General features: G+C 51.6%; 2 protein-coding genes and 1 non-coding gene across 4 annotated transcripts; 1 reads left to right on the forward strand and 2 right to left on the reverse strand.

Annotated features, from left to right (window-relative positions):
• Positions 1-3189: 3189 nt before the first annotated feature.
• Positions 3190-20639, reverse strand: LOC119955619 (torsin-1A-like). Its single transcript, XM_038782019.1, has 5 exons — positions 20425-20639; positions 14426-14691; positions 12974-13149; positions 7779-7906; positions 3190-5137 (listed from the first exon to the last, which is right to left on the reverse strand). Exons 1-5 carry the CDS (start codon positions 20600-20602, stop codon positions 4848-4850), a joined length of 1038 nt encoding a protein of 345 aa, XP_038637947.1. The 5' UTR covers positions 20603-20639; the 3' UTR covers positions 3190-4847.
• A 2657-nt stretch (positions 20640-23296) lies between these two features.
• Positions 23297-45484, reverse strand: LOC119955798 (torsin-1A-like). Of its 2 annotated transcripts, none has more exons than XM_038782377.1 (6): positions 45452-45484; positions 42459-42636; positions 36337-36602; positions 33489-33664; positions 31505-31632; positions 23297-25746 (listed from the first exon to the last, which is right to left on the reverse strand). In XM_038782377.1, the coding sequence occupies exons 2-6, from the start codon at positions 42589-42591 to the stop codon at positions 25505-25507; spliced, it is 945 nt and encodes a 314-aa protein (XP_038638305.1). In that variant the 5' UTR covers positions 42592-42636; positions 45452-45484; the 3' UTR covers positions 23297-25504. The 2 variants fall into 2 exon arrangements, with proteins under 2 accessions (XP_038638305.1, XP_038638304.1); XM_038782376.1 differs by lacking the exon at positions 45452-45484 and adding an exon at positions 45136-45430 and having other exon boundaries at positions 25505-25746.
• On the forward strand, positions 29942-30029 carry trnay-gua. Its single transcript is given in 2 exon segments — positions 29942-29978; positions 29994-30029. It is a non-coding gene; the product is annotated as a tRNA-Tyr (tRNA).
• Positions 45485-70792: the final 25308 nt, after the last annotated feature.

The raw sequence follows: 70792 nt of genomic DNA on the forward strand, positions 1-70792 counted from the left end.
AAAAATAATTGGGTACTCTAAATTTATTTTTTTTTAAAAGGCACGTGGGATACTTGGCTTAGCCGAGGCATAGAATACAAGAACAGGGAGGTTTTGATGGATTTGTATAAAACATTAGTTAGGCCATTGCTAGAGTAGTGTGTGCAGTTCTGGTCACTGTACGGTAGGAAGGATGTGATTGCACTAGGAAAGGATGCAGAGGAGATTCTTCATGATGTTGCCTGGGCTGAAGCGTTTCAGCTACGAAGAGAGGCTGGTTAGGCTGCTCCGACCAGAGTAGGCTGAAGGGGGTCCTGATTGAAGTAGACACAATTATGAGGACAGTAAGAAGTCTTACAACACCAGGTTAAAGTCCAACAGGTTTGTTTCAAACACGAGCTTTCGGAGCACGGCTCCTTCTTCAGGTGAATGGAAAGGCTTGTTCCAGAAATGTTTATATAGACACAGTCAGAGATGCCCCGGAATGCGAGCACCTGCAGGCAATCAAATCATCAAAGATGCAGAGAGAGAGGTAACTCCAGGTTAAAGAGGTGTGAATTGTCCCAAGCCAGTTCAGTCGGTAGGCCTCTGCAAGTCCAGGCTTGTTGGTGGGGGCCGAATGTAATGCGACATGCATCCCAGATCCCGGTTGAGTCCGCATTCATGCGTGCGGAACTTAGCTATAAGTTTTTGCTTATTCGGCCCCCACCAACAAGCCTGGACTTGCAGAGGCCTACCGACTGAACTGGCTTGGGACAATTCACACCTCTTTAACCTGGAGTTACCTCTCTCTCTGCATCTTTGATGATTTGATTGCCTGCAGGTGCTCGCATTCCGGGGCATCTCTGACTGTGTCTATATAAACATTTCTGGAACAAGCCTTTCCATTCACCTGAAGAAGGAGCCGTGCTCCGAAAGCTCGTGTTTGAAACAAACCTGTTGGACTTTAACCTGGTGTTGTAAGACTTCTTACTGTGCTCACCCCAGTCCAACGCCGGCATCTCCACATCACAATTATGAGGGACATAGACAGGGTAGATAGGAAGACACCTTTCTTCTTCGTGGAGGGGGTCAATAACCAGGGGAACAGATTTAAGGTAAAGGGCAGGAGATTTGAGGAAGTACCTTTCACCCAGAGGGTGGTGGGGAAGCTGAAACTCATTGCCTGGCAGAGACGGGAACCCTCATAACATGAGCACTTGAAACACTACAGCAGACAAGGCGACGGACCAAGTGCTGGAAAAGGAGATTAGAATAGATCGGTGCTTGTTGGCCGGTGTACACGCGATGGGCCGAAGGGCTTCTTTCTGTGCTGTCGAACTCTGAATTCCCACGGGCAACAAACGCTGACCTAACCAGTGACACCTACATTTCATTAACAAATATTTTTTTTAAAAAGATAAATAGTGAGCGAGGCCCTTCCTGAAGTAAATCGATTCAGTGCAGCTAGAATAGTTTTGCATAGCAGTTTTATTTAAAAATAAAAAAAAGTCAATTTCTTCACAAGTTTGGGTTACAAAAAAGCAATAGTGCAAAAAGTCTTAAAACCAAATCAACAGTGTTATTCATGATTAACAAAGAAAGAATTACAGACCATGATTGTCACAAAAAATAAGTGCTGAGGTTATTAGTCCAATAGCTTTCTCCTTTTTGACACCCAGTGTCAGTATTAAGTGCCCCCATACCCTCTTCCATACCCTGTGCTGTACCCCGTGTCACCACTAGATTTCCCCGTCAAAAGCTTCATTTTTGGTGAATTGTAACCACAAATAATGTATACTAGAGGAGACAAAAACTATTCAAACATATGCTGGAGAAGGTTCAGTTACATGTGCTCTACGGGGACATTTCCCATCACCCAAACTTAGGCTGCGCACATCCTTCAGTGCAAAATTGCTGTGGAGCCGAAGCCAGTGGGATCTGAACTAACGTTGCTGACACTCACTTTGCATTTGACATGAAGCAACTAAAAGGCAAAGACTCAACGAGCACAATGAGCGCGAGTGCAAGTGAGAGCCAGCAGATGAACCGCAAGAGACAGTAAAGAGAGACAGCGAGAGAGAGAGAGAGAGAAAGAGAGACAGCGAGAGAGAGAGAGAGAGACAGCGAGAGAGAGAGAGAGAGAGAGAGAGACACAGAGAGAGAGAGAGAGAGAGAGAGACAGCAAGAGAGAGGGAGAAAGAGAGACAGCGAGAGAGAAAAAGAGACAGCGAGAGAGAAAAAGAGACAGCGAGAGAAAGAGACAGCGAGAGAGAGAAAGAGAGACAGCGAGAGAGGGAGAAAGAGACAGTGAGAGAGGGAGAAAGAGACAGTGAGAGAGGGAGAAAGAGAGACAGACAGTGAGAGAGGGAGAAAGAGAGACAGCGAGAGAGAAAAAGAGACAGCGAGAGAGAAAAAGAGACAGCGAGAGAAAGAGACAGCGAGAGAGAGAAAGAGAGACAGCGAGAGAGGGAGAAAGAGACAGTGAGAGAGGGAGAAAGAGAGACAGCGAGAGAGAAAAAGAGACAGCGAGAGAGAAAAAGAGACAGCGAGAGAAAGAGACAGCGAGAGAGAGAAAGAGACAGCGAGAGAGAGAAAGAGACAGCGAGACAGCACGAGAGAGAGAGAGAGAGAGAGAGAGAGACAGCGAGAGAGAGAGAAAGAGAGATCGCAAGAGAGACAGAGAGAAAGAGACAGCGAGAGAGAGAGAAAGTGAGACAGAGACAGCAAGAGAGAGAGAAAGTGAGACAACACGAGAGAGAGAGACAGCGAGAGAGAGAAAGAGACAGAGAGAGAGAGACAGAGACACACAGAGAAAGAGAGACAGCGAGCGAGAGAGAGAGATGGATGGATGGGAGAGAGAAACAGTGAATCCAGACTCAGAACTCGCAGTGAAAAGCATACGTTGTCCAATGCAAGGCATTACCCAACACAAAAGAACATTTTCCTAAAAGACTACGAACTGATTAAAAATGATTTCCCATATTTAAATGATAATTGATCACATAGATTTTTTTCAAAACACCCGTTTCCCAATGTAAACACCCGAGCTACTGGGATAAGTGCTTCAAAATCTAAAATAGTGAACCATTGCTTAACCACGGAGACCTATTATAATAATCTTTATTAATGTCACAAGTAGGCTTACATTAACACTGCAATGAAGTTACTGTGAAAATCCCCTAGTCATCACATTCTGGCGCCTGTTCGGGTACATGGAATTCAGAATGTCCAATTCACCCAACAAGCACGTCTTTCCACGCAGACACGAGGAGCAAACTCCGCACAGTGACCAAAGCGGGAATTGACCCTGTGACCCTGGTGCTGTGAAGCAACAGTGCTAACCACCGTGCATCAAGACATACACCCCTAAAGTTACCATCATATTCTCACAGTGATGACCATTTCCAATGCAGTGTATTAAAAATTACCCAATTCTAATTTTATACCGAAGCTTAATTTGCTTTAAATGCTTCAGATAAAACCTTTTTCTTCCTATACAGGTCATTGAATGGTTTCAAGAAGGAGATAGATGTATTTCTCATTTTAAAAAACAGATTAAAGGGACATGGGGAACAGGTGAGGAGGTGGATTTCAGACCAGGAAGAGATCAGCCATGATCTGATTGAATGGTGGAGCAGGCTCGAGGGGCTGAATTGCCTACATCTGCTCACAATTCCTATGTTCCTATGACCCAAGCTTGTCTTCACTACCCTACTCCAATTAGTGGTTCGGACAGATGTTAAACGCTCACTGCCGACAGGGGCTCACCAGGTACTTGGCACCGAGTGCAGCTTGGTTGACAACACCCTTGCCTTGAAGGCACAAGGTTCCAGAGGTTACCATCCACTCGAGGACTTGAGCACAGAAATCTAGGCTGACATTTCCAGTACTCGGATAGGAAAGTGGAGCTGAACCTCAAGATCAGCTATGGTCATATAGAATGGCAGAGCAGGCTCAAGGTGCCACATGGTCTTCTCTTGCTTCCATTTCTGATGTTAATGACATGGACCTTAAAATAGGTTTGTCCATAACATTCCTTCAGTACGGGTAGCACGAGTCCAACGTGTAAATGACGCCCTGCAATTTTAGCTGAAGTGTCAATCTCGTTGTACAACTTTCTAATTGACCTTGATTCATTGCATCTTGAAGAATTGCACTGTCCACATGTAACAAAATTTGTAAACTCGCAGGAGAATGACAGGATATTAACTGCAAGCTGAAAGTGCTGGTAACTCTTGCCATGGCATAATTTCAAATGTGCCAAGTTATTCTGTCTTGTGTGCAATCTTTTAGAAAATAAATTTAGAGTAGCCAATTATTTTCTTCCAATTAAGGGACAATTTAGTGTGGCCAATCCACCGACCCTGCACATCTTTGGGTTATGGGGGTGAAACGCACGCAGACACGGGGAGAATGTGCAAACTCCACACGGACAGTGACCCAGGGCCGGGATCGAACCCGGGTCCTCGGCGCTGTGATGCAAAAAAAAAAAAGGTTCATTTTCTCGAAGTGTGGACAACGTCGCACGCTAACTTAATGTAAAATGAAACTAAAGAATTTCTGGTTGCAGACAGCATTCTCCATAATTTAGGAATTTAATTTCCTCTTCAGTGCCTGAAACTTCAGTTTGCACTGGGCTACCTGGATTTTCAGTCAATCGAATGTCAAGTGCTAAATGGTCACCATTTATAACGCATAAAAAGGCACAAACATCCAAGATTCAATTGTGTGCTTTTCAAAAACACAACATTTACGTGCAGAAGAAGCCCACAAGTTTAGCAAACTCCAGGATCAAGTCTGTCACTTGAGCAAACACGAATGCGCTCAGCTCAGATCTCTCCAAATGAAAAGAGATATGATCATTTAGTTTGCCTCACCATGATGTGTCAAGCGATTTGCTTAAAAATAAAAGGCATCTTTGTTTCACTGCCACTTGTCCAGTAATCCACCTTTGCAGCCACAGTTTTGCAGCCCTTGGTTGAAAAGACCCTTTCCTCCTTCGGAAAGTATACCATCTCTTCTGCCACTTTGGTGGCCACTTCGTCAACGTCGTTAAATTGCCTCGCTCGCAGCTCAACCTTTGCGCACATCACCACGTGCTTGTACTCCAACGGCAGAATAGGAATGAAATAGTCCAGTAGGTTTTTGTCAATGAGACTGGTGTGCCAGAATCCACCTGTGGAAATAAAAATCAAAAAAGGACAAAGTGTAGGGCAACACGGTGGCACAGTGGTTAGCATTGCTGCCTACGGCGCTGAGGACCCGGGTTCGAATCCCGGCCCTGGGTCACTGTCTGTGAGGAGTTTGCACATTCTCCCCGTGTCTGCGTGGGTTTCACCCCCACAACCCCAAAGATGTGCAGGATAGGTGGATTGGCCACGCTAAATTGCCCCTTAATTGTAAAAAATAATTGGGTACTCTAAATTTATTTAAAAAAAAGGACAAAGTGCATCTCAGTCACATTTGTGTAGTTCTTAAACTGCTCCGATTCTTAACATAAAATCATAACATAACCTCCCAGGGCCTAAACACTCTTTCAACTGAGGCAGCGCTTCATGGGCGCTTCAATCTGGTCTATAGCATTCGCTGCCCCCAATTCGGTGTCTCTGCACCCAGACTGGGTGACCGCTTTGGAGAACGCCTTTGGTCTGTCGGCATGGAGGACACAGTCCAGACCTTCGTGTCAGTTGCCATTTCAACTCACCGTCCTGCTTTCACGTCCACATGTCCGTCCTTGGCCTGCTGCAAAGTTCCAGTGAAGCCCAGCGCAAACTGGAGGAACAGCACCTCATCTTCCAATTGTGGTGACCCTCAGGTTAAATCACCACCAGTCAGTTCTCCCCCTCAAAGGGGAAAGCAGCCTGCGGACATCTGGGATTATGGCAACTTTACCTCGCCTTACTTGCTGCATTAAAAAAGGCTTTTCTCAGGTCACTGCTGGGTGCTCACTGGCTCTCAGTCCTTCCATTGAGAAGAGTTTTTCCTCTATCCACCCTGACTAGATCACTCATGATCATAAAGACTTATCAAACTTCCACAGCTTCTCCAAAAGATAAAGGTAACTGAAGAACTCCAATCCTGGAACTATCCTTTCTTCATCCTCGCTAAAGCCTTCACACCCTTCCCAGAGTGTGATGACCAGAATCCAACACAATACTCCAGCTGAGGTGGAACCAGAGGTTAATTTAAAACCTTCACAAACCTTTCCTGTTTTCAAAATGTAATATTCGGTTAGTCATCTGGATCCGTGAGGTGGTCTCAATATTTTTTTATAAATTTAGAGTACCCAATTAATTTTTTCCAATTAAGGGGCAATTTAGCGTGGCCAATCCACCTACCCTGCACATCTTTGGGTTGTGGTGGGGAAACCCACGCAATCACGGGGAGAATGTGCAAACTCCACACGGACAGTGACCCAGAGCCGGGATCGAACCTGGGACCTCGGCGCCGTGAGGCAGCAGTGCTAACCCACTGTGCCACCATGCTGACCCTAGGTGGTCTCAATGTTTAACATTTTGTTCCATTTTCAGGAGGCCATTCAGTTCAGTTTGATTGGGTCAGCTCTTTGAAAGATGTATCCAATCCTGCTCCTGCCCCATGCCCTGCAAACATTTCCTTTTTTTTAAAAACCCACGCAAACACGGGGAGAATGTGTAAACTCCACACGGACAGTAACCCGGGGCAGGGATTGAATCCTGGTCCTCAGCGCCGCGAGACAGCAGTGCTAACCACTGCGCCACCCTAGCGAACATCTCCTTGCCAAATATTTATACAATTCGTTTCAGAAAGATGCTTGAAGGGAGAACGAAAAAGCAGGGTTCTGGGGAAAAGGTGGGGCCTAATTATATAGCTCTTTCAAAGGAGGCAGGAGGCGTTCAATGGCCTCCTTCACTGCTGTTGTTCTATAAATGGGCAAAGCAATAACATGAGCAAGTCTTCAGCCTGGCAAGATGCACATACTCAGTATTTGAAATCCTGAGATTTGCACTGACAGTCTCAAACTTCTCATTCAGAATTCTTGAATACCAGGGGCAGCTTTTAACTTTCATATTAATCAAATGTTCAGGAACAAACGAGATCATTTACAGAAACCGGGAATGTACAAAAATCTGAGGGAGACGCTGCAAAGTGGCAGCATGCCGTTTTCATAGATCATAGAATTTACAGTGTAGAAAGAGGCCATTCAGCCCATCAAGTCTGCACCGGCCCTTGGAAAGAGCCCCCTACTTAACCCCACACTTCCACCCGATCCCTGTAACCCAGTAACCCCAACTAAACTTTTTGGACACCAAGGCTAATCCACCTAACAGGCACATCTTTGGACTGTGGGAGGAAACCGGAGCACCCGGAGGAAACCCACACAGACACTTAGCGGGCAGGTGGATTGGCCATGATAAATTGCCCAGTGTCCAAAATTGCCTGTAGTGTTGGGTGGGGTTACTGGGTTATGGGTATAGGGTGGAGGTGTTGACCTTGGGTAGGGTGCTCTTTCCAAGAGCCGGTGCAGACTCATTGGGCCGAATGGCCTCCTTCTGCACTGTAAATTCTATGATAATCTATGACGTGCAGATGCCTCACCGACAGTGACCCAGTCGGGAATCGAACCTGGGACCCTGGAGCTGTGAAGCAAATGTGCTAGCCACTGTGCTACCTTTGGCCCGGGGTTTTGCAGCCAACTCCGGCAAAGCCGACCATGGAAACGAACTGGGAGGGACGCAGTTGGGTTGCGCAGTGGGCATATGCTTGGCGTCGGGGGGTCACATTTAACCCGTGCCCTTTCCCACTCCCTGCTCAAAGATTACCAAACCGAGACTTACTGTTTTTGTTGTTATAGACTTCCAAGGATAGACTGTTCTCCAAGTCTTTCCGTTGAATATCTTCCCTTTTCATCCCACGGTTCCAGAAATTTAGTGCAACTTCATTGATCTTCTCACCACCAGCATTGCTGTCCGCAAAGAACGCAGAGACGGGCGTCATTTCATCCGCTTTAACTAATGCTTATTTCCAGAGTGTCAGCAGCAGCAAATGTAAAGTGAAAGGTCAAAGATTTTAAGTGATTGGCAAAGGGGAACTGAGAAGTTTCTTCAGCGTGACAGCTGTTGCTCAGTTGGCTTTTGATCAGAAGGTGTTGTGTCAGGGCCCCATTGCAGGATCTTAACATAAAAAGCAAGGCTGACATTATCAGAGGATCTGTCTTTTGGTTGAGATGTTAAACAGATTGTTGTGCTTTGGAGGTGTGATACCAGGGAGCGTGGAGGTTTAAAAGAACAGGGCCGGGATTCTTCACCAATGGGGCTATGCCCCCACACGCAGGACTTACCTGGAGAAAGTCCAGGGCGATTCTCCGATTTGCAGGGGGCTAGCAGCTCCTCACAGCTCCAGCTGCTGATATGGGGAGGGGCCCTGCACTTCCTGTCGGGGGTCCGCACATGCGCACGGCGGTGGTCTTCGGCGGCTGCCCCGCGTAACATGGCCGATCCACACCACTGACCGGCACCGAAAACATAGGCCCCCCCCTCACTCTCCCAGATCGCACGGACCCGCGGATCGGTAGCCTGGCCATCCTAGAGGCACAACCACCCCCCCCCCCCCCCCCACTGAATGACCCCCCGCAGCCACCACGCCGAGTTCCCGACAGGTGGAACCATGAGAGACCCACGCCGTCGGGAACTCGGCCAGCTGCACTCGGTGAATCAGCAGGGGGGCCTCCGACCGCGCCGACCATAATTGGCGGTGATTCTCCGGGGAACATGGCTGTCCTTCTCACTTGGTTTTCCTGCACTAGGACTTCCGGCGAATACATTAATATAACAGAGCTTCACTAGACTTAATGAGAATGGGGCACTGCTGCCTCATAGCGGTGAGGTCCCAGGTTCGATCCCGTCCCTGTGTGTGGGTTTCGCCCCCACAACCCAAAAATGTGCAGCGTAGGTGGATTGGCCAGGCTAAATTGCCCCTTAATTGGAAAAAATGAATTGGGTACTCTAAATTTATAAAAAAAGACTTAATGAGAATGAATGCCAATACAGAACATTTATTTACTCTTCCCCCCTCTCCCCCCCCCCCCCCCCTCCCCAAACCCCACCTTAAATTGAACGTCCCCAACAAGTTCAACACGAACAATAGTCAATGCGTCAGACGGTCTGGAGGTCGTCACTCTGAACGGCTGATTATGAACCACTGGTGTTGTCTCCTTCCCACTGGTGGTAACCTCTGGCGTTTCCGTCTTTCCACTAATGTCATCGCTGTTTGGTTTAACTGGTGTTGGCGGAGGAATTAGAGGTTCTCCCTCGGTCTGATCGGAAGGTGAGATGTTGCTTTCCTCAACAGCGTCTTCTAGTGTTCAGGTTGGAGGCAAGGTTAAGTCATGACTTTGAAGGGTCGAACCTGGACTTCCCCCAGGCCCAGATTGTGATCTTCCAGCCAGCAACTGGTCTGCATGTGCCCTCCAGATAACATAATCTCTAATCTGGACAGTGTAAGAGACAGTTCCAGTCGGTGCAAGGATTGTGGCAGGAACCCATTTCTCCCCGGTGGAATAATTCCTAGCCAAAACTCCTGGCCCTCGGTGGAAAACTCTATGCTTTGCCTGGCTTTCCCGCCATTACATTTGCACTTGCTATTGCGATGTCTTCAGTTTTTGGAGGTTCAAACAGATTGAACGCAGATCATAGTTGTCTTTTCACCATTGGTAATGCAGGAGATGTCTTGGACGTGGAACGTGTGGTATTCCTATACACCTGGAGGAACTTGTCAAGACGTTTGATTAGCGAACCTTGTTCCCTGGTTGCTCTCGAGGTATATTTCATAGTTTGGACAAACCATTTTGCTGCTCCATTACTAGCAGGGTTGAGCGGTGCCGACCTAATATGTTGAAAACCATTCTTTTGTAAGAAACACGTGAATTCTTGTGAGACAAATGGAGGTCTGTTAACGCTTACCAGTTGTTCGGGGCTAGTTTAGCACACTGGGCTAAATCACTGTCTGTTAAAGCAGGCCAAGGCAGGCCAGCAGCACGGTTCAATTCACGTACCAGCCTGCCCGAACAGGCGCCGGAATGTGGCGACAAGGGGCTTTTCACAGTAACTTCATTGAAGCCTACTTGTGACAATAAGCGATTTTCATTCTTCATCTTCATTTCAAATGACTGAACCCCGCTCCTAAATAGTCTTCTCCGGGGAGGTAGATTTAACCACAGTGACTCTGGCCACTTGGTGCGAGCACCAACCATCACCAAGAGCGTATGCCCTTCAAAACGTTCTGCACAAATCGACATGCACGTGTTGCCAACCTTCTTCAGGCCATTCCCATGGACACAGCATGCTATGGGCAGGTTTCTTACCTTTGCACGGGAAGAATGTGTTCTAGCTTTCTCTTCAATTTCTGCATCCAGTCCGTGCCACCAGAAATAACCTTGCTGTTTCCTTCATACATGCGATTCCGCAATGGCCTTCTCCAACATCCCGTTTTCTCATTGGTGGCAGATTGATCAGCCTGAGCGCCCATAGAAGGCACCCTGACTGAACTGAGATCTCTATGATCCTGCTTTCAAATTCGGTTCACAACCCTTTGGGAGAAATAATTTCTCCTCAACTCCGTTTTAAATTTGCTACCTCTTACCCGAAGGTCATTACCCCTCGTTCTAGAATGCCCCACAAGAAATGAAAATGAAAATCGCTTATTGTCACAAGTAGGCTTCAATGAAGTTACTGTGAAAAGCCCCTAGTCGCCACATTCCGGCGCCTGTCCGGGGAGGCTGGTACGGGAATCGAACCGTGCTGCTGGCCTGCTTTAAAAGCCAGCGATTTAGCCTTGTGAGCTAAACCAGCCCCAAGAGGAGCAATGTGTCATTCAGCACATCTCCAAACTCACAATATCTTTCAAGTCTTTTAAGCGCAGTCACGAATTGGCTCCCCCTCTTCATTTCTTTATGGAATCTAAAGCTCTCTGCAATCACCAAGGGCTGCAGTGAAAAAAGTGCTTGCAAAACATCTACAATCTACTTGTACGTCTTAACGCCTGGCATTTCTGGTTGCACTAAATTACGGTGGAGATTAAACATTCCCCCTCCCCCCAGTGAAGCGCAGGAAAGTGGGCACCGTAATATCTCCAGCTATTTTTTTTCCCTGTGCAAAATAGTCAAAACGCTCAGTATAGGAGCTCCAGCACTCCACATTTCCAAAGGGTCCCATGATGCCGTAAAGCTTTGCCACTCTTCTGCTAATGAAGGTTTCCCGTATGCACATTTCGTAACCGTATTTTCAGCAGCTACTGTGATTCCTTCACACATAAGGCAATAACTCGAGCTTCAGCCTCTTATTTATCACATGATGTGGAGATGCCGGCGTTGGACTGGGGCGAGCACAGCAAGAAGTCTTACAACATCAGGTTAAAAGGTTTGTTTCAAACACGAGCGTTCGGAGCGCAGCTCCTTCCTCAGGTGAATGGAGAGGTATGTTCCAGAAACATTCACATAGACAAAGTCAGAGATGCTGGACAATGTTTGGAATGCGAGCATTTGCAGGTAATCAAATCATTACAGATCCAGGGAGAGGGATAATCACAGGTTAAGGAGGTGTGAATTGTCTCAAGCCAGGACAGTTGGTAGGATTTTGCAAGTCCAGGACAGATGGCCGGGGGGGGGGGGGGGGGGGGGGGGGGGGGGGGTGGATGTAATGCGACATGAATCCAAGATCCCGGTTGAGGCCGCACTCATGCGTGCGGAACTTAGCTATAAGTTTTTGCTCGGCAATTTTATCACAGACAGCTGTATAATCTGTGCGGCAGACAGATTATCGTTACACACGGCCATCTAGCCCATTAGTTATCCGTAGCATGTGTCGCACTGGTTGAAAAATTTTCCTTTCCAACTTTTTATTGCAAATTTCATCTTCCCAGGTGGCCAGCTAGCATACGTTCATCGTCCACATCGTCAGTTCTTGTGTTGCGTTTTCGAGGTGTGATGCGAGGGAGCGTAGAGGTTTAAAACAAAGGAGCTTTATTGCAGAGTGCTATCCCTTACATTGCTGTTCTTCTCAGTTTCCTGGGCTAGGACTTATGACATCACGTCCAGTATATATATCAATACAGCAGAACTTCCCGAGAGCTAATAAGAATTAATGCAAATACGTAACACCGGTTTGTGGGAGCTTTCTGTATGCAATTCCGACATTGACCAGATTGTTACTTTTGAGACTTTGGCTGAGGGGGTAATTCCTCTGCTTTTCTTCAAAATAGTGGCATGGGATCATTTACGTCCACTTGAGGACAGTCAGGGTTTCAGTTTAACACTTCATCCAAAGGGTGGCACTCCCTCAGTGCTGTACTGGAACGTCAGCCTCGATATTATAAGATTAGGGCTGCAATATAAATGCAGGTTGTTACTGTTAGACATTGAATCATAGTATAGAATCCCTACAGTGCAGAAGGAGGCCATTCGGCCCATCAAGTCTGCCCTGACCTCCTGAAAGCCCACTCCACCCAAGCCCACTCCCTTGTCCTATTCCCAATAACCCCTTAACCTAACCCACACATCTTTGGACACGAAGGCGCAATTTAGCATTGCCAGTTCACCAATCTGACCATCTGTGTGAGGAAACCAGAGCACCCGGAAGAAACCCACGCAGACACGGGGAGAAAGTGCAGACTCCGCACACAGTCACCCAAGGTCGGAATCGAACCCGGGTCACAGGCGCTGTGAGGCAGCAGTGCTAACCACTGTGCCACCCCAATTAATTTCCACTGGAAGATGTACAATAGGCGGTCGGCAACACTGAAGTGTTACCCGCTCTCCCCATACCACCCCACCACATTCCAGTGGTCCATGTGTTTTCACCCTGGAGAGGGGAGGGAAAAAAAGGCAGATTCACTGGGAATGTCATATGGGATGCATCCACCATGCCAACTCCAGTCCATTTTCCGCTCATGGGGCATGCTGTCCAGCTGCCCTCTCAGACAGGAGAGAAAAGAAAGCACATCGCTTGCATTCGCCCAAAAGCCAGCTCGTACTTGCCTCAGGAAGATGAACATGGCCTTTCGATAACTCACTCCGTCAAGCTGGCTGTAGTATTCCAGGAACGGTTTAATGGAATCAATGACCTCGGGGGCCATTTTGTCCATTTCGTCAAAGATAAACAGGGACCGGTGACACAGGCTAACGTTCCCACGAATCCATTCTTGCAACTGTTGCTGAATTCAGCCGTTCAGGAAATAAAATTTAAGAAGAATGTTTGAATCCACTGAAAGCCAAAAGCATTTAAAAAAAAATTTTTTTTTTAATTCTATTGATTAGCACCACTCTTTAGGTGGTTCTAACCCTGGGACTATTTCCTTTTAAGGTCCGTGCAGAGTTTTCTATTGTTCACAAGAGAGATAAAATAATTCACATTTTCAGCTGCAAATGTTTACCTGCCCTAGTGATATTCTTTCATGGAAATGCACTTTTAGTATCATGGTTAGTTTAACATTTATGTCCAGAATGTGCAGCATTCCGTATAATTCTGCCACCAATACTGTAGATAACGGCAGCACAATTCCCAGCCAGAATGGAGGTGATTTGACAGACATTGCCCACCTCCAAGCATCAGATTATACCTCATCCCCTCCCTGCTCTGGTGCAGTTATCCTCCATTACCAGCACGTTCTGTCCCAGTGGAAATGGGAACAGTGATCAAGAAGGCTGAAAGATAGTTGCTGAGAAAAGGGATGGTGTGTGAAAGCAAGTTTCAGCAATCACACGAAAGAAGGGAGATCAAAGAAACAAAGGCAAGGAAGGTAAGAGAGCCATACAGAAATACCATTGGGAGAGAAACAAGCAGAAGTTCAAGGCCTAGAACAGAAGTGGGAGGAAATACTGAAACCCAGCACAATGTCACCGACAGCCCATCCATTGGTCCATGGGGCAGCACAGCGGTTAGCACAGTTGCTTCACAGCTCCAGGGTCCCAGGTTCGATTCCCGGCTTGGATCACTGTCTGTGCGGAGTCTGCATGTTCTCCCCGTGTGTGCGTGGGTTTCCTCCGGGTGCTCCGGTTTCCTCCCACAGTCCAAAGATGTGCAGGTTAGGTGGATTGGCCATGATAAATTGCCCTTAGTGTCGAAAAAGGTTGGGTGGGGTTACGGGGATAGGGGTGGAGACATGGGCTTGGGTGCTCTTTCCAAGAGCCGGTGCAGACTTAATGGGCCGAATGGCCCCCTTCTGCACTGTAAATTCCATTATATTAGAGCTCGATCATTTTGAAACTCAATGTCGAGCCAATGGGAAAAATTCAATGTAGCAGAATCATAAGGTCATGGAGTTTCAGTCTACAGCCTGACTGGATCAACGTACACGACCCAGGTTTGATGAGACAATGGAGAAGGAACTTTACCTTGTATCACCTGCTCTGGGAGAGTTGGCTCTAATTTTGAATTCTGTACAAGGGGCACTTGAAAATTAGAGAGAGAAATAAGAGGTTGGTAATTACCTTGTACTTGCTGGTGTGTTCAGCATTGGAAAAGTGATAACTGGTCACAAATTGGTGAACATATTTGCTGTCCATTCCATTTTTGTAAAGGTTTTTAGCTATGATTTTGCTGACAAAGTTTTTGCCAGTACCAGTCCAGCCATGTAGAGATAGGGTGAGAGGCTTCCTCGAGAACGTGTTACTTAAGAAACCATCAAACGCCTTTGGAATCACATTAGTTGCAATGTGCTGTCCAAACAGTTCCCTCCTCAGGTCAGCTTCTAATCCTGTTTTAAAAATGACCAGAAAGATTGGTAATTATAGATTCTGGACACCATTGATTTTTGCATTGATTCAGGGAGTACAGCAGCGAGCAAGACAGAGTATAAATATGCAATTGTGTTCCAATTGGAGTTGGCAACCTGAGACACAATGCAAACCCCAACAAGAAACTATCAAGGCTGATAACCGGACATGACAGAATACCATCCTCAGAACACCAGCGAAAGATCCTGGAAACGAACCCCCATCCTAACCAGCTGCAGAATGCAGCTCAGGGGTTTAGCCAAGGGGCTGGTTTAGCTCACCAGGCTAAATCGCTGGCTTTTAAAGCAGACCAAGCAGGCCAGCAGCACGGATCGATTCCCGTATCAGCCTCCCCGGACAGGCGCCGGAATGTGACAACAAGGGCTCCATTGTGCCCCACAAGAAATGAAAATGAAAATCGCTTATTGTCACGAGTAGGCTTCAATGAAGTTACTGTGAAAAGCCCCTAGTCGCCACATTCCGGCGCCTTCCGGGGAGGCTGGTACGGGAATCGAACCGTGCTGCTGGCCTGCTTTAAAAGCCAGCGATTTAGCCGAGTGAGCTAAACCAGTGGAAAGGTTTTTTTTCTTGCATCCCCTCTAAACCTCCTGCTCCTTACTATAAATCTATGACCCCTGGTCATTGATCCCTGCACCAAGGGGAAACGTTTCCTCCTATCTAGTCTAGCTCTGTCCCTCGTAATTTTATACATCTCAATCAGGTCTCCCTTCAATCTTCTCCAAGGAAAACAACCTCAGTCAATCCAATCTCCCTTCATAACTAAAACTCTCCAGACCAGGCAACATCCTGGTAAATCTCCTATGCACTCAGTGCTATCACATCCCTCCTATAATGTGGATTCCAGAACTGCACACAATACTCTAGCTGAGGCCTAAACAATGTTTTATACAACTCCAGCATAACCTCCTGCTCTAAAATTCTATGCCGCAACTAATAAACGCAAGTATACCACATGCCTTCTTAACCACTGTATCCGCCTGCTCTGCTACCTGTGCATGCACACCAAGGTCCCTCTGATCCTCAGTGCTTCCTGCCGTTTATCATGTATTCTCATCTTGTTTATTGTTCAATCTTTGAATCTCATTGTTTCAGTGGCTACTACGTTGGCCCCATTGTACTTTTAAAAATACTTTCATGGGATCTGAGCATCACTGCCTTAAACCATTTTACTTTACAACCAATGAAGAACTTTTGAAGTGAAGTCATTGTCGCAATGTAGGAAATGTGACAGCCAAGTTATGCACAGCAAGCTCCTACAAACAGTAATGTGATAATAACCAAGTAATCGGTTTTTGCAATGTCAATTGAGGGATAAATATTGGGATGCCTCCCCTGCCCTTGCGAATTAAAATTAAACCCCCCAAATCAGTACCAGGCTCTGACCCCTGACCCAGTGCCTGGCTCCAACCCCTGACCCTGCACCTGGCTCCGACCCCTGACCCTGCACCTGGATTCGGTCCCTGACCCTGCACCTGGCTCCAACCCATGACCCTGCACCTGGCTCCAACCCATGCCCCAGCTCCGACCCCTGACCCTGCACCTGGCTCCGACCCCTGACCCTGCACCTGGTTTCCAAACAAGAGCTGCAGCATTTCACCATCGATACTGATGATAGATTAAACCCCCCCAAATCTGTACCAGGCTCTGACCTGACCTGCTGACCCCACTGCTTCGACGACCCTGACCCTGCACACCTGGCTCCGACCCCTGACCTGCACCTGGCTCCGACCCCTGACCTGCACCTGGCTCCGACCCTGACACTGCACCTGGCTCCGACCCCTGACTTGCACCTGGCTCGACTGAGCTCCGACCTGACCCTGCACCTGGCTCGACCCTGACCCTGCACCTGGCTCGACCCTGACCCTGCACCTGGCTCGACCCCTGACCCTGCATCTGGCTCCGACCCCTGACCCTGCACCTGGCTCCGACCCCTGACCCTGCACCTGGCTCGACCCCTGACCCTGCACCTGGCTCCGACCCCTGACCCTGCACCTGGCTCCGACCCCTGACCCTGCACCTGGCTCCGACCCTGACCCTGCACCTTGCTCCGACCCCTGTCCCCCTGCTCCGACCCCTGTCCCCCTGCTCCGACCCCTGACCCTCTGCTCCGACCCCTGACCCTCTGGCTCCGACCCCTGACCCTCTGGCTCCGACCCCTGACCCTGCACCTGGCTCCGACCCCTGACCCTGCACCTGGCTCCGACCCCTGACCCTGCACCTGGCTCCGACCCCTGACCCTGCACCTGGCTCCGACCCCTGACCCTGCACCTGGCTCCGACCCCTGACCCTGCACCTGGCTCCGACCCCTGACCCTGCACCTGGCTCCGACCCCTGACCCTGCACCTGGCTCCGACCCCTGACCCTGCACCTGGCTCCGACCCCTGACCCTGCACCTGGCTCCGACCCCTGACCCTGCACCTGGCTCCGACCCCTGACCCTGCACCTGGCTCCGACCCCTGACCCTGCACCTGGCTCCGACCCCTGACCCTGCACCTGGCTCCGACCCCTGACCCTGCACCTGGCTCCGACCCCTGACCCTGCACCTGGCTCCGACCCCTGACCCTGCACCTGGCTCCGACCCCTGACCCTGCACCTGGCTCCGACCCCTGACCCTGCACCTGGCTCCGACCCCTGACCCTGCACCTGGCTCCGACCCCTGACCCTGCACCTGGCTCCGACCCCTGACCCTGCACCTGGCTCCGACCCCTGACCCTGCACCTGGCTCCGACCCCTGACCCTGCACCTGGCTCCGACCCCTGACCCTGCACCTGGCTCCGACCCCTGACCCTGCACCTGGCTCCGACCCCTGACCCTGCACCTGGCTCCGACCCCTGACCCTGCACCTGGCTCCGACCCCTGACCCTGCACCTGGCTCCGACCCCTGACCCTGCACCTGGCTCCGACCCCTGACCCTGCACCTGGCTCCGACCCCTGACCCTGCACCTGGCTCCGACCCCTGACCCTGCACCTGGCTCCGACCCCTGACCCTGCACCTGGCTCCGACCCCTGACCCTGCACCTGGCTCCGACCCCTGACCCTGCACCTGGCTCCGACCCCTGACCCTGCACCTGGCTCCGACCCCTGACCCTGCACCTGGCTCCGACCCCTGACCCTGCACCTGGCTCCGACCCCTGACCCTGCACCTGGCTCCGACCCCATATCCTGCTCCTGGCTCCGACTGCTGATCCCGCATCAGGCTCCAACACCTGACCCTGGCTCCGACGACCAGACCCTGCACCTGGCTCCAACACCTGACCCTGCACCTGGCTCCGTCCCCTGACCCTGCACCTGGCTCCGACCCCTGACCCTGCACCTGGCTCCGACCCCTGGCCCTGCACCTGGCTCCGACCCCTGGCCCTGCACCTGGCTCCAACCCCTGGCCCTGCACCTGGCTCCAACCCCTGACCCTGCACCTGGATTCGGCCCCTGACCCTGCACCTGGCTCCAACCCATGCCCCAGCTCCGACCCCTGACCCTGCACCTGGCTCCGACCCCTGACCCTGCACCTGGATTCGGCCCCTGACCCTGCACCTGGATTCGGCCCCTGACCCTGCACCTGGCTCCAACCCATGACCCTGCACCTGGCTCCAACCCATGCCCCAGCTCCGACCCCTGACCCTGCACCTGGCTCCGACCCCTGACCCTGCACCTGGATTCGGCCCCTGACCCTGCACCTGGCTCCAACCCATGACCCTGCACCTGGCTCCAACCCATGCCCCGGCTCCGACCCCTGACCCTGCACCTGGCTCCGACCCATGACTCTGCACCTGGCTCCGACCCCATACTCTGCACCTGGCTCCGACCCCTGACCCTGCACCTGGCTCCGACCCCTGACCCTGCACCTGGCTCCGACCCCTGACCCTGCACCTGGCTCCGACCCCTGACCCTGCACCTGGCTCCGACCCCTGACCCTGCACCTGGCTCCGACCCCTGACCCTGCACCTGGCTCCGACCCCTGACCCTGCACCTGGCTCCGACCCCTGACCCTGCACCTGGCTCCGACCCCTGACCCTGCACCTGGCTCCGACCCCTGACCCTGCACCTGGCTCCGACCCCTGACCCTGCACCTGGCTCCGACCCCTGACCCTGCACCTGGCTCCGACCCCTGACCCTGCACCTGGCTCCGACCCCTGACCCTGCACCTGGCTCCGACCCCTGACCCTGCACCTGGCTCCGACCCCTGACCCTGCACCTGGCTCCGACCCCTGACCCTGCACCTGGCTCCGACCCCTGACCCTGCACCTGGCTCCGACCCCTGACCCTGCACCTGGCTCCGACCCCTGACCCTGCACCTGGCTCCGACCCCTGACCCTGCACCTGGCTCCAACCCATGCCCCGGCTCCGACCCCTGACCCTGCACCTGGCTCCGACCCATGACTCTGCACCTGGCTCCGACCCCATACTCTGCACCTGGCTCCGACCCCATACCCTGCACCTGGCTCCGACCCCATACCCTGCACCTGGCTCCGTCTCCTGACCCTGCACCTGGCTCCGACCCCATACCCAGCACCTGGCTCCGACCCCTGACCCTGCACCTGGCTCCGACCCCTGACCCTGCATCTGGCTCCGACCCCATACCCTGCTCCTGGCTCCGACTGCTGATCCCGCATCAGGCTCCAACACCTGACCCTGGCTCCGACGCCCAGACCCTGCACCTGGCTCCGACCCCTGACCCTGGCTCCGTCCCCTGACCCTGCACCTGGCTCCGACCCCTGACCCTGCACCTGGCTCCGACCCCTGACCCTGCACCTGGCTCCGACCCCTGACCCTGCACCTGGCTCCGACCCCTGACCCTGCACCTGGCTCCGACCCCTGACCCTGCACCTGGCTCCGACCCCTGACCCTGCACCTGGCTCCGACCCCTGACCCTGCACCTGGCTCCGACCCCTGACCCTGCACCTGGCTCCGACCCCTGGCCCTGCACCTGGCTCCGACCCCTGGCCCTGCACCTGGCTCCGACCCCTGACCCTGCACCTGGCTCCGACCCCTGACCCTGCACCTGGCTCGACCCCTGACCCTGCACCTGGCTCCGACCCCTGACCCTGCACCTGGCTCCGACCCCTGACCCTGCACCTGGCTCCGACCCCTGACCCTGCACCTGGCACCGACCCCTGACCCTGCACCTGGCACCGACCCCTGACCCTGCACCTGGCTCCGACCCCTGACCCTGCACCTGGCTCCGACCCCTGACCCTGCACCTGGCTCCGACCCCTGACCCTGCACCTGGCTCCGACCCCTGACCCTGCACCTGGCTCCGACCCCTGACCCTGCACCTGGCTCCGACCCCTGACCCTGCACCTGGCTCCGACCCCTGACCCTGCACCTGGCTCCGACCCCTGACCCTGCACCTGGCTCCGACCCCTGACCCTGCACCTGGCTCCGACCCCTGACCCTGCACCTGGCTCCGACCCCTGACCCTGCACCTGGCTCCGACCCCTGACCCTGCACCTGGCTCCGACCCCTGACCCTGCACCTGGCTCCGACCCCTGACCCTGCACCTGGCTCCAACCCCTGACCCTGCACCTGGCTCCAACCCCTGACCCTGCACCTGGCTCCAACCCCTGACCCTGCACCTGGCTCCGACCCCTGACCCTGCATCTGGCCCCAAACCTGACCCTGCATCTGGCCTCGACCCCTGACCCAGCGTTTAGCTCTGACCCTCCCTGACTCTGCTCCGACCCCTTCCCCCTGACCTTTCACATCCAGCGGTATCCAGTCTTCGGTGCAACATTCCTGGAAACGGCAGTTGAGATAATAATAAGCAGTAATGGCGGGTCCAATCAGCAGGCCGGCGGTGGTCAAGGGCTCGAACGCGGCGGCCAGCCCCGGGGAGAGGAGCAACAGTAACAGAGCCGGGCCCGGCATCGGCATCCTCAGGGCGGCCGCCAGACGCGGAAAAAGAACCAACTTCTGCCCCGCCCATTGCATCCGCAGACGTCACATCCGCCCCGCTGCCAGCGCCCCTCACCATTAGTCACAGCCTGACACGTGGGCGGATGATCTCTGCATATGTGATTAGGGGGCGGGTCCACATGGCAGGTGTGGGGCTGAGAGCCACCTGCACTTGGCTGCCTGGGTGGATGAGTGTCTGTCTATCTGTGTGGGTGTGTCTCTTTCTGGGTGGGTGAGCTCTGACCCTCCCCACCGACCCTGCACCTGGCTCCGACCCCTGACCCTACACCTGGCTCCGACCCCTGACCCTACACCTGGCTCCGACCCCTGACCCTGCACCTGGCTCCAACCCCTGGCCCTGCTGTTTTTGAATCTGTTCATGTGTGTTCTCAGACTTTTATATCTTCTGCCCGATGGAAGAGAGAATAGCCTGGGTGGGAGGGATCTTTGATTATGCTGCCTCCTTTCCGAAGGCAACGGGAGATATATGACGATCGCTGAATATTTCATGGTCACCATTACTGAGACTACTTTATATTTCAAATCAATTAATTGAATTCAAATTTCACCAGCTGCTGTGGTGGGATTTGAACCCATGTCCCCACAGTATTAACTTGAGCCTTTTGATTATTAGTCCAATAACATTAGGGGGCCTCACGGTAGCATGGTGGTTAGCATCAATGCTTCACAGCTCCAGGGTCCCAGGTTCGATTCCCGGCTGGGTCACTGTCTGTGTGGAGTCTGCACGTCCTCCCCGTGTGCGTGGGTTTCCTCCGGGTGCTCCGGTTTCCTCCCACAGTCCAAAGATGTGCGGGTTAGGTGGATTGGCCATGCTAAATTGCCCGTAGTGTAAGGTTAATGGGGGGATTGTTGGGTTACGGGTATACGGGTTACGTGGGTTAAGTAGGGTGATCATTGCTCGGCACAACATCGAGGGCCGAAGGGCCTGTTCTGTGCTGTACTGTTCTATTACCACTACTTGACCATCTGCCCAACCAAGAGCTGTGTCACAGTGGGTATTTTTTAAAATAAGATGCGGATGTCGCTGGCAAGGCCCAGCGTTTCTTGCCCAAGCCTAATTGCTCTTGAGCAGACTTGCTTGCTGGGCCATTTCAGGAGGTAAGAGTCAACCACTGTGGGCCTGGACTCACATGTAGACCACACTGGGCAAGAATGGGAGATTTGCAACTGCAAAGGACATAAGTGAACAATCATAGAATCATAGAATTTACAGTGCAGAAGGAGACCATTCAGCCCACTGACTCTGCACCGGCCTTGGAAAGAGCACATTCCACCCTATCCCCAGTAACCCGACCTAACATTTTTTGGACACAATGGGCTGTGGGAGGAAACAGGAGCACCCGGAGCAAACCCAAGCACACACCGGGAGAACGTGCAGACTCCGCACAGTGATGCAAGCCGGGAATCGAACCTGGGACCTTGGAGCTGTGAAGCAACTATGCTAACCACTGTGCTACCATTAATCGATGATGGTTTCATGGTCGTCATTACTGAGACTGGCTTTCAATTCCAGATTTTAAAAAATTACTTTCTGGAAATTATCATAGAATTCATAGAATTTACAGTGCAGAAGGAGGCCATTCGGCCCATCGAGTCAAAATTGCCTTTGCTTAGCCCCATTCTTCACCCAACATGGCGTCGGGTCTCCCCAAAGGTGCGGAAATCTCCACACCTTTAGGGGCTAGGCCCGCACCGGAGTGGTTGGCGCTACGCCGACTGGTGCCAAAACCGGCGCCAACGGCCTTTGACACCCGCCGCCTGGCGTCGGGGCTGGCCGAAAGGCCTTTGCAGGTTTGCGCATGCGCCGGTGTGTTAGCGGCCACTGATGTCACCACCGGCGCATGCGCGGTAGGGGGGGTCTCTTCCGCCTCCGCCATGGTGGAGGCTGTGGTGGTGGTTGAAGAAAAAGAGTGCCCCCGCGGCACAGGCCCGCCCGCCGATCGGTGGGTCCCGATCGCGGGCCAGGCCACCGTGGGGGCACCCCCCGGGGTCCGATCAGCCCGCGTCCGCTCCGGGGACCCCCTCGAACCGCCAATCCTGCTGGCACCAGAGGTGCCCTAATTCCCGCCGGCGGGAGAGGCCTGTCAGCGGCGGGACTTCGGCCCATCGCGGGCCGGAGAATCGCTGCAGGGGGCTCGCCGATCGGCGCGGGCGTGATACCCACTCCCGCCGATTTCCGGGTGGCGAAGAATTCTGGCCACGGCGGGATTTACGCCTGCCCCGGGCGATTCCCCGACCCTGCGGGGAGTGAGAATTCCGCCCAAGATCTTCACTCTTGGTTGGACAATGTGACCCTCAGGCCAAAGATTTCACCCATCTTACGGAATCACAGAAAGACAGGATGCTGTCAGCGCAGAAGGAGGCCAGCTGGCTTCTCAAACCCATGCTGGCTCTCTGTCAGGAGCAATTTAGACAGTCCCACTCCCCACATTGCAGACTGTCCCTTCCAAGTGTTTGGAAAGTTACCATTGAATCTGCTTCCACCTGCCTTGCATTACAGGTCCTAATGATGACTTTGGAGTTTGAGGCAGGGGAAATGGGAATAAAATCCATGCAACGTAATAAAGTAGTGGTGAAAAACATCTGCTTCCCACCCAGTAGGAGGATGGCACAGATACCTAAATCTAGGGGGGGAAATCTAACAAAGAAAACTTTAAAAAAATTAATTTTATTACATTTTTTCACAATACTGCTAAAGACAAATGCATTTGCATCAGACAATTTGCACATAAGAAGGCCACACAGACCGCAATGAAGCCTATAACCAATTTATGTTACTGTTAGTTGGGAGACAGATATTGGGCAGGCCAGTGCAGGATTTCCCTGCTCTTCTTCAAATAGTGCAATGGAATCTTTAACGTGCGTCGGGGAGGGTACACATGGTCTTGGGTGGACGATGACAAGTCCCAGAGTGTAGCACCCCGTCAGTACCGCAGTGAGTCTTTAGCGTGAATAGTGCACCAAATTGTTCTGAATGGGGTTTGAACCCACAATGTCCCCACCCTACTCCAGAGCAGCGGGTTATTTAGGTATTCTGAGCAAACTAAGCAAATTGTAAGGTCAAATTCATTAAGCCCGAGTACATTGTTTTGGACCAGTTGCGCCTGCTCTATCAGTTATGTTCACTGAACTGCTGCTTTCAGTCTCAGTTTGCAGGAGGCTCTGCATCTCTCTTGGTAGTCCTGCCTCCCACGGATGTATCTATCTGCTCTTTAAACACCTCAATTGATTACGCCTTTGATGTGCCATCAATTGTACGCGAGACGAGTGCTTTACAAAAGTCAGGCTTTAATAGACTAGAACATAGCTCTGCGATTGTCTACAATGGAATGCACGATCGCCGGGCGTTTGTCCATTTATACCTCGTTAATGGAGGCGTGGTTAACTCAGCCTCTCGGCCAATCGGTCGAGAGGCACATGACTGACCAGGGCCAATGGTAAGCCGGTGTTCTGCCCCAATGGCAGACAGGTATGCAGACCATATCACCACAGCCTTTAAGGCCCTCCTGCGTCACCAGTCGTCATTTGTACAAACCTCTAAGCAAGGAGGTTCCTTACCCCGGAGAGTTCCACAGCCAGTTGGTTTTGTGCGGCAACATTCTTGTGGTGGTATGAATAGGAGCGCTGCCATTGGTGCAGAGCACTGGTTTCCCATCGGCTCTGGCTGGTCATGTGCCTCTCGGCTGATTGGCTGGGACTAGTCATGTGACTGCTCACCAATTGGTCGAGAGGCAAGTAGACCCCGCCTCCGAGGCGGGGTATAAGTACCCAGAGTTCCCGGCGGTCGGCCTTTCACTGTAGTCAGCCACCGGGCTAACAACTAGCTGATTAAAGCCTGAGTTTTGACCTTCATCGTGTCTCACGTCCATTGATGGTGCATCACCTTTCTAGCACAGCCACCTCCTCTTTCAGAAATGCTGCTTGTGGCAAGCTAATTCAGTTGGATACTTGCTTTCACCGTCTTTTGTTTTCTAACCAATGGCCTTGGCCCCAACTTGAAACTTTAGCGCAGGGAACAAACAGCAAAAATGCACAGCACCGCAGATCTAACACCACCCCTAAAAAAATTGTTGTTTTTGTTTTAATTTTAAAAGTAATGTACTCCGACTATTATCTATGTTGCACTGGGGCATTTCTCTACAATCAACCAGCAATTATTAGGCAACAAATTTCCAGCAATTTGGGACTCAGGCCAACAGCGATAGAAAAATACTTACAGCGTGGCTAAATGGGATCTTGGATTGAAACAAATGGGTGTAAACCACCCTAAACATTTCAATCACACTTCATAGCAAAAGTAAACCCGACAAATAAAGTTACTTTCAGTGGGTTAGCACTGTTGCTTCACAGCGCCAGGGATCCGGGTTCGATCCCCAGCTTGGGTCACTGTCTGTTCGGAGTCTGCACGTTCTCCCCGTATCTGCGTGGGTTTCCTCCCACAAATCCCGAAAGACGTGCTTGCTCGATGAATTAGATATTCTGAATTCGCCCTCTGTGCACCTGAACAGGCGCCAGAGTGTGGCGACTAGCGTCGTCTCACAGTAACCGCATTGCAGTGTTAATGTAAGCCTACTTGCGACACTAATAAAGTTGATAAGATTGTAAAAATTGCTTCCGTTAGGTGTTTTCTAATGTCGATCAGACACCATGATCATCCATTCTTCAGCTTCCACTGGAGCATGTGTCAAACACCATAGAAACACTTGGCAATTACCCATTTGCTTGTTGCGATTTTCAAGGTAATGATCTAGTCGTGAGGGAGTTTTCAGTTAACGGAGATTGGTGCCTTGTCAATCAGTCCCAGGGATTCTGTCCACACCAAAGAGACACGTGGAACCTTCCTCCTGAATACTCCATCACTTAGAAATACAGGTTCACTTTGGAGGCCACTGTCTTACAGCCTTTCACTGACAACAGCTTCTCCTCTTTCGGATAGTAGACCATGCTGCTTGCTATTGTGGCGACAATGCTTTCATTCGTCACTCCTCTGGATTTAAGTTCAGCTCTCACGCATGACATAACATGTTCAAACTCCAAGGGTAGGAAGGGAATAAAATGATCAATCAAGTTGGTTTGGATGAGGGTAGTCTGCCAGAACCCACCTGTAAGAGAAACATTTTTTTTCTTAATGTTAACATGTTCGATAAAACAAATAACTCTGCTTGTTTTTTTTAATCTTTTAGTTCCCTCCTTTCAGTGCCAGCTTTTTCCTCTCCTTCTCTCCTATGAGCATTGTCTCTGATGCTCATTACCCACCACTCTTGTAATCACTGACCACGTGAGACTTGGCGGCGAACGGGGCTTCCGGTGTGCACCATGGAGTAAGTGGTCACACACAAGGCAGCTCCTGCCCAAGGTTACTGAAAGGAGCTCTTTTTTAAGCAATATGGGGTGGAATTTTGATGAAAAGGCGTAGGTGAATGTTGGAGGAGTACTTTTCCCCCAGGAATGGTATGTTTCTTGGTTACCAGACCTGCCGAAACAGTGAAAGATTTGACTGAAGCTACAGCAGAGACAAAAGCCTCTTCCAGCATGCAGGCGGGGGAAGGGCGAGCTTAAAGGCCTCAAGCTGACTTGAGGGCCTTTATGAAAGCTGAATTCTAGCAGCAGAGGGAACAACTGTGAAAAGATCTCACCAAGGCCATTGAAGAAGCGGTGACGGCTGACTTCCGGTGACGGCGGGCGGGAGGCAGCCGCGCGTTGGAGGGCTCCCATTCGGGAACGGCATTGTCGGGGATTGACGCCCGGTCCTAGGGGCAGCGAAGGCGGTGAAGGCCAGGAGAAAGTACAGGGAAGGGATAAGTCGAGGTCCAGTAAGAAAACGGCTGTGAAAACAGCTGAAAGTTCGTTGGGGAGTAGAAAGGTCACCGCGGGGTCACCAAGGAAAATGGAGGCTGGAGCATCAGGGGCGGCCGCATTGCTTACGGCTGAAGAAATAACTAAGGTGATGGCTGCGGAATTCGAAAGGCAGTTTACAAAATACATGGAGACAATGAGGGAGGAGATGAGGGAGGTTTTGATTGTGCTGGTGGAGAAGGCAATTTCCCCGGTGACGACGGCGGTGGCGAGCACAGTGGCGGAGGTGCGGGAGCAAGGGGAGGCTCTGAAGGAAGTGGAGGAGACATTATTGCAGCACGGTGATCAACTTACCTCGATGGGGAAGGAGATGCGGAAGGTGTTGAGATTAATCTGGATCTGCGAGGAAAAATGGAAGACCTGGAAAACAGATCCAGGCGACAGAATGAGGATTGTGGGGCTGCCCGAAGGAGTTGAAGGGCCGAGACCGACTGAGTATTTTGCTGCGTTGCTGGCGGAACTATTGAGGGAGGGGGAGGATCCCTCCCAATATGAACTGGATCGGGCTCATCGGTCGTGGAGGCCTGTACCAAAGGTGAGTGAGCCGCCAAGGGTAGTGACTCTGTGCTTCTGTAAGTACAGTGTGAAGGAGAAGGTCCTGTGCTGGGCCAAACAGAAGCGGGTGGTGCAGTGGGCTGGAGCTGGTATACGTGTATACCAGGACTTTACGGTGGAGCTGGCGAGGAGGCGGGCTGCTTTCAACCAGGTGAAGAGGGCACTGTACATTAGCAAGGTGCAGTGCGGCATTGTATATCCAGCGAAGCTGAGGGTGACTTACAAGCTCAAGGACTTTTATTTTGGAACGGCGGAGGCAGCGGAGGAGTTTGCGAAGGCAGAAGGACTGTGGCAGAACTGAGAAATTGAGAAATGACCGTGTGCCGATGTAATCTCATGACTGTATTTTCTTTTTTTTTGTTTGTTTCACTGCGTGCGGGTGTGTTTCACAGCGTGCGGGTGTATGGGCTAAAGAAGCCAGTGTTGTATATATTTGGACAAGGGAAGTGATGGGACTTTCACTCGAAGTGAGGGCTCTTTGGGGTGTAGGTGGATATGCGGGGTTTGTGTGCTAAAAGGGGATTTTTGGGCTTTCGTAGGGCCGGGAAAGGGACCCGGGCGGGGGCCTCCACGCTGGCCAGTTTAAGCCGGCCAGTGAATGGGAGTGAGGTGGGGGGCGGGGCTGAGGCCATCGGAGCCTGGCAGAACAGGGTCCAAGTGGTCTAGCCGGGGTGGAAAGTTGGAGGGGAAGGAACCGAGGTTGGGGGGAGGAGTTTTACAAGAGGCAGTGGACGGGAGGAGTTGGGAAGGAGTGGGGGGGGGTTTACAACTCTCGGGTATCATGTACGGTACTTTCAGAGGCTGGACAGCGTTGAGTGGGGGGGGGGGGGTTGGACTCTATGGTAACCATGGGCGGTCCCGGACTCCTTTTTTCTTTTTGTCTTTTGTTTTTTGTTTCCACCGTGGGAGGGTTTGTTTTATTGGATGCAGATATTGACAGGTGGGCCGTTGTTTGGAGTGGTGGGAGGATGGGATCGTTGTTATTGTTAAGGGGATTGATTTTGTATTTGTTACCGTTTACTGTTTGTGGGTGGGGTGTGAATTTTGGAGGAAAATGTGAAAATGGAGAATAAAAACATTTATTTTTTAAAAACTTGGCGGCGAAGTTAGCAACCTGGTTCCATCCTCGCCCCATGAATGCCCAGGAGTACATTCAGCAGGAGTTACAGCTTAGTGAGCAGAAAAGAGAAGCACGGGAGATTTCTTTCCCCTTCCCTGGGACTGGGAGCAGTTGAGGTGAACCCCCCCCCCTCCGAATCACACCAGCACAACTGTTGCACTCATTATCGAACTGGAGATCGAAGTCGAGGTTTGATCTGATCATTACTCTAAGCTGTGGGCTCAATTAGAGCATTCGTAGCTTATCATGGGCATTTTTTGGTGATCCCACTAGTACCCTCCATTAAGAACTAGGAGCAGGAGTAGGACTTCTGGTCCTTCAAGCTGGCTCCGCCATTCAATGAGATCATGGCTGATCTTTTTTGGACTCAGCTCCACTTTCCGGCCTGAACACCATGACCCTTAGTCCCTTTATTCTTCAAAAAACTATCTATCTTTATCTTGAAAACATTTAATGAAGAAGCCTCAACTGCTTCACTGGGCAGGGAATTCCATAGATTCACAACCCTTTGGGTGAAGAAGTTCCTTCTAAGCTCAGTCCTAAATCTACTTCCCCTTATTTTGAGGCTATGCCCCCTAGTTCTGCTGTCACCTGCCAGTGGAAACAACCTGCCCGCATCTATCCTATCTATTCCTTTCATAATTTTATATGTTTCTATAAGATCCCCCCGCATCCTTCTAAATTTCAACGAGTACAGTCCCAGTCTACTCAACCATTCCTCGTAATCCAACCCCTTCAGCTCTGGGATTAACCTAGTGAATCTCCTCTGCACACCCTCCAGCGCCAGTTCGTGCTCTCTCAAGTAAGGAGACCAAAACTGAACACAATACACCAGGTGTGGCCTCACTAACACCTTATACAATTGCAGCATAACCTCCCTAGTCTTAAACTCCATCCCTCTAGCAATGAAGGACAAAACTCCATTTGCCTTCACCTGTTGCACCTGTAAACCAACTTTTTGCGACTCATGCACTAGGACACCCAGGTCCCTCTGCACAGTAGCATGTTTTAATGTTTTATCATTTAAATAATAACCCCTGTTGCTGTTATTCCTACCAAAATGGATCACCTCACATTGTTTTATTGAACCTGGTGTGTCAGAGGTACAAGATGCTGGGCTGGGACTGAGGAGAGGACTTTTACCTTTTATCGGAACAAAGGAACAGGGGTCCATTCAGCCCCTTGAGCGAGGAGGTCATGGCTGATCTGCGACTTCACTCCACACACCCACCTTTGCCCCATACCCCATAATACGTTCAGGCGACAAGTATTTACCAACCTCAGATATAAAACTAACAATTGATCTCGCATCCAGTGCTATTTACGGAAGAGAGTTCGAAACTTCTGACACCCTTTGTGTGTAGAATTGTTTCCGAAAAGTCTGGTTCTAATTTTCTGACTATGCCCCTAATCTTGAAGTCCCCAATCAGTGGCAATGGATTCTCCCATTCTATCCCACCTGTTCCCCTTAATGTCTTGAAAGTATCATTCAAATTGCCCCATAACCTTCTGAATTCCAGCGGACACAACCCCCCGGTTTGGCTAATTCGTCTCAGTTGAATTTGAACCAACGTGACAGGATTGAGAAGACAGAGAGCTGACACTTTGAGCTTCTGTTGTGTTACACCGGTATTTGAGGAAAAGGCCATTTTCAGACTTCATCCCCGAGTCTTCCTTTTAGCATCGAAGTAGAAAATGGTTTCAGCGCAGAAGGAAACCGTTCAGATAATTACCCATTTCTGTCTTGAAAGCCGTTCAAGGCCTCTCCTTCGATAGCTCAGCTGGTAGAGCGGAGGGCTGTAGATGACTAAAACTGACAGCCTTAGGTCGCCGGTTCAATTCCGGCTCGAAGGAAGCCCCTCTTCCATATTGAAAGCCGGTCATGGGGCTGGTTTAGCTCAGTGGGCTAGACAGCTGGTCTGTGATGCAGAGCAAGGCCAGCAGCGCGGGTTCAATTCACCTGCGTTGGAATGTGGCGACTAGGGGCTTCTCACAGCAACTTCATACTTGTGACAATAAAGGGTTATTATGATTATGATCGAATTTCTCTTCTTCACATCCTCAGGCATGAATTCAAAAGCCTAACCACTCACTGCGTTTAAAAAAAAGGTTTTCCTCATGTCATCACCGCTGTTTCTTTTGCCAATCACCTTGATTTGGCGCCCTCTGCTCTCGATCATAGGAACAAGAGCAGGCCATTCAGCCCTTCGAGCCTGTCCCACCATTCAATGTGATCATGTCTAATCTGCTGCCTAACCATAATGTACCTACCTACCTTTGGCCCACATCACTGAATACCTTTGTCCAACAAAAATATATCTACCTCAGATTGAAAATGCTTCTGCCAACGGGAACAGTTTCTCCCTCTCCACTCTGTCCAGATGCATGATTTTGAACAGCCCTCCACCTAACCTTCCTCTTTCAACAGACATCGACCTCGCCTCCCCAGTTTCTGTAAAATATTAAAACATGCTGCTGTGCAGAGGGACCTGGGTGTCCTAGTGCATGAGTCGCAAAAAGTTGGTTTGCAGGTGCAACAGGTGAAGGCGAGTGGAGTTTTGTCCTTCATTGCTAGAGGGATGGAGTTTAAGATGAGGGAGGTTATGCTGCAACTGTATAAGGTGTTAGTCAGGCCACACCTGGAGTATTGTTTCTGTTTCTAGGAACTTTGTTTCCTAATGAGTCATAGAATCATAGAATTTACAGTGCAGAAGGAGGCCACTCGGCCCATCGGGCCCGTACCGGTTCTTGGCAAGAGCACCCTATTTAAGCCCACATCTCCACCCCATCCCCGCAGCCCAGCAACCCCACCCAACCCTTTTGGACTGTAAGGGCAATTTATCACGGCCAATCCACCTAACCATCTTTGGACTGTGGGAGGAAACCGGAGCACCCGGAGGAAACCCACGCAGACACGGGGAGAATGCGCAGACTCCGCACAGGCAGTGACCCAAGCCGCCAATCGAACCTGGGTGCCTGGAGCTGAGAAGCAACTGTGCTAACCACTGTGCTATACTGTGTCCCCCCAATGCTTGGAACCATTCTTCTGAATCCTTTCTGCTCCCTCTCTAAAGGTTTTGAGTCCTTTCTAATGTCCAGCGCTAGAGACAAAATACTCCAGTTAAGGCTTGAACATTGTTTTTCAAGGTTCATCAGGACTTCCTTGCTATTGTCCGCGATGTAGAGGAGCGGAACAATAGCAACATAGAATATGTACACAATTGTTCAGTCAGGGACAGTGTTGTGCCGGGGAGGGAATGTGAAGCAGCTCAAATTTGTTTTGTCGGCAGATTTTTGTGCACCTCTTTTTTTCTGAGTGACACACTTACTGTTGGAATTGTTGAAAACCGTCATCGAGAGCTCTTCTTCCAGCTCACTCAGCTTTATGCTCTCCCTTTTCTTTCCACTCATCAAAAAGCTTAAGGTAAGTTCATTTATCTTGTCGCCACCAGTATTGCTATTTGGAGGCAAAGAGAATTGGGTGTCATTGATCATCCCCAGCAAGACCAACAAGCATCAGTCCAACAGGGAATTCAAGAGATCCACAGAGTGTTGATAATGTCGGACTTGTTACCAGATGGAGCAGTTTGAGATAAATAGCACAAATGCATTGAAGGGGAAGCTAGATATAGATGTCAGGAATGAAGGAATAGAATAACTGATAGAGGTGAAAGAAGAGTGGGTGGAGAAGGTTGTTCTGAAGCACAAATGTTGACATGGACCATTGAGCCAATTGCCTGTTTCTGTTCTGTAGACTCAATGTAATTCAATGTAACATAGGCAGGAAGGTGCTTTTTAAGTCATTTGAGATGTCTTCTACTTCATAGTCTTTAAAAATAGATTTAGAGTACCCAATTCATTTTTTTACAATTAAGGGGCAATTTAGCGTGGGCAATCTACCTAGCCTGCACATCTTTGAGTTGTGGGGGTGAAACCCACACAAACACGGGGAGAACGTGCAAACTTCACACGGACAGTGACCCAGAGCCGGGATCGAACCTGGGACCTTGGCGCCGTGAGGCAGCAGTGCTAACCCACCGCGCCACTCTGTTAATAGTTAAGCTTTTACATTTAAGTTCCTCTTGGAACCTACCTCAATGGGACACTTTCTAACCCAACTCACAGGGCAGGAATCCAGTGGGATGAGATAGGATGGCAGCTTCACCCTCTGCTCAACATTGCACACACTAACTTCAGTGGGAAGTTGAACAAGGTTGAGTGTAAAACCATCATTGCACCCTATCCCACAGGTTTAAGACCATAAGACCATAAGACATAGGAGCGGAAGTAAGGCCATTCGGCCCATCGAGTCCACTCCACCATTCAATCATGGTTGATTTCAACTCCATTTACCCGCTCTCTCCCCATAGCCCTTAATTCCTCGAGAAATCAAGAATTTATCAATTTCTGTCTTAAAGACACTCAACGTCCCGGCCTCCACCGCCCTCTGTGGCAGTGAATTCCACAGACCTACCACTCTCTGGCTGAAGAAATTTCTCCTCATCTCTGTTCTAAAGTGACTCCCTTTTATTCTAAGGCTGTGCCCCCGCGTCCTAGTCTCCCCTGCTAATGGAAACAACTTCCCTACGTCCATCCTATCCAAGCCATTCATTATCTTGTAAGTTTCTATTAGATCTCCCCTCAACCTCCTAAACTCCAATGAATATAATCCCACGATCCTCAGACGTTCATCGTATGTTAGGCCTACCATTCCTGGGATCATCCGTGTGATCATCCTCAGGGGAAGGCTAGAATCAAATTGTCCCGTTGTGCCCAATACTTAGAAATACCATGGGCGCGAATCAGCGACCCCGTTACGCCTGGCGCGTATCCAGCCACAGCGGGCGAATCGCGCATGATCCCCGAATCGGGTTCCACGCCAGGCCGATCGTGTGCCACGCACGGCGTGATCTGAATCTCGGCCTCACTGGACCAATGGGCGCATTTATGTATCCGGATGCCAGATTCACCCATCCCCCGGGACTCACCGGCTGCGCCAGGGAGACCTCCCCAAGGTTGGGGGGATTAGGGGGGGTCAAAAGAGCAGGGGGGGGGGGGGACCTTGAAAGTGGAGGGGGAGGAAGGTTCAGGCTGCCGGACAAAATGGTGCCCCGAACTGCGAGGGGCCTTTCCAGCTGCCGAGCTGCAGTCTTGGTGGAGAAACCCCCCCCCCCCCCCCCCCCCCCCCCCCCGGCGGACCAGTGGACTTTAACTTCAATCCGTGTCTCTTCACCAGGCGTATTGGTCATGAATTGGAACTCTATCCATTTGTTTTGCCATCCCTAACCTGCTGGTTACTCGGTGGCCACCTACCTCAAGAAGATGAAAATTGCCTTTCTATAATCCACTTTGTCGACTTCATTGGTGTAGTCCAGGAAAGGTTTGATAGCGTTGATGAGGCCGGGATGCATTTTGTCCATTTCATCAAAGATAAACATTGACCTGGGACATAATGTGACATTTCCGCGAATCCACTTCCGTAAATCATTCTGCAAATTAAAAAGAAAAATTCCCAACAACAGTGGGCCTGCGTCACTGCGATGTTCTTTTCAATTTTACATCACTTGTCGGTGCCATTAGTTTATTGAAAGATAAATAAAAGTGACCAATGCCAATCATTTTACTGCGATTTAACACAAAATGGCCCAGAATGGGTCGATATTCTCTGGAGTTGATAAGAATGACAGGTGATCCCACGGGAACACGTAACATTCTTAAGGCTTTGACTGTGTCGATGGTGAGAGACTGCTTCCCCTGGCTGAAGAGCCTCTCGCGGAAAGGAGTCACAGTCTTAGGGATAATAGAACAGCTATTTCGGACTGAGCTGACAAGAAATCTCTTCGCCGATAGGGTTGCGAATCGTTGGAAATTTTCTGCCCTAGAGATCTGTTGGTGCTCAGCGTTGAGTATATTCAAGACTGGGATCGATAGCATTTTTTGACACTAGGGGAATCTGAGAAAGTGGAGTTCAAGCGAAAGGTCAGCCATGCTCATGTTGGATGAATGGCAGAGCAGGCTTGAGGGACTGGGTCGATTTCTCCTGTGCCAATTTCCGATGTTCTCGGGCAGGAGAGAAAAATGCAACAAAAAAAAAATTCCTCCCAATATCATTCACAAGTAGTTGGTGGTACACATCATACCGTCTGTTAGATGGACACCAACTATAAGCTGAATGTCCCGCAGTTTAGTTTGTCCTGCGCAGGTCACCCACACACAGTAATGTACCAATTTTGTTCAAATGTCTGTTTTAAGTCTTTCTTTTATTTTTCCAATTAAAGGGGCAATTTAGCGTGGCCATCTACCCTGCACATCTTTGGGTTGTGGGGGTGAAACCCATTTAGACATAGGGAGAATGTGCAAACTCCACATGGACAGTGACCTCCCGGAGCCAGGATCGAACCCGGGTCATCGTGCACCATGAAGCAGCAGTGCTAACCTCTCCGCCACCGAGAAATCGACCCAGTCCCTCAAGCCTGCTCTGCCATTCATCCAACGTGAGCATGGCTGACCTTTACCCCTGAACTCCACTTTCTCAGACTCTACCCCTATCCCTCGATTCCCCGAGTGTCACCAAATCCCTATCTGTGAATCTTTCTGATGCCGCCCTCTGTTCCAATATCTAAACCAGCCACAAATCCCAGGAAACCGTGACCAGACGCCCAGCCCAACACTCCCGCAGACTAAACACCTGGCATAGACCATGATGCCCTGGATACGCACCTTGTTGGAGGTCCTGGCTGATAAGCAATGACATTTAGTACAGTACATTGGCACAAAAATAAAATAAAACTGTTTTGCTGCTCTAGCTAATAGTGTTGGGTTTAAGGTAGTTTAAGACCCAATTTCAGAGGAATAGGGACGCTCACCGTCAAGTAGGGTTGTTTAAAATGAAACATTGGGATAGGGCATCGCTGGCAAGGTATTTGTTATTCACCATTCCTAATTGCCCTTGAGAAGGTATTGGTGAGCCGCCTACTTGAACTGCTGCAGCCTGAGCGGTGACTGCACTCCCACTTATGCTGCTCCGGAGGGAATTGTAGGGTTTTCACCCAGCGACAGGAGAGGAAAGACGATGGGCGTGATTCTCCGTTCTCCCACCCGTGTGTTTCTCAGCGGCGCAATTCTCTGGTCCCAACGCTGGCATGGAAATTCCTGTTGAATTCCTTTTTAAAAATTTTTTAGAGTATCCAATTCATTTTTTCCAATTAAAGGGCAATTTAGCGTGGCCAATCCACCTAGCCTGCACATCTTTGGGTTGTGGTAGTGAAACCCACGCAAACACAGGGAGAATGTGCAAACTCCACACAGACAGTGACCCAGAGCCGGGATCGAACCTGGGACCTCGGCGCCATGAGACAGCAGTGCTAACCCACTGCGCCACAGCGCTGCCCTAGAATTCCTGTTGAATTCCTGCCGGCGAAACCCGCTGGTAAGGGGGGGGAGGGGGGGCGCACTGCCGACAGGACCGGAGAATCCCATCAGCAGCCAGAGAGTTCCAGCTGAAAACCTGCAATCAGCAGTCCATGTTCTACATCAGTATTGGTCCATGACAAACGCAGGAGCAAAGCAAAACGCAACAAACTTTACTGCAGTAATCATCCAGCATTAAAAGCTGCACAAAATCAAGATTTTCATCGTTCTGTGAGTTGCGAATACGGGCTGGATTCTCCGGTTTGGAGACTACGTCCCCACTCTGGCGTGGGAACGGTGGCGTTTTATGCCAAGTAAACTGGCGGGGGGGAATGGCCTCCGATTCCCCGTTTTTCTGGGGGCCGAGCAGAGAGGCAGCGTAGAGCACCCGGTTCTAGCTCCCGATACAGCCCGGAGAATTGCCAGGTCCGTGGCCGAGCATGCGCACAGCGGCGGCCTGCCAGCGGCCGAGGCGTGCGTCATGGCAGATGCCACTCGCGGACCCGGCCCGCGAAATAGTCCCCCCTTTCGGCCAACTCGCGTGCGCCGGAACGCCCCACCATAGTGCCCCCAGCCCCAAATAATGTCCCCCCCCCCCCCCCTACCCACGGGTCGGCCCTCTCCCGACTGTGGCAGGGCTGGACTGAGTCCGCAGCCCCTACGCTGAAACCCGACGGGTGAGATCACACGCCACCCATGCCATCATTACACTGGAGATCTTATATATAAGAATTATAACACAGCCATTTACCTGATACTGGTCAATGAGTTGGACATGAGGGAAATGGAGAGTTGCCGTAAATACGTGGTAATACTGGCTGGTCAGTCCATTTTTGTAAAGGTTCTGTGCTAATAGTTGACTCGCAAAGTTCTTGCCAGTACCACTGTAACCGTGTAGAGACATGGTGAGGGGTTTCTTGGGATTGGGGGTACTTAAAGAACCTTTCACCGCTTTGAGGATGACTTCACTTGCAATGTGTTGCCCGAACAATCTGGACTTGAAATCCTCCTCCAACCCTAAATTCATAATCAGCAAATAGAAGTCATGTTAAGAAGAAAAAGTTGCATTTGTATAGCGTCTTTCAACCTCAGCTCAACTTAAAGCACGTAACAGCCAATTAAACCATTCTGAAGTATTGACACTGTTCAGGCCTCGCTCTCTCTCTCTCGTGCCCGCGCTCGCTCTCTCTCTCGTGCCCGCGCTCTCTCTCTCTCTCGAGCCCGCGCTCGCTCTCTCTCTCGAGCCCGTGCTCGCTCTCTCTCTCGTGCCCGCGCTCTCTCTCTCTCTCTCGTGCCTGTGCTCGCTCTCTCTCTCGTGCCCGCGCTCGCTCTCTCTCGAGCCCACACTCACTCTCTCTCTCGAGCCCGCGCTCGCTCTCTCTCTCGTGCCTGCGCTCGCTCTCTCTCTCGTGCCCGCGCTCGCTCTCTCTCTCGTGCCCGTGCTCGCTCTCTCTCTCGTGCCCGCGCTCGCTCTCTCTCTCGAGCCCGCGCTCGCTCTCTCTCTCGTGCCCGCGCTCGCTCTCTCTCGTGCCCATGCTCGCTCTTTCTCTCATGCCCGCGCTTGCTCTCGTGCCCGTGCTCGCTCTCTCTCTCGTGCCTGTGCTCGCTCTCTCTCTCGTGCCCGTGCTCGCTCTTTCTCTCGTGCCTGCACTCGCTCTCTCTCTCGTGCCCGTGCTCGCTCTCTCTCTCTCGTGCCTGTACTCGCTCTCTCTCGTGCCCGCGCTCTCTCTCTCTCGTGCCCACGCTCGCTCTCTCTCTTGTGCCCGCGCTCGCTCTCTCTCTCGTGCCTGCTCTCTCTTGTGCCCGCACTCGCTCTCTCTCTCGTGCCCACTCTCGCTCTCTCGTGCCCGCACTCGCTCTCTCTCTCGTGCCCACGCTCGCTCTCTCTCTCGTGCCTGCACTCGCTCTCTCTCTCGTGCTCGCTCTCTCTCTCGTGCCTGCACTCGCTCTCTCTCTCGTGCCCGCTCTCTCTCGTGCCCGTGCTGGCTCTCTCTCTCGTGCCCGTGCTGGCTCTCTCTCTTGTGCCCGTGCTCGCTATTTCTCTCGTGCCTGCACTCACTCTCTCTCTTGTGCCCGCTCTCTCTCTCGTGTCCGTGCTCTCTCTCTCTCTCGTGCCCGCGCTCGCTCTCTCTCTCGTGCCTGCTCTCTCTTGTGCCCGCTCTCTCTCTCGTGTCCGTGCTCGCTCTCTCTCTAGTGCCCGCGCTCGCTCTCTCTCTCGTGCCTGCTCTCTCTTGTGCCCGCTCTCTCTCGTGTCCGTGCTCGCTCTCTCTCTCGTGCCCGCGTTCGCTCTCTCTCGTGCCCGCACTCGCTCTCTCTCTCGTGCCCATGCCCGCTCTCTCTCTCGTGCCCGCGCTCGCTCTCTCTCTCGTGCCCGTGCTCGCTCTCTCTCTCGTGCCCGCACTCGCTCACTCTCTCGGACCCCGCTCGCTCTCTCTCTCTCTCTCGTGCCCGTGCTCGCTCTCTCTCTCATACCCGCACTCGCTCTCTCTCTCGGCCCGCGCTCTCTCTCTCTCTCGTGCCCGTGCTCGCTCTCTCTCTCATACCCGCACTCGCTCTCTCTCTCGTGCCCACGCTCGCTCTCTCTCTCGTGCCCGCACTCGCTCTCTCTCTCGGCCCGTGCTCGCTCTCTCTCGTGCCCACGCTCGCTCTCTCTCTCGTGCCCGCACTCGCTCTATCTCTCGGCCCGTGCTCGCTCTCTCTCTCGTGCCTGTGCTCGCTCTCTCTCTCATACCCGCGCTCGTTCTCTCTCGTGCCCGTACTCGCTCTCTCTCTTGGACCGCGCTTGCTCTCTCTCTCGTGCCTGTGCTCGCTCTCTCTCTCGTGCCTGTGCTCGCTCTCTCTCTCGTGCCCGTGCTCGCGCTCTCTCTCATACCCGCACTCGCTCTCTCTCTCGGCCCGTGCTCGCTCTCGCTCTCTCGTGCCCGTGCTCGCTCTCTCTCGTGCCCGTGCTCGCTCTCTTGTGCCTGTGCTCGCTCTCTCTCTCGGCCTGCGCTCGCTCTCTCTCTCGTGCCCGTGCTCGCTCCCTCTCTCGTGCCCGTGCTCGCTCTCTCTCTCGTGCCCGCTCTCTCTCTCGTGCCCGTGCTCGCTCTCTCTCTCGTGCCTATGCTCGCTCTCTCTCTCCCGTGCCCGTGCTCGCTCTCTCTCTCGTGCCCGTGCCCGCTCTCTCTCTCGTGCCCGCACTCGCTCTCTCTCTCGTGCCTGTGCTCGCTCTCTCTCTCTCTCTCTCTCTCGTGCCTGTGCTCGCTCTCTCTCTCGTGCCCGCACTCACTCTCTCTCTCGTGCCCGCACTCGCTCTCTCTCTCGTGCCCGTGCTCGCTCTCTCTCTCTCTCACAATGGCCTCACTGTGCCAGGGACACAGGTTTGATTCTAGTCTTGGGTGACTGTGTGGAGTTTGCATGTTCTCCCCTGTCTCCGCATGGGTTTCCTCCGGGTGCTCCTGTTTACTCCCAGAGTCCAAAGAAGTGCAGTTTAGGTAGATTGGGCATGTTCAATGCCTGGGGTTGCAGGGATAGGGTGGGAGAGTGGGCCTAGTAACATGCTTTTTCGATGGGACGTGCAGACTCAATGGGCTGAATTCCCGCCTTCTGCACTGTTGGAATTCAATGCATTTTAAAATTATTATTTGTTCATGGGACGTGGCCGTCGCAGACTGTGCCAGCATTTATTGCCCATCCCTAATTGCCCTTGAGGGCAACCACATGGCTGTGGGTCCGGAGTCACATGTAGGCCAGACCAATTAAGGACGGCAGATTTATTTCGCTGACAGACATTAGTGAACCAGATGGGTTTTTACGACAATGCTTTCATGGTCATCATTAGACTTTTTGAATTCCAGATTTTTATTGAACTCAAATTTCACCATGTGGAGTGGCGGGATTTGATCCTGGGACCCCAGCAGCCAATTTGCACGCAGCAAGCTCCCACAGACAGCAATGTGATAATGTTCAAATAATCTGATGTTGATCGAGGGGCAAATGTTGGGCAGGACACTGGGGAGAGCTTTCCCGCTGGGAACGGTGGCGTGGAATCTCTCACGTCCACCTGAGAGGCAGATTTGGCCTCCGGCTTCCTCCCACAGTCCAAATATGTGCAGGTTCAGTGGATTGGCCGTGGTAAAAATTGCCCTTAGTGTCCAAACGATGTGTAGATCAGGCAGAGTTACGGGGATAGGGCGGGGGACAGGGCCTAGGTAGGGGGCTCTTTCAGAGGGTCGGTGCAGACCCGATGGGCCGATGGGCCTCCTTTGGGAAAATCAAAGCCATTGGGTGGGATTTTCTATGCGCCCCCCCCCCCCCCCCCCCCCCCCCCGGGACGTGCCTCGCGACTGCCCTGCCAGAGGCCAGCGGGCTGGCAGGATATTCTGATCCCGCCTTTGTCAACGGGGTTCACGTCCTAGCACACTCCAACGTCGGGAATCTCATGGCGGGATCTGCTTTCAGCGGGACAGGAAGACCCTGGCCACTATCCCACTGGTGAATATTATTGCAAATGGTAGTGCGAAGCAAATGTGAGGGAAGGACGTGAGAGTTATGATGATAGGTTTAGATGTGGAAAGGCCGGAGGAGGCTGGAGTTGAGCGTTAAATACGACATGGAACGATTGGGCCGAATGGCTCGATTCCAACCCCTATGTCCTATGTAATCCTCTGTTGTTTGTGCATTCTCATTACGAACTCTGTAGCCTAGCAACTAACTGCAATATCTGAGATCCAAAATTAAATAAATATTGAAATGCTATCACTCGTGTTCCAAAGAAGAGAAATATTGGACTCGAAGCGTCAACTCTGCTTCTCCCTCCGTAGATGCTGTCAGATTTGCTGAATTTTTCCAGCACTCTGATTTTATTTCAGATCTGCAGCATCTGCAGTATTTTGCTTTTCTATCACCGGCCCTCGCTAAGCGGCACCTTAGTGACATTCTCACTGAATCTGCAGCAAGAATGCGCTTGCGTTGAACAAAGTACAGTCGGGTCAGGAATCATGGAGACATTTGATACCCTTTGTTTCTCATGTATTTTTCCTGAAGCTTGATTTGTAGTTAGCTGTGCCTGGTGTAACGTCTGTAAAAAGGCAAAGAATATTGGACAAAGGATGGAATAACCAGAGTTGTGGACTTGACAATAACCACAACACGTTACATTTATATAGCACCATTAACACAGTTAAATGTCCCAAGGTGCTTCACAGGAGCGGTTATCAAACACAATGTGTGTGATGAACGGTATTAATAACTGCCGTAAACGGTACCTGACCTTTAATACCTTGCCACTTTAAGAGGCTTGGAACCCTGGGGGACTCCGCCTCTGGCTACGCCCCCAGGAAACGGTATATAGGATAAGGCTCCATGTGGCGAGCACGCTTCTCTCGAATGCTGTCCTGTTCTCTGTATATTAAAGCCTTTTGATTACCGACCTCGCTCTCGCGTCGTAATTGAGGGTGCCTCAATGTGACACCAAGCCACGTAAGGAGATTTGTTTTTCCAAAAATAAATTTAAAGTGCCCAATTCATTTTTTCCAATTGAGGGGCAACTTAGCGTGGCTAATTCACCTACCCTGTACATCTTTGGGTTGTGGGGGCGGAATCCACGCAAACACGGGGAGAATGTGCAAACTCCACACGAGCAGTGACCCAGAGCCGGGATCGAACCCGGGGCCTCGGTGCCGTGAGGCAGCAGTGCTAACCACTGCGCCACTGTGCCGCCCGAAGTAGTTTTCCTGTCTCTTCATTCATGGGTTGTGGGCTGTGGGCGACCATCCCTAATTATCCTTCGACCCAGTGGCTTGCTGGAGTGGCTATTTCAGAGGGCAGTTAACAGTCAACCGCACTGCTGTGGCTCTGGAGTCAGCTGTCAGCCAGACCAGTTCAAGTATCATAGAATTTACAGTGCAGAAGGAGGCCATTCGGCCCATCAAGTCAGCACCAACTCTTGGAAAGAGCACCCTACCCAAGGTCAACACTTCCACCCGATCCCCATATCCCAGTAATCCCACCCAACACTAAGGGCAATTTTGGACACTAAGGGCAATTGATCATGGCCAATCCACCTAACTTGCACATCTTTGGACTGTGGGAGGAAACCGGAGCACCCGGAGGAAACCCACGTACACACGGAGAGGATGTGCAGACTCCGCACAGACAGTGACCCAAGCCGGAATCGGACCTGGGACCCTGGAGCTGTGAAGCAATTGTGCTATCCACAATGCTACCGCGCTGCCCACGGCGGATGTCTTCCCCCAAAGGGTCTTAGTGAACCAGATGGGTTTTTACAAGGTTTCACGGTCATCGTTAGATCCACTCTTTTTTTTTTGATACTGGGCCAGGTGACTAATAGCTTGGTCAAAGGGGAGGATTTTGAGGACTGTCTTAAAGAAGGAGAGGTGGAGGGGGGTGGAGAGGGTGAGGAGGGAAATTACAGAGCTTAGGGATTATTTAGGAAGCTGAAGACGTGACTGCCACTGTAAAATTAAAAGTGGAATCCGCAACGGGTCAAAGTGAAAGGAACACAGAGATCCTGGAGGGGGTGGGGGGGTTGCAGAGCTGTTGGGGGTTACAGAGATACAGTTTAGGCCGTGGAGAAATAAGAAGTTTAACATCGAGGCATGGCTGGACCACGATCCAATGTAGGTCAGCGGGCACAGGGAGCGGGACGCGAATGTGACTTGGTGTGAGTTGGGTTACGGGGGGGGGGAGCAGAATTTTGAATGAACACATTCCTGCACAGGATGGAGGACATGAGGCCAGACGGCAGAGCACTGGAACAGTTAAGGCTGGAATCCAACAAGAACATTTTCAACAGCCATCATCATTTCAGTAAGATGAGCAGCAATCGCAAGGTTAAACGTAGTTAGAAAGCAGTTTAAATTAAAACTTGACCTTTTACATCCAGCGATATCCTCTTATTATCACAGCACTCGCAGTTGTAATTGGAATAGATGGACATTCCCATGTATACCCCCACCAGAGCTACCAGCGTTGCAATAATGAATCCACTAATCGGCATTGCCATGTTTTGTCGGTCTGCTCCTGGTGAGCTTTATAATCGTGTGAATGGCTGAAAAACAAATGCGGCATTTTGAAAAATTAAGCAGCAGTTTTGATGAATTTGTTAAACATCCTGTAGTTTTTGACCGTGATTGGTCTTCAAGCATGTTAGCTGTGGACCCCCTGTCTCTGGGTCAGCCAGCTATGGGGTCAAGTCTTACTCCTGTGATTGGAGTGTATGGGGCACCACGGTAGCGCAGTGGCTAGCACTGTTGCTTCACAGCTCCAGAGTCCCAGGTCCGATTCCCGCTTGGGTCACTGTCTGTGGGGAGTCTGCACGTCCTTCCCCCGTGTCTGCGTGGGTTTCCTCCGGGTGCTCCGGTTTCCTCCCACAAGTCCCGAAAGACGTGCTTGTTATGTGAATTGAACATTCTGAATTCTCCCTCTGTGTACCCCAACAGGCGCCGGAATGTGGCGACTAGGGACTTTTCAGAGTAACTTCATTGCAATGTTAATGTAAAGCGACTTGTGATACTAATAAAGATTATTATAATTATTAAAATAATCTGGTCCTTCCTGTGAAGAAGAGTTTCCCAATTCCATCCCTGAAAAGTTTAGCTCTGATTTTTGGACTCTACCTCCTGTACCTAAGCTCTCAAACCAGCAGAAATAATTGATCTCTATCCTTCCGGTTCCCCACTATATCTTGAAAACTTTAATCAGATGACACCGTAACTTTCTAAATTCCAGGGAACACAGCCCTAGTTTGCTCTGACCAAGAGTTGTCCAGATTTGCAACGTTAGCTCTACTTTCTCTCCACAGATGCTGTCAGACCCGCTGAGAATTCCCAGCATTAGCACGGCGGCACAGTGGTTAGCACTTCTGCCTCACAGCGCCGAGGTCCCAGGTTCGATCCCGGCTCTGGGTCACTGTCCGTGTGGAGTTTGCACATTCTCCCCGTGTCTGCGTGGGTTTCGCCCCCACAACCCAAAGATGTGCTGGGTAGGTGGATTGGCCATGCTAAATTGCCCCTTAATAGGAAAAAAATGCTCTAAATTTATTTTTAAAAATCTTTAATGTTCAGATTGCGTGTTATTTTCACTCTACTTCAACCTCCCATTGTGCACCGACTGCCTGGGAGTTAATGAGTTGCCGGGACTAGGGTGATCCCTGGTGCCACTGGTAAAGCCCCTGTTTTCCTGGCAAAATGGTTGCAAATTGATTTAGTAACAATCGCAATTCGCCTCCCTCTCCGCTGCTAAGTGGACTGTCGATCAGGCACACAAGCTGACTGGGAAAAGTGGTCGGAGACAGGAATACATCAGTGTTCCCGTCCAGTGACATTTGTTCGCAACCGCGCCCCAAAGCCTCCAAGGGCATTGTGAAAATTAGCCCCCACCACCATCAACCACATCACACTACAAATTGCCAAGACCAAATCTTTGAAACAAATTAAGAATAACAGTCATCACAGTGCCAATCCCTGAGGAACAATACTTCCCACCTTTCTATCAAAGAATCGAGGAGCAGTAGGCCAGTCAGCCCTCTGTTGTCCTGTTTTGTGGCCAGCTTTGTTCATGGGATGTGGGTGTCGCTGGCTGGCCCAATTGCCCAACCCTGACGTCATTTAAGGGTTAGGGTCAGGAGTCACATGTAGACCAGGAAAGGTCGGCAGATTTCCTTCCCGGGATCTAGGTGGATTTTTAACGACAATCATAGATTTCATAGAATTTACAGTGCAGAAGGAGGCCATTTGGTCCATCACGTCTGCACCGGCTCCTGGAAAGAGCACCCTACCCAAGCCCACACTCTCACCTCATAACCCAGCAACTCCACCCAACACTAAGGGCATTTTTGGACACTAAGGGCAATTTAGCATGACCAATCCCCCTAACCTGCACATCTTTGGACTTGTGGGAGGAAACCGGAACGCCCGGAGGAAACCCACGCAGACACGGGGAGAACGTGCAGACTCCACACAGACATTGACCCAAGCCAGGAATCGAACCTGGGACCTGCTAACCACTGTGCTACCATACTGCCCAACCATTTCATAGACTTTAATTCCAGATATCACTGAATTCAAATCTGACGTGGGATTCGAACCCGGGTCGTTAGGGCATTGCCCTGGGTCTCTGGATTGCTAGTCCAGTGACAATTGCACCCTGCCATGCCTCCCCAGCTCGCTATCCATCCTCTGGCACTAGTCTAATGTGGGGTACCTTATCAAAGACAGTCTGAAAATCCAAATAGGATGCATCTACTCCAACAATCTTGCCGATCCTTTCTGTTGCCTCTTCAAAGAATTCAATCAGATTTGTCAAGTGTGACTTTCCCTTGGAAAGCCTGTGCTGACCAGTATTTATTATGTTTTAGGTTTCTTGCCCTATAACAATGAAGTGAGACCTGCCAACGGGGGGCAGGGGGTCAAGGGGCCAGAGGGTTAAGACTCCCCCCTGGTCAATATTTACCCCCACTCAAACATCATCAAAAGGGATTATCCGGTCAGCGCTACATTGCTGATTGTGGGATCTTGCCGTGCCATCAGAACGGTGTTTTGAAACTTACTGAAAGGCGCCATATAAATGCTCCCCTTCAAACTGGACAACTGCAGATGCCAATGGATCACTGTCACAGCCACTTGTTTGACATACAGATCGATTTTAAAACGCCTATGTGAACATCTTCCGAAATGAAGGACCCTGCCCTAATACATTCCACCAAAGGTCTGAATGACTCCGCTGTACAAGGCTCATGAAGCGGAAATGCATCGCGAAAGAGAGAGACATGTTAAAACTTTCTCAACAAGCGGTCTCAAACTCCTGCTCCTGGCATCCTTGTCCCGGGATTAAAACGAATGGTTTCTTTCACAAATGAAACTTACCTGTTGCAGGCCCGTCGTGCTTGTCAGGGTCAGAAGGTCACAGAAAGAGAAAGCGAAAGTTTGATTTCACTTCCTGAGCAGTAAATGGGGTGGAATCGGTCCTCCCACTAACAGATTTACCCAGGGAGAGGGGAGAGAGAAAGGGGTCCCGTTGTCCACTCAAACTTTAAAAAAAATATAGACTACTCAATTCTTCCCCCCCCCCCCCCCAATTAAGGGACAATTTAGTGTGGCCAATTCACCATGGGCGCAATTCTCCGCACTCACGACGGTGCGGAGAATAGCGGGGGTCGTAAATTTTTACGGCCACGCTAGTCTGACGCCCTCTTGCTATTCTCCCCCCCCCCCCCCCCCCCCCCACGCCCGACTCCCGACACGAATCGCTGCCGCCGTTTTTTTACGGCGAGCAGCGATTCCCAGCTGGCCAATGGGCCGAAGTCCAAGCCCTTTACGGCCGTTTTTACGAACGGCAAACACACCTGGTCTGACCATTTGTAAAAACGGCCGTAAAGTTCCGATCTTGGCAACCGTGGCACCGATTGGCACGGCAGTACCACGGCCGTGCCACGGGTGCCATGGGCCCGCGATCGGTGGGCACCGATCGCGGGCAGCGGGTCCGATTCCCGCGCACTCTTTGTCCTTCCGCCGCCCCGCTGTATCAATTCGCGGGGATGCTGAGGGGCATCCCGGCCCGCGCATGCGCGGGTTTCGCGCAAATGCCCGATGACGTCATCCGCGCATGCGCGGGTTGGAGTCTTCCAATCCGCGCATGCGCGGGTTGGAGTCTTCCAATCCGCGCATGCGCGGCTGACATCATGTGACGCGTCAGCCGTCGCAAACTCTGGCAAGCGGGCTTAACAAAATTCGTTAAGCCCGCGATGCCGGAGTTCACGGCCGCGGCATACTGGCCCCGACCGGGAACCAGAATCGGTTCCCGGTCAGGGGGGCGGAGGCTGGCATCAAACCCGCCCGTTTTTGTCGCCAGCCTTACGATTTCTCCCTGTTTGGGAGAATCGCGCCCCATCTTTTTGGATTGTGGGAGTGAGACCCACGCAGACATGGGGAGAATGCAAAAACTCCACACAGCAGTGACCCGGAGCCGGGATCGAACCCGGGTCCTCGGTGGCATGAGGCAGCAGCGCTAACCACTGCGCCCCCGTGCCGAACAAGAACAAAGAAAAATACAGCACAGGAACAGGCCCTTCGGCCCTCCAAGTCTGTGCCAACCATGCTACCCGTCTAAACTAAAATTCTCTACACTTCCGGGGTCCGTATCCCTCTATTCCCATCCTATTCATGTATTTGTCAAGATGCCCCTTAAATGTCACTATCGTCCCTGCTTCCACCACCTCCTCCGGCAGCGAGTTCCAGGCACTACCCACTACCCTCTGTAAAAAACTTGCCTCGTACATCTCTAAACCTTGCCCTTCACACGTTAAACCCATGCCCCCTAGTAATTGACCCCTCTACCCTGGGAAAAAGTCTCTGACTATCCACTCTGTCTATGCCCCTCATAATTTTGTAGACCTCTATCAGGTCGCCCCTCAACCTCTGTCGTTCCAGTGAGAACAAACCAAGTTTATTCAACCGCTCCTCATAGCTAATGCCCTCCATACCAGGCAACATCCTGGTAAATCTCTCCTGCACCATCTCTAAAGCCTCCACATCCGTCTGGTAGTGTGGCGACCAGAATTGAACACTATACCCCAAGTGCCGCCCTGTTCTCTCCTCAAACCTAACACTCACATTCCTTAAATCCCCAATTAATCCAACCCAGGCCCCTCAGCCGTTCCTCAAATTCCCTCACCATTCCTCATACCGACTATCAACAGGCAGGACTGTTCCCTTCCAGTTGGGGAACACTTCAGCAGTCAAGGACATTCAGCCTCTGATCTCCGGGTCAGCATTCTACAAGGAGGCCTTCAGGAGACGCGACAACGCAAAATTGCTGAGCAAAAACTTATAGCTAAGTTCCGCACGCATGAATGCGGACTCAACCGGGATCTGGGATTCATGTCGCATTACATTCGGCCCCCACCAACAAGCCTGGACTTGCAGAGGCCTACCGACTGAACTGGCTTGGGACAATTCACACCTCTTTAACCTGGAGTTACCTCTCTCTCTGCATCTTTGATGATTTGATTGCCTGCAGGTGCTCGCATTCCGGGGCATCTCTGACTGTGTCTATATAAACATTTCTGGAACAAGCCTTTCCATTCACCTGAAGAAGGAGCCGTGCTCCGAAAGCTCGTGTTTGAAACAAACCTGTTGGACTTTAACCTGGTGTTGTAAGACTTCTTACTGTGCTCACCCCAGTCCAACGCCGGCATCTCCACATCATTCCTCATACCCACATCCCATCCGCTTCACTCCCTCCTCAACTAATCCCACGCCTACTCCCCAAATCTCTTGGCCCCTCCAATAGCCCAATATGTCCCTTCAAATCCCTGACTGTCCCTCAGACCCTCATTACATCTCCCTCACTCCCTCCCCAAATAATCCAACCTCCTCATTCACTCTCTGACTCCTTCATCCCCTCACCACCTGACACAATCTCCCTCATCCAATCTCTCATTTACCCCATCCAGCATTTCTCCCACCCATGTTTAGATGTATGAAATTACGAGGGGCATAGATAAAGTAGACAGGAACAACCCCTTGGAGGGGTCAATAACCAGGGGGAATGGATTTAAGGGAAGGGGCAAGAGGTTCAGAGGGGATGTGAGGAAAAAATTATTTTACCAGAGGGTGTTGGGAGTGTGGGATTCGCTGCCTGAAAAGGTGGTGGAGGCAGAGACTCTCATAACATTTAAGAAGTATTTAGATGCGCACTTGCGATTCATGGCAGACAAGGCTCTGGGCCAAATGCTGGGTAATGGGATTAGAATGGTTAGGTGGTTATTTTTGACCGGCGTAGAAGCAATGGGCTGAAGGGGCTGTTCTGTGCTGTATGATTTTATACCTATATGCCCCTCACGATCCCAACCCCCTCACCTGTCCCCAGCCCCCCATCTGCCTCTCCACACCATCTTCCTCAACACCTCACCAACTTACTCATCGAATCCTCATTGCAACTTCCTTAATCTACCATACGCGATACATCCCCTTCCCCAATTTATCCTCCTAATCCTCTCATCCCCATTCTGTCTTCCCCAACCTTTCCATGCACATCCTCATCCCCAACACCCTCTACACTCCCCGATTCTCCCTATCCCCAAGCCTCCCTACCCCCTCTCCACGCCTCCCTACCCCCTCTCCACCTTCTCCCTCTCTACTCCTTCATCCCCCAACCCCTCCGACTCCCTGTGCTTCAACCCCCACCCTCCTGCCTTTACATAAGAACATAAGAACTAGGAGCAGGAGTAGGCCATCTGGCCCCTCGAGCCTGCTCCGCCATTCAATGAGATCATGGCTGATCTTTTGTGGACTCAGCTCCACTTTCCGGCCCGAACACCATAACCCTTAATCCCTTTATTCTTCAAAAAACTATCTATCTTTACCTTAAAAACATGTAATGAAGGAGCCTCAACTGCTTCACTGGGCAAGGAATTCCATAGATTCACAACCCTTTGGGTGAAGAAGTTCCTCCTAAACCCAGTCCTAAATCTACCCCTTATTTTGAGGCTATGTCCCCTAGTTCTGCTGTCACCCGCCAGTGGAAACAACCTGCCCGCATCTATCCTAACTATTCCCTTCATAATTTTAAATGTTTCTATAAGATCCCCCCTCATCCTTCTAAATTCCAACGAGTACAGTCCCAGTCTACTCAACCTCTCCTCGTAATCCAACACTTTCAGCTCTGGGATTAACCTCGTGAATCTCCTCTGCACACCCTCCAGCGCCAGTACGTCCTTTCTCAAGTAAGGAGACCAAACTGAACACAATACTCCAGGTGTGGCCTCACTAACACCTTATACAATTGCAGCATAACCTCCCTAGTCTTAAACTCCATCCCTCTAGCAATGAAGGACAAAATTCCATTTGCCTTCTTAGTCACCTGTTGCACCTGTAAACCAACTTTCTGTGACTCATGCACTAGCACACCCAGGTCTCTCTGCACAGCGGCATGCTTTAATATTTTATTGTTTAAATAATAATCCCGTTTGCTGTTATTCCTACCAAAATGGATAACCTCACATTTGTCAACATTGTATTCCATTTGCCAGACCCTAGCCCATTCACTTAACCTATCCAAATCCCTCTGCAGACTTCCAGTATCCTCTGCATTTTTCGCTTTACTACTCATCTTAGTGTCATCTGCAAACTTGGACACTTTCTAACCCCCAACCCTTCCTCTCCTGGGGGAAGTCAATGCCAGCAAAACTAAAGAGCTGGCCATTGACTTCAGGAAGCAAAGTACTGTACACACCCCTGTCAGCATCAACGGGGCCGAGGTGGAGATGGTTAGCAGTTTCAAATTCCTAGGGGTACACATCACCAAAAATCTGTCCTGGTCCACTCACGTCGACACTATCACCAAGAAAGCTCAGGAAACTAAGGAAATTCGGCATGTCCACATTAACCCTTACCAACTTTTACAGATGCACTATAGAAAGCATCCTATCGGGCTGCATCACAGCCTGGTGTGGCAACTGCTCGGCCCAGGACTGCAAGAAACTTCAGAGAGTCGTGAATACCGCCCAGTCCATCACACGAACCTGCCTCCCATCATGGACTCCATCTACACCTCCCGCTGCCTGGGGAAAGCGGGCAGCATAATCAAGGATCCCTCCCACCCGGCTTACTCACTTTTCCAACTTCTTCCATCGGGCAGGAGATTCAGAAGTATGAGAACACGCACAAGCAGACTCAAAAACAGCTTCTTCCCCACTGTCACCAGACTCCTAAATGACCCTCTTATTGGCTGACCTCATTAACACTACACCCTGTATGCTTCAACCGATGCCAATGCTTATGTAGTTACATTGTATATCTTGTGTTGCTCTATTATGTATTCTCATGTATTTTCTTGTATTTTCTTGAATTTTGTTTAATTCCCTTTATTGGCTGACCTCATTGACACTACACCCTGTATGCTTCAACCGATGCCAATGCTTATGTAGTTACATTGTATATCTTGTGTTGCTCTATTATGTATTCTCATGTATTTTCTTGTATTTTCTTGAATTTTGTTTAATTCCCTTTTCTTCCATGTACTGAGTGATCTGTTGAGCTGCTTGCAGAAAAATACTTTTCACTGTACCTCGGTACATGGGACAATAAACAAATCCAATCCAATCCAATCCAATAAGGACAATTAATTGGATAAGCGAATTGTCACGGTCCACATTTGTGCACCATCTCTCTCCCAAAGGCCAATGGTGGCTCTTGCCAAACCCTTCAAACGTAGTTCATTACCTGTAAACTACCCTGGGAAATCAAGTGGTTGTAAAAAGGCACAGTGAAATTGTAAGCCATTCTTCTTTTATAAATTTGGATATTTTATTGATTGATTGATTTGATTTATTGTCGCATGTACCGAAGTACAGTGAAAAGTATTTTTCTGCAGCCGAGGGAACGTAAACAGTGTGTACATCATCGACAAAAAGTATAATCAACAGGGAACATTGACAAATGGTACATCGACAAACAGTGATTGGTTACAGTGCGGAGCAAGGGGCCAAACAAAGCAAATACATGAGCAAGAGCAGCATAGGGCGTCGTGAATAGTGTTCTTACAGGGAACAGATCAGTCCGAGGGGGAGTCGTTGAGGAGTCTAGTAGCTGTGGGGAAGAAGCTGTTCCTATGTCTGGATGTGCGAGTCTTCAGACCTCTGTACCTTCTGCCTGATGGAAGGGTCTGGAAGAGGGCAGCGCCTGGGTGGGAGGGGTCTCTGACAATGCTGTCTGCTTTCCTGAGGCAGCGGGAGGTGTCGACAGAATCAATGGGAGGGTGGCAAGCTTGTGTGATATTTAATACGTTGTAAGATCTCATACAGCAAGCAAAACAAAATGAGAGGAAGGAAGATGGAATTAAGGAAGTGAGATAAAAGAGACAATGTAGGAAGATACAGGGCGAGATCCTCCGGCTGTTCAGGTCGGCGGGATTTTCCGGTCCCCTCGATGGTGCACCCCACCGCGGGTATCCTGGCATCACACGGTGGATTTAATGGCAATAGCGGGACACCTCACGCTGCCGAGAAACACGCACGGGGAGGCCAGGGAATCTCATCCATACTTTAAAAAAACCTCTAACAATTATTACATTCTGAAGGAATGAGATTCATCATTTGTAAAATTACATTTTCAGTGTCAGAGAGGCTGCTCGTGAGTAATTAAGATTTATCACACCACTAACGGTTCCCGTGCATCGGAATCAACCAGGCCAAACTTCTTGTGGGTAACTGGTGGACAGGTGGCACAAAGTCACAACCTTTCTGTGTCACAATACAGAATCTATTGGCAACGTGCTGACACAGAGAAGTTTGTGGAGACGCAGGGCGATTGGAAAGCAGCTTCCCGAATACTGAGGTCAGAAGCAAAATCAGGCAGCATTTCACACAAAGAAATAGTGGAAATCTGGAATCCCCCCCCCCCCCCCCCAACGCTGTGGTGGCTGGGCTTCAGTTGGAGGTTGCAAGTAAAGAAATGGACAGATTTTTGTTGGGTAATGGTACCATGGATATGGAGCAATTTAGAGAAGGTGGATAAATAGAAATTAAGTACAGATCGGGCGCGATCTCATTAAATGGCAGAGCAGGCTTAAGGGGAGGAACGGACAACTCCTCTTCCGAATGTTCCGACTTGTCCCACAATCGAGGATTTTATGGGGCAGGGTTTCATCCTCTAGAAACTGGGAGAAGCAGGCAAAGGTTTCTTAGTTTCCACTTCTCTGGATTCCACTGGGGAAAGCACTTCCTCATCAATGCAGCCCTCTCATGCTTCTGAAGTGTGGCCGGGGCGGGGATAGCCAGAGAGAGAATAGGGGCAATCTGCTCTGAAATCGTTGAAAACACCAGTTTTTCAATGTCAGCCCTTCAATAGAAGTCACAAAAGAGGAACCTTTCAAAAGCTCTGCATAGTTCTCTATTGAATTCCTGGCAAAAGGACCTTCTTGAAAGAAAAATTGGGGGGGGGTTATTTATCTTTCCTGCGATATTAAACAGAGCATTATGAAGTAATAAAGTAGAGCAGTGTAGGAACCTGGAGGATTGGGGAGGTTACAGAGCGTTGCCTCATTCTGTTCTGTTATCAAGACAATGAAGTCCCTTTGACAGATGGGATTAGCGGCCCTGCCATCTGTCTTCATGCTTCCTGTGCTCACAGAGGGGAGACTATTTATTCTTGTTTGGGAATGGAGAACTCGTGAAAGTGGCGCTGTAATCTGTAACTGAGAGCGGGCTTAGCGAGCACGGCTGATGAAAACAGAAACATTCTCTGATTTGCCGAGCTCCGATCTTTCTGATTTCCATCTTTCCCTTTTGTCCTGTTTGAAGTGAAAGTTTTTTGCCTGCATTGTTTGCTTTCCTATGCAGCATCACTAGAGGGCCTCATCCCCTCAACTTTAAACCATTAATGTGTAATTCCTCGACGACCAGATAAATTGCTCAAATTATCATTGGCGCAAGTTTTGAATCCACGTTTTGTCCGATAATGTGGGTCTGGAGAGATGACCGTGGCGAGTGTGACTCTCCTCAAAGCTCTGAGGCACAGGTTTCGAGGTTTAAGCCCCACTCTCGGGGCAGAATTCTCCAAAGGCCCCCCCCCCCCCCCCCAAAGGGCCGCAAGTGCGGGGTGGGGGGAGAAGGAGGGGGCGGTGGAATTTGGCAGTAGGCCCAAATATTGGTTTGACGCTGGCGTGAATTGTAACGGGTTCTTCCACAGTTGCCCGCCATGGAGGATTGGGAAACCAATCAGAGAGCCCGGAGTGAACCTCATTTGCATCCCGCTGATGGGATCCAGATGAAGGCTCGCGTCCGATTCGCCCGGGTACCGGAGGAAAGGCTCGCTGATGCGAAACACGTTTGGAATAACGCGTGGGGCGGGATTCTGTGATCCTGAGGCTGAGTGTTGACGCCGCCATAAATACCGTCGCGTTTCCCGACGGCGTCAACACGGCCTCAGGAGCAGCCATTCTGACTCCTGCAGGGGGCCAGCACGGCACTGGAGCGACCCACGCCGCTCCAGCTGCCGAATCCCGGTGTCGGATGGGCGCCGCGGGTCTGTGCCTGCACAGTGGGACCGGCGCCAACGCGCGCATGTGCAGTGGGACCGGAGCGATTGCCGCGCATGCACGGTGTCCCTCTTCTCCGCGCCGGCCCCGATGCAACATGGCGTAGGGCTACAGGGGCCGGCATGGAACAAAGAGGCCCCCAGCTCGAGAAGCTGGCCCGCCGATCGGTAGGCCCCGATCGCGGGCCAGGCCACAGCGAAGGTCCCCCCGGGGTCGGACCCTGGACCCCCCCCCCCCCCCCCCCCCCCCCCACCAGGCCACCCCCAGATCCATTCACGCAGAGGTCCCGTCGGGTAAGACCAGGTTAGAACGGCGCCAGCGGGACTCAGGTTTTTTTGTACGGCCGCTCGGCCCATCCCGGGCCGAGAATCGGCGGGGGTGCCATAGAGCGGCCACGACCAGCGGCACGCCGACCGTGCCGGCGCCAATGGTGTCGATTCTCCTCTCTCCGGAGAATCGGCGGACCGGCGTCGGGACGTCGTTGTGCGATTCGCGCCCATCCCGGCGATTCTCTGGCCTGACCTGGGCTGAGAGAATCACGCCCGTGGTGCCGATATCACCTGAACTGGGGCTGCCTCTGCTGGACGTCGACGACCACCCTGGACCTCCAAACACCACAGCAGTGGGTGGGGGAGCATCTACAGGTGGAACTTCCAGACTTGGGGCACAGTTTAACCAAAATATTTCTAAGTGTTATTTGGACGAGTTTGACGGAATGTTTTTCACCGGTTTTTTTGGGTGAGACCCACACCGGTATTTACCCACACTGAGGGTGCAATCTACCTGCCGCGACCTGCCGGAACTGCGGAGCGACACAGTCCCCGGGAGAGGCCTCCCCTGGGATTCCCAACGGCATTCCCACAATGGGCGGGACCCAGTCTCACACGGCTAAGTGCATTCAAGGACCCACTTAGCCATTCTGACGCCGGATCTAATCGGCCTCGCTGATGAGACTCCAGCCATGCGCTCTGAACGGTACCTTGCGGGGGGAGGGGGGGGGGGGTTCCCAGGTGATTGGAGGCCCCCAGGATGGTCAACAGGGGGGGGGTTCCCAGGTGATTGGAGGCCCCCAGGGTGGTCAACAGGAGGGGGGGGGGGTTCCCAGGTGATTGGAGGCCCCCAGGGTGGTCAACAGGGGGGGGGGGTTCCCAGGTGATTGGAGGCCCCCAGGGTGGTCAACCTCCATGTACCTGGACACTGCCAGCCTAGCATCACCAACCTGGCACCCTGACAGTGCCAGCCTGGTGCCCAGATGGCACAGCCAAGCTGGCCGGGGCATTGACATAGTGCCAGAACGTGCTATCTCGCGAGATCTCTTTAAATCTCGTGAGGCATTCCCGGCGTGGCAAATCTCACGAGAGGCCATTTGATTGCGCCCTCGGTGCCCTGGAGTAAGGACTATCCTCCAGCCTCAGACTGCTCCTCGGGATCCATCTTCTTTCTCAGGAGATCCATCTTCATTTTCATCTTCTCTTTCGATGGTGGGCTAGCGGTATTGGGTGAATTTTCAATATGGCAGCCGGATAGGATGGGGTGGGTACACGCCATCAGGCCTGTCCTGACACGCAATATCCCATAAAACACCCAGTTACATCATTAATGAAGCTGGACAGGCTGGGATTGTATCTGCCAGAGTTTAGAAGAGTGAGAGGCGACTTGATTGAAACATGTAAGATTCTCAGGGGTCTTGATAGAGTGGATGTGGAAAGGATGATTCCTGTTGTGGGTGAATCTAGAACGAGGGAGTCACTGTTTAAAAATAAGAGGCTACCCAATTCAGGCAGAGACTAGGACATTTTCTTTTCTCTGTAACATTGGAGTGAGACATTGGAACTCTCTTTCTCAAAAGGTGGTTGAGGCAGCGTCCTTGAATATCTTTAAGGCAGAGGAGATAGATTTTTGATAAACAAGGACGATCGGGGTGGGCAAGAATGTGGAGTTGAGGTTAAAATGAATGAACCTTATTGAATGGCAGAGCAGGCTCGAGGGGCCGAGTGGCCTACTCCTTCCTGCTCCTAATTCATATGCTCGTATCAAATGACAAAAGTTCTCTAAACTTGTATGACTTACATTTATATAGCCTCAGGAAGTACCAAAACACTTTAAGGACCAACAACGTACTTTTGCCTCCCTCGTGGCTGTGATAATGCAGGAAGTACAGCAGCCAATTCGGAAACAGCAAACTCCCAGATACAGTGGGCGGGATTCTCCGATCGCCGCTTTTGCGATGCTCCGGCCCCTCAAAATCGGTGAGTACGCTGCACGCCGTATGGACGCCCTCCCCCGATGCTCCGCTCCCAAAGGGCCTCAACCCCGACGACGTCGCTCACGTGTGTCCGGGGACCTCGCATGGCGACTGCGGACTGTGTCCATCGCCGTCGCAGTCGGCGGGGGGAGCCATTCCGCTGGCAGGGGGGGCTTCAGAGGGGGCTGGGGATACTGATGGGGGGTGGTCCAGGGGTGGCAAGGGGGAATACGGGGGGGGGGGGGGGCGATGCCACGTTGCACAGCGCAGCCACTGCAGGCCGCCAGCGTGAGCACGCGCGGCCACGGGCCCAGCCATTCTGCGGCTGTGTCCGTAGGTAAAGCCAGGGGCTTTACGCTGCCCGGCTGCTGGGAGGATCGGTGGGGAGGCAGCACCGACCTTCTGGTCGTAAGACCAGACGGATCCTGTGAACATAGCCGCAGGATCGGAGAATCTAGCCCAGTGATGAGATGAGAGCGAGATAGCCTGTTCTTAGTAATGTTGGTTAGGGGATAACTGTCTCCAAAACAACCGAGGACGATGCCCTTGGTCTTCAAAATAGTGCAATTGAATTTGTTATATGCACCTGAGAGGACAGATGGTTTAATGTCTCGTCAGAAAGACAGTACCGCACTCCCTCAATACTGCATTGCAATGTGAGAATAAGGTATGAGCCTGGATTGAGACTTAAACTCACAACCCCTGGCTGCCGAAAAGCGAGTATGCACCGGCTGACCTCTAAACTAAAGTAAATGCCTTCAGTTTTAATGTGGAAAGTGTCCAGCTCGAATACAGACATCAAGGCTTAAACGCCCCACTTAAAGTGAACAATCTGTAATAAAGTGCACGATTACAAGACTGTAGCTGCCAATAAAACATTAAGCATTAGCTTATGTGTGTCTAGCATGCTGCACTAAGGTTTGCTAAAGGGCTAGGTACGTGCTGTCCTGTTTAACCTGCTTTGGGGTCCAGTAAATCCTGAAATACCTGAAAAGATTGTTGTGGATCTGTGGTTCGTGGGATTTGGTTGGTCTGGCTAGAGCTCAAAATGCCTGCTATTGTTGCTAATCTTAGCTGAAGGGGATAATGCTGATCTAGTAAAGCTCTAAGTACCTGGCATTGTTGCTGGTTTGCTTGGGGAAATGTGGCCCAGAACCTGATCTTTTTCCTCTGTACTGAATGGTACATTGACGGGGGGTGGGATGAGGGTTATAATTGAGGTCGGTCGGAGGAGCAGGTCTGCTGGAGCCTGGTGTTATTGCTGGTCTACATCGGCAGATTCTGCAGCGCAGCTGTATCCACCCGGTGAAACTCTCATATCCGTGTAGACTTTCAATTCATGACACTTCACATCTTGTTATCATTTTTGTTTACTATTTGTGTACCCGCTGTAAATTTCTGTGCCCTTATTTGTAACAAAGAATGCCTATGCAAATGGTTGGTAGCCATGATGTGGAGATGCCGACGTTGGACTGGGGTGAGCCCAGTAAGAAGTCTCACAACACCAGGCTGAAGTCCAACAGGTTTGTTTCGAATCACTAGCTTTCGGAGCGCAGCTCCTTCCTCAGGTGAATCATAGATCATAGAATTTACAGTACAGAAGGAGGCCATTCGGCCCATCGAGTCTGCACCGGCTCTTGGAAAGAGCATCCAATGCAAGGTCAACACCTCATCCCCATCCCCATAACCCAGTAACCCCACCCAACACTAAGGGCAATTCTGGACACTAAGGGCAATGTATCATGGCCAATCCACCTAACCTGCACATCTTTGTGACTGTGGGAGGAAACCGGAGCACCTGGAGGAAACCCACGCGCACACGGGGAGGATGTGCAGACTCTGCACAGACAGTGACCCAAGCCGGAATCGAACCTGGGACTCTGGAGCTGTGAAGCGATTGTGCTATCCACAATGCTACCGTGAATGAGGAACTTCTACATACGTCTTCATTCACCTGAGGAAGGAGCAGTGCTCCGAAAGCTAGTGATTCGAAACAAACCTGTTGGACTTTAACCTGGTGTTGTCAGACGTCTTACTGTGTAAATAGAGTCATCACTGGCATTGCATAATCTGGCCAAAGGATGCCCTTTCTGCTCTCGGTGCTTTCTGGAAGCCATTATCAGGTGCCGTGTTTCTCCTCTGTAGCCCTTGGTGATCTGACCCAACGTCTGATTGTGTGGCTTGGTGCGATGCTCCTTGTGGAGTCCCTCAAGGTGGCTAAAAGTCATAGTGCTGACAAAGAACATCAAGTATTTCAAACAAAACTAGTTTATTTACACTACTTTAAATGATTTGCACACCTTACTAAGTAATCGCTAAGAAAAGAACAGTATTAAGTCGATGGTACAGAAATATATAATATCTCTCTAATACAACTAACACCCTATCTCAACCCTTCACTTAGACCTTCTCCAACACCTTCCAGAACCCCAGGAGTCACAGGATATTTATATGACTACTCTGTGGTGCCATCTAGTGTTGAGATACATGAACATTATCTTCTTAACTCTTTACACTCCCTACACTATACATATCATTACGTTTTGTTTTAAAACACTCCAGTGCAGCACCTCGGGATATTTTGTTCTGTTAACGGCGCTATACAAATATATGTTGTGGTAATTCAGCAGTTTTGACTCACCGGGTGGGATTCTCCGACCTCTCGCTTGGGGGGGGGGGGGGGGGGGGGGGCGTGAATCCCGCCCCTGCTGTCCGCTGAATTCTCCGGCAGTGGAGATTCGACGGGGGCGGGATTCGTGCCGCGCCGGTCGGCGGCCGCACGCAGCGGCACCGCCCAGCGATTCTCCGGCCCGCAATGGGCCGAAGTTCCCCTGGTTCTTTGCCAGTCCCGCCGGCGTCGATCAGACTAGGTCCCTTACCGGCAGGACCTGGCGGCGTGGGCGGGCTCCGGGGTCCTGGAGGGGGCGCGGGGCGATCTGGCCCCGGGGGGGGGGGGGTGCCCCCACGGTGGCCTGGGCCACAACCGGGGCCCACCAATCCACGGGAGGGTCTGTGCCGTGGGGGCACTCTTTTCCTACCCGCCGGCCGTGTCAACCTCCGCGATGGCTGACGTGTAGGTGAACCCCGCTGCGCATGCGCGGGGATGACGTCAGCGGCTGCTAACGCTCCCGTGCATGCGTGGACTCTCGCCTGCCGGCGGAGTCCCTTCGGCCCCGGCTGGCGCGGCGCCAAAGGCCTTCCACGCCAGCCGGTGGGGCGCAAACCACTCCAGCGCCGGCCTAGCCCCTGAAGGTGCGGAGGATTCCACACCTTTGGGGCGGGCTGACACCGGAGTGGTTCACGCCACTCTGTCCCGCCAGGACCCCCCACCCCACCGGGTACGGGAGAATCCCGTCCACCATCTTTCCGGGTACATTTGTCCAGTTGTTCAGACTATTAATCAGGATTGGATTGATTGTCCTGTGCTTCAAGGCACCCGATGTTGTTTAAACCACGTCGACGGGATTGGCCTTTTAGCCACAGACCACAAATAAATAAATTGCATGCCCAGCTGGAATCACGGAATGATGCAGAAGGAGGCCATTCAGCCCATCACACCTGGGGGGGGGGGGGGGGTTTGAAAAGAGCTACCCAATGAATGCTCTTTCCCTATAACAATGCAAATTATTTTCCCCTTCCAGTTTTGATCCACTCCCTTTTTAAACCTGCGATTGAATCTCCTTTCAAAACGCTTTCAAGGCAATGCATTCCAGATCATAACAACTCAATAATAATAATAATAATATGTATTACTGTCTCAAGTAACCTTACATTAACACTGCAATGAAGTTACTGTGAAAAGCCCCTAGACGCCACTTTCCGGTGCCTGTTCGGGTACACGGAGGGAGAATTCAGAATGTCCAATTCATCAAACAAACACGTCTTTTGGGACTTGTGGGAGGAAACCGGAGCGCCCGGAGGAAACCCACGCAGACACGGGGAGAACGTGCAGACTCCAAAAAGACAGTGACCCCAAATCGGGAATCGAACCCGGGGACCCTGATGCTGTGAAGCAACAGTGTTAACCATTTGATTTACCCGCATCGCCTCTGGTTCTTTTGCTAATCGCCTTAAATCTGTTTTGCTATAGTTAACAACCTTTCTGCCGCTGGAAACAGTTTTTCCTTATTTTCTCTGTCGAAATCCTTCAAGAAATCAGAACGCCTCGATGATATCTCCCTTTGACCTTCTCTGCTCGAAGGAGAACAATCCCAGTCTCTACGAGCAGCTAAAGTCCTTCCTCCCGGGCTGCGTTGCAGCAAACTTCTGCACCCACTTAGCATCTTTCCCAAAGTGCACAAGTCAGATAGGCGCGGACAAACGGCAAATACTCCAGCTGTCCAGAAGATAAAATAAACAGTAAAAATTGGGAAATAGGAAAACTGGTCTCAGCTGTCTTTTTTTCCTTCTGGGAATCAATCTATTCGTCAAGTTGGTGAAACTTTATTAAATTTTAATAAATGAGGATCAGCTCCATAAGTTATGAGTCTTTGAACCAAGAGCCTGGTTTCCTGAGCTCCATTTCTCTGAAGCCTGGGGCCTGCTGATTCAGCAGGTGGCAAACACCCTGTTGATGCTGCCAGAGGGCAATAGCAAGTGAGGGAGACCCTGTTCCAATTGGTCCCGTATCACAGGGCTCTAGCTTAGTCCTGCATCACCTAATTGGTGGCCTAAAACTGGCTTTCTATCTTTTCAACATGTTAATGGATGTTTTTGGAAGTACATTTATGAGCATTTTAATCATGAATAGACACTCCTCGATAGGTAAGTTAAACATTATTACAGCTCACTAATTGATGGAGAATTGCGATCTCATTCTAATTCTATGTGAACAACTAAGACAGATGTGGGGCACATTATCTGCAGCCGCAGGATGCATGTAGGGTCAATGGCAATTTGAACGGTATATTGAGAAAAAGGCAATTTACCCTATTGTGGAGTTTTAACAAAAGTTGAACTCCCTTACAGAAACAGTACGACCAGCGCCTGTGAAGCAGGGGCTACATGCCAGGGTCCTGTGGTGCAAAATGTACCAGGGCCCTGGTGCAGGAGCAGGGCCCTGTGCTAAAGGTACTACAAGCCGACACCCTGGAGTGCAGTAACTAAGCCAGGGACCAGTGTGCAGTAGTTACTAAACCAGGGCCCTCTGCTGCAGGAGCTGTAGGGACGGTGGTGAAGGGCATATGCAGAGTTACAAGCCAGTGCTTTTAACATTCATTCCATTTTTCATTTCATTTCATTTCATTTTCATTTCGTTTCATTTTTCAGTGCCCAATGACAAGAGCTACCATTTATGGCACTTTGATGTAGGAAATATAAGCTAGGGCCCTGTGATGCAGGACTAAGCTAGGACCCAGTGATGCAGGACTAAGCTAGGGCCCTGTGGTACAGGTTAAGATAGGGCCCTGTGATGCAGGACTAAGCTAGGGCCCTGTAGTGCAGGGCTAAGCCAGGGCCCTGTAATGCAGGACTAAGCTAGGGCCCTGTGGTACAGGTTAAGATAGGGCCCTGTGGTACAGGACTAAGCCAGGGCCCTATGATGCAGGACTAAGCTGGGGCCCTATGGTACAGGTTAAGATAGGGCCCTGTGTTACAGGACTAAGCTAGGGCCCTGTAGTGCAGGGCTAAGCCAGGGCCCTGTAATGCAGGACTAAGCTAGGGCCCTGCGGTACAGGACTAAGAAGGGCCTGTGGTGCAGGACTAAGCTAGGGCCCTATGGTACAGAAAAAAACAGGGCCCCGTGGTACAGGACTAAGCTAGGGCCCTGTAGTACAGGACTAAGCCAAGGCCCTGTGGTACAGGACTAAGAAGGGCCTGTGGTGCAGGACTAAGCCAAGGCCCTGTGGTACAGGACTAAGCCAAGGCCCTGTGGTGCCGGACTAAGCTAGAGCCCTGTGGTACAGGACTAAGAAGGGCCTATGGTGCAGGACTGTGGAAGTCACCATTGATTGTACAATAGTTGTTATTAGAGGTAATAAGGTAAGGCTCCTGTACTACAGGTACGGGAGTAGATCCCTGTCTGCTGGATCTGCCCAGTAGGCGGAGTATAAATGTGTGTGCACACCGAGCTGCTCCCATTCTGGTAGCAGCTGCAGGAGGCCACACATCTCTGCTTAATAAAGCTTCAATTACTCTCTACTCTCATCGTCGTAATTGATAGTGCATCAATTTATTAAGCAGAGATATTACAGCGATGGAACTACCCATCAAGCCTGATTGCCCGCAGGAGCAATCATCCTGCATCACAGCTGCACCCGCAAGCAGCCAACGCCACGTCAGCCTTCGATCACTGGCTAGCTTGCTTCGAAAGCTACTTCAATCAGCGACTGAACAACCCTCGGACGCACAGAGGCTACAGATCCTGTCCTCACGGGTGAGCTCCGAGATTTTTCCCCTTATCTGGGATGCGCCCACTTACCCTGAAGCTATGGAGCTTCTGAAAGAACACTGTATCCGGCTGATCAATAAACTCTACGCCAGGCACCTCCTGTCCATGAGGCGGCAACTCCCTGGTGAGTCGCTAGACGATTTCTGGCGTGCCCTTCATATCTTGGCGATTGGCAGGCAGTTTGGGCCGCTGAACAGACAGAACTCTTAATCAGGGACGCTTTTGTTATGGGCAAGGGATTGGCGTACACCTGCCAGCGCCTATTGGAAGGGGGTACGCTCGAACTCGCGGTGACCAGGCAACTCGCAAACTCGCTAACGGTAGCCTCCCGTATCGTACAGCCGTACGCCCCCGACTGCATGGCGCCCTCATGGACATCGTGGGCCCCACCAGCGGCCGCCCCCAGCCAACTCCAAACCTGCGCCGCACGGCAGCCAGCCAACCCTGGGGGGCCCAAACGCTATTTCTGCGGGCAAGCAAAGCACCCCCGGCAGCGCTGCCCGGCACGGAGTGCATCTGCGGGAAGAAAGGCCATTTCGCTGCTGTGTGCCAGGCCCGGTCAATCGCTGCTATATCTAGGCCCAGCGTTCCTGCACCCCCCCACGTGCGGCCTGTGGGCGCCGCCATCTTCCTCCCAGCAGACCACGTGCGGCCTGTGGGCACCACCATCTTTAACGCTATCCGCCATGTGCGCCCCGTGGGCACCACCATCTTCAGCACCATTTTGGATGGCGCCTCAGGACGCCGGCTCATCGGGCAGTTCATCTGGCCGTTCATCGCCTGCCACCGCCGCCAACCAGCCCGGGGCCTACCAACACCATCCGCAGCTCACCTCCATCACGCTCGACCAATCCTGGCCGCACAACCTCGCAACCGCGACGACGATGGTGAAAGTCGATGGGCACAAGACATCCTGCCTTCTTGACTCCGGGAGCACGGAAAGCTTCATCCACCCCACTATGGTAAGGCGCTGCTCCCTCGCGGTACACCCCGTTACCCAGAGAATCTCCCTGGCCTCTGGATCCCATTCCGTGGAAATCCAGGGGTACTGCATCGCCACCCTCACTGTCCAGGGCGTAGAGTTCAGCAACTTCCGGCTCTACGCTGCCCTGTTACTCGGCCTGGATTTCCAGTGCAACCTCCAAAGTCTAACTCTAAAATTGGGCGGACCCCTACCACCCCTCACCGTATATGGCCTCACGACCCTTAAGGTTGACCCACATTCCCTGTTTGCAAACCTCACCCCGGACTGCAAACCTGTTGCCACCAGCAGCAGATGGTACAGTGCCCAGCACAGGACCTTCATCAGGTCGGAGGTCCAGCGGCTGCTGTGGGAAGGCATCATTAAGGCCAGCAACAGCCCCTGGAGGGCCCAAGTGGTAGTTGTAAAAACGGGGGAGAAACACAGGATGGTCATTGACTACAGCCAGACCATCAATCGGTACACGCAGCTCGATTGCACAATCAGATTGCACAGTACCGGGTCTTCTTCACAGTGGACCTGAAATCTGCCTACCACCAGCTCCCCATTCGCAAGGCAGACCGCCCATACACTGCGTTCGAAGCAGACGGCTGCTTTCACCACTTCCTTAGGGTACCTTTCGGCGTCACTGATGGGGTCTCGGTCTTCCAACGGGAGATGGACCGAATGGTTGACCGGTACGGACTGCGGGCCACCTTCCCGTACCTAGATAACATCACCATCTGCGGCCATGACCAGCAGGACCACGACGCTAACCTCTTCAAATTTCTCCACACAGCTAAACTCCTTAATCTCACGTACAATAAGGAGAAATGCGTGTTCCGCATCAGCCGCTTAGCCATCCTTGGCTATGTTGTGCAAAATGGAGTTCTAGGGCCCGACCCCGACCCCATGCGCCCCCTCATAGAACTCCCCCTTCCCCACTGCCCCTAGGCCCTGAAACGATGCATGGGGTCTTTCTCCTATGATGCCCAGTGGGTCCCTAACTATGCGGACAAGGCCCGCCCACTCATCCAGTCCACAGTTTATCCCCTGACAGCTGAGGCCCTCCAGGCCTTTAATCGCATCAAGGCGGACATCGCCAAGGAAACGATGCACGTGGTCGATGAGACCCTCCCCTTTCAGGTCGAGAGCGATGCATTGGACATCGCTCTGGCCGCTACTCTCAACCAGGCTAGCAGACCCGTTGCATTCTTTTCCCGCACTATCCATTTCTCTGAAAATCGGCACTCCTCTGTCGAAAAGGAGGCCCAAGCCATCGTGGAAGCTGTGCGGCACCGGAGGTATTACCTGGCCGGCAGTAGATTCGCTCTCCTCACTGACCAATGGTCGGTTGCCTTCATGTTTAACAACACACAGCGGTTTAAGATCAAAAATGATAAAATCTTGAGGTGGAGGATCGAGCGCGCCACCTACAATTACGAGATTTTGTATCGCCCCAGGAAGCTCAACGAGCCCCCTGATGCCCTATCCCGAGGTACATGTGCCAGCGCACAAGTGGACCGACTCCGGGCCCTACACGATGGTCTCTGTGACCCAGGGGTCACCCGGTTCTTTCATTTCATAAAGGCCCGCAACCTGCCCTACTCCATTGCGGAGGTCAGGGCTGTCACCAGAGACTGCCAGGTCTGTGCGGAGTGCAAGCCGCACTTCTACCGGCCAGACCGAGCGCACCTGGTGAAGGCCTCCTGCCCCTTTGAACGCCTCAGCGTGGACTTCAAAGGGCCCCTCCCCTCCACCGACCGAAACACGTACTTCCTGAATGTGGTCGATGAATACTCAAGATTCCCCTTCTCCATCCCATGCCCCGATATGACGTCTGCCACGGTCATTAAAGCCCTCAGCAGCATCTTCGCCCTGTTCGGTTTCCCCGCCTTCGTCCACAGCGACCAGGGATCCTCCTTTATGAGTGATGAGCTGCGTCAGTTCCTGCTGAGCAAAGGCATTGCCTCGAGCAGGACAACCAGCTACAATCCCCGGGGAAACGGGCAGGTGGAGCGGGAGAATGGGACAGTCTGGAAGGCCGTCCAGCTGGCCCTACGGTCCAGGAATCTCCCGGCCTCCCGCTGGCAGGAGGTTCTCCCCGACGCGCTCCACTCCATTCGATCGCTACTCTGCACTGCAACTAATGAAACCCCCCATGAACGTCTCCTTGCCTTCCCTTGGAAGTCCACCTCCGGTGTTTCACTCTCAACGTGGTTGGCAGCTCCAGGACCCGTTCTCCTCCGGAAACCCGTGCAACTCCACAAGACGGACCCATTGATCAAAAGGGTACAGCTGCTGCCCCGACAGCCGCCAGGACATAGTCTCCCTCAGGGATCTGGCACCAGCTGGATCCCCAATCATGGCCCACCACCACTGACCATCCACCCCCTCCGATTGCCCCGCCGCCACTCACCCTCCCCCCAGCGCACTAACTACAGTCCCCGCCCCAGGACAATCCGCCCTCCCACTGGTTCCATCAGGAGATGAAGATAAGGACAACACGCTTCTGGAGTCACAGGCGACCAAGTCTGCTCCCGGCGCCTGCATCACCACTGGGATCGAGGCGCTCACAGCGGAGGATCAAGGCACCCGACCGGCTGAATTTGTAAATTTTCACCAGACTGTAAACTTAAAATTTTGACAAAACTGTAAATTTATTTTTCCACCACCCCCGTTGGACTCTTTTTTAACAAGGGGTGAATGTGGTAGTCACCACTGATTGTATAATAGTTGTTATTAGAGGTAATAAGGTAAGGCTCCTGTATTACAGGTACGGGGGTAGAACCCTGCTTACTGGCTCCGCCCAGTAGGCGGAGTATAAATGTGTGTGCCCACCGAGCTGCTCCCATTCTGGTAGCAGCTGCAGGAGGCCACACATCTCTGCTCAATAAAGCCTTGATTACTCTCTACTCTCGTCGTCATAATTGATAGTTCATCAGGCCCTGTGGTACAGGACTAAGAAGGGCCTGTGGTACAGGACTAAGCTAGGGCCCTGTGGTACAGGACTAAGCTAGGGCCCTGTGGTACAGGACTAAGAAGGGCCTGTGGTACAGGACTAAGCTAGGGCCCTGTGGTACAGGACTAAGAAGGGCCTGTGGTACAGAACTAAGCTAGGGCCCTGTGGTACAGGACTAAGCTAGGGCCCTGTGGTACAGGACTAAGAAGGGCCTGTGGTACAGGACTAAGCTAGGGCCCTGTGGTACAGGACTAAGAAGGGCCTGTGGTACAGGACTAAGCTAGGGCCCTGTGGTGCAGGACTAAGCTAGGGCCCTGTGGTACAGGACTAAGAAGGGCCTGTGGTACAGGACTAAGCTAGGGCCCTGTGGTACAGGACTAAGCTAGGGCCCTGTGGTACAGGACTAAGAAGGGCCTGTGGTACAGGACTAAGCTAGGGCCCTGTGGTACAGGACTAAGCTAGGGCCCTGTGGTACAGGACTAAGAAAGGCCTGTGGTACAGGACTAAGCTAGGGCCCTGTGGTACAGGACTAGGCTAGGGCCCTGTGGTACAGGACTAAGAAGGGCCTGTGGTACAGGACTAAGCTAGGGCCCTGTGGTACAGGACTAAGAAGGGCCTGTGGTACAGGACTAAGCTAGGGCCCTGTGGTACAGGACTAAGCTAGGGCCCTGTGGTACAGGACTAAGCTAGGGCCCTGTGATACAGGACTAAGAAGGGCCTGTGGTACAGGACTAAGAAGAGCCTGTGGTACAGGACTAAGCTAGGGCCTTGTGGTATAGGACTAATCTAGGGCCCTGTGGTACAGGACTAAGCTAGGGCCCTGTGGTACAGGACTAAGCTAAGGCCCTGTGGTACAGGACTAAGAAGGGCCTGTGGTACAGGTCTAAGCGAGGGCCTATGGTGCAGGACTAAGCTAGGGCCCTGTGGTACAGGACTAAGAGAGGGTCTCTGGTGCAGGACTAAGCTAGGGCCTTGTGGTACAGGACTAAGCAAGGGCCTATGGTGCAGGACTAAGCTAGGGCCCTGTGGTACAGGACTAAGCTAGGGCCCTGTGGTACAGGACTAAGCTAGGGCCCTGTGGTACAGGACTAAGCTAGGGCCCTGTGGTACAGGACTAAGCTAGGGCCCTGTGGTACAGGACTAAGCTAGGGCCCTGTGGTACAGGACTAAGCTAGGGCCCTGTAGTACAGGACTAAGAGAGGGTCTCTGGTGCAGGACTAAGCTAGGGCCCTGTTGTACAGGAAACCCCAGGGCCCTGTAGAGGAGCTAAAAGCCCGGGCCCGTTTTACATCAGGGGTCACTGCATGAAATCTAATCTGACACTCACAAGTCAAATAACCGGATGAGAATTAATGTTAACATTCGCATGATTGAGTGTAAACCTGTGTTCAATTCCTGGTAACTAAAAGGAGGCAAAGGACACAGGAAAGAAATTGGTGTAATTTTCCAAAGTTAGGTGTGAAAATATTAGTCCTGGCATTACACACCCAGGGCACTAACCTTGGCCACTTGTTGTGTTTGGAGAAGTTTTTTTTACAGTGATACTCTTATATTCTTGAGATGCAGGAAGAAGAGGAAGTTACAGTTGAGTGATCATCTCCCAGTCTCCACCAATTGCTGTCATAATATAGAACAGTGGAGTAGCTTCAGTACCTGACCAAAAGACATGAGGCTTCACATAAAACTGAAAGATATAACCCACCCGAGCGTGACTAAATACTACACCCATCTAGCACGGAAGGAGCAGAAACATTTATATTCAGGCTCTTCTTCTCTTTGCTAAGTTGGGTTGTGGGATGTGTGCAGGCAAGTAAATTAAACAAAGGCTTCCATTTCTATACCACCTTGCATGACCTTTTGGGACTTTTAAAAGCGCTTTACAGCTCACGGATACATTTTTTTGGAGTGCGTGTCCTCAGTCGTAATGCAGGAAAAGCAGCCACCAGTTTGTGCACAGCAAGCTCCCGCAAACAGACAAGAGAGAATGAGCAGGTCACCTGCCTTGGCGCTGTTGATTGAAGGATGAACAACTACTCTTGCTGTTCTTCAAAATGGTGCCAGGAGATCGTTTGCACCCACTTGAGAGCTTAGGTTTAACGACTCACCCTCAGGATGGCGCCTTCCACAGGGCAGCACTCCCTCAGTACCGCGTGGGGATGCTTGCCTGGATAAGGTGCTCAAATCCGCAGATACTGAAGTAAGCTGTGCCATATACAACAAGACCTGGACAACATTCAGGCTTGGGCCGATAAATGGCAAGTAACCATCGCACCACACAAGTGCCAGGCAATGACCATCTCCAACACAAAAGAATCTAGCCCAGGGGTGGGCAGACTTTTCCGTGCAAGGGCCACATTCAGAAATTCACAATTTTAAAGGGCCGCATAGTAAATTAATAGTCCCGGTTGTAACCAATTAGCGTGCGGCATATACCTCAGCGCTTCCCCCGGCGGCATCCTGCCTTTAGCCCTCTTTTTCTCTACTTTTCAAAAATGGTGCTTCACCCGGTTATGATTCTGGGCGCCTCATATAGAACATAGAACTGTACAGCACAGAACAGGCCCTTCGGCCCTCGATGTTGTGCCGAGCAATGATCACCCTACTCAAGTCAACGTATCCACCCTATACCAGTAACCCAACAGCCCCCCCCCCCTCCCCCCCCCCCCCCCCCCCTCCCCCATTAACCTTATTTAAAAAAAAAAAAAAAATTATTTTAAACATTTTTATTTTTTTATTTTTTTTATGACTTGACCTTCGTGGGCCGCATAAAGGCGGCCCGCGGGCCGTAGTTTGCCCACCCCTGATCTAGCCATTTCCCCATGATATTCAATGGCATTACCACCACTGAATTCGCTACCATCAACATCATGAGGTTTACCATCGACCTGAAACTGCACCAGCCACGTAAATGCTACGACTGCAAAAGCAGGTCAGAGGCCGGGAATCCTGTGGCAAGTTAACTCACCTCCTGACTCCTCAGAACCTGTCCATCATCAACAAGGCACAAGCTTGATGGAAAGTCCAAAGACACCTGGATGAGTGCAGCTCCCCAACATGACACCATCCAAGCGTGTTATTAAAATGGCGAGAGATTTTAGAACTCTGAGGTGCAGAGGGATCTGAGCGTCCTGGTGCATGGATCGTAAAAACGTTAGCTTGCAGTTAAGGTAAGCGATTGGGAAGCCCTTGGTGTCCAAAAAGGTTGGTGGGGTTACTGGGTTACGGGGATGGGGTGGAGGTGTGGCCTGAGGTGGGGTGCTCTTTCCAAGGGTCGGTGCAGACTGGATGGGCCGAATGGACTCCTTCTGCACTGTAAATTCTACGATTCTATGAAATGGAATGTAATTTATTACAATGATACGGAATATAATAGGGATGTTTTGCTACAATGTTTTGCTACATCCAGCAGAGGGCAGCAGAGCAGAGCTTCTGATTGGCTGTTCCAGGGAGATTTGCATACGTGCAGTCCGGTCAGCGTAAGTTGAAGGTGTACCTACACAAGTGACCCGAGGAGTTCAAGGGAAGGCAAGCATCCAGCAGAGGGCAGCAGAGCAGAGCTTCTGATTGGCTGTTCCGGGGAGATTTGCATACGTGCAGTGCGGTCAGCGTAAGTTGAAGGTGGTTTGTGAAGGGGCTGTTCTCGAGTGACAGCTTTACCCGAAACACTTACGTAGTGTTTCCCACCCATCCTCCTCCTGTAACCAAACAAAAAGTTCTGTCCGTCGGATTGCTAAACTAACAAGTTTTTTTTTTTAGTTTTCAGTAGTTGGGAAGTTAGTTCAGTGGGAATGGAGGCTAGGGCAGTGGAATGTTCCTCCTGTAGAATGTGGGAGGAAAGGGTCACCTCTAGTGTCCCTGCTGACTATATCTGCGGGAAGTGCACCCAACTCCAGCTCCTCGAGAACCGCGTTAGGGACCTGGAGCTGGAGCTGGATGAACTTCGGATCATTCGGGAGGCGGAGGGGGTTATTGAGAGGAGTTATAGGGAGGTAGTCACACCTCAGGTAAAAGAAGAAAGTAGATGGGTTACCGTCAGGGGAGGGAGAGGGAACCGGCAGGCAGTACAGGGATCCCCTGTGGTCGTTCCCCTCTATAACAAGTATACGTTTTGGATACTGTTGTGGGGATGACTTACCAGGGGTAAGCAATGGGGCACAGATCTCTGGCACAGAGTCTGTCCCTGTTGCTTAGAAGGGAAGGGAGAAGAGGAACAGAGCACTTGTCATTGGGGACTCCATAGTTAGAGGAACAGACAGGAGGTTCTGTGGGAACAAAAGAGACTCACAGTTGGTGTGTTGCCTCCCAGGTGCCAGGGTTCGTGATGTCTCTGATCGTGTTTTTGGGATCCTTAAGGGGGAGGGGGAGCAGCCCCAAGTCGTGGTCCACATAGGTACCAACGACATAGGTAGGAAGAGAGATGGGGATTTGAGACAGAAATTCAGGGAGCTAGGGTGGAAGCTGAGAGCTAGAACAAACAGAGTTGTTATCTCTGGGTTGTTACCCATGCCACGTGCTAGCGAAGTGAGAAATAAGGAGAGAGAGGAGTTGCGCACGTGGCTACAGGGATGGTGCAGGAGGAAGGGTTTTGGTTTCCTGGATAATTGGGGCTCAT

This window comes from Scyliorhinus canicula, chromosome 21 (genome assembly GCF_902713615.1).
Source record: "Scyliorhinus canicula chromosome 21, sScyCan1.1, whole genome shotgun sequence".
Lineage (NCBI taxonomy): Eukaryota > Metazoa > Chordata > Chondrichthyes > Carcharhiniformes > Scyliorhinidae > Scyliorhinus > Scyliorhinus canicula.

What these genes read in the sequence shown, in the direction of transcription:
- LOC119955619 (XM_038782019.1), bottom strand. Translation starts at nt 20,602, where the DNA reads ATGCCGATGCCGGGCCCGGCTCTGTTACTGTTGCTCCTCTCCCCGGGG. An exon ending in GATACCGCTGGATGTGAAAG is followed by an intron (nt 14,692 to 20,424) that starts GTCAGGGGGAAG and finishes TTTTTAAAACAG; the next exon opens with GATTAGAAGCTGACCTGAGG. An exon ending in GCCATGTTCATCTTCCTGAG is followed by an intron (nt 7,907 to 12,973) that starts GCAAGTACGAGC and finishes CTTTGCGGACAG; the next exon opens with CAATGCTGGTGGTGAGAAGA.
- LOC119955798 (XM_038782377.1), bottom strand. Translation starts at nt 42,591, where the DNA reads ATGGCAATGCCGATTAGTGGATTCATTATTGCAACGCTGGTAGCTCTG. An exon ending in GCAATTTTCATCTTCTTGAG is followed by an intron (nt 31,633 to 33,488) that starts GTAGGTGGCCAC and finishes GCCTCCAAATAG; the next exon opens with CAATACTGGTGGCGACAAGA. An exon ending in GGTTTTCAACAATTCCAACA is followed by an intron (nt 25,747 to 31,504) that starts GTAAGTGTGTCA and finishes TTTCTCTTACAG; the next exon opens with GTGGGTTCTGGCAGACTACC.